General features: G+C 50.9%; 4 protein-coding genes across 4 annotated transcripts in view; 2 read left to right on the top strand and 2 right to left on the bottom strand.

Moving 5' to 3' along the window:
• LOC135999363 (olfactory receptor 14J1-like) overlaps positions 1 to 126 on the top strand; it is a gene marked incomplete at its 3' end in the record, with an annotated part of 888 nt that extends 762 nt beyond the window's left edge. Inside the window, exon 1 of the mRNA XM_065652920.1 lies at positions 1 to 126. This exon is cut by the window's left edge and continues 762 nt beyond it. Coding sequence (XP_065508992.1) covers positions 1 to 126 — 126 coding nt within the window.
• A 34,863-nt stretch (positions 127 to 34,989) lies between these two features.
• On the top strand, positions 34,990 to 35,926 carry LOC135999362 (olfactory receptor 14J1-like). Its single transcript, XM_065652919.1, has 2 exons — positions 34,990 to 35,392; positions 35,790 to 35,926. Exons 1-2 carry the CDS (start codon positions 34,990 to 34,992, stop codon positions 35,924 to 35,926), a joined length of 540 nt encoding a protein of 179 aa, XP_065508991.1.
• Positions 35,927 to 40,115: 4,189 nt separating this feature from the next.
• On the bottom strand, positions 40,116 to 43,234 carry LOC135999488 (olfactory receptor 6E1-like). The gene is made up of 2 exons (XM_065653058.1): positions 43,213 to 43,234; positions 40,116 to 41,053 (listed from the first exon to the last, which is right to left on the bottom strand). The coding sequence occupies exons 1-2, from the start codon at positions 43,232 to 43,234 to the stop codon at positions 40,116 to 40,118; spliced, it is 960 nt and encodes a 319-aa protein (XP_065509130.1).
• Positions 43,235 to 48,522: 5,288 nt separating this feature from the next.
• On the bottom strand, positions 48,523 to 49,431 carry LOC135999361 (olfactory receptor 14J1-like; the record flags this gene model as incomplete). Its single annotated transcript, XM_065652918.1, has 1 exon — positions 48,523 to 49,431. A coding segment is annotated over one exon (909 nt), but the record flags the coding sequence as incomplete, so codon positions are not given.
• Positions 49,432 to 70,771: the final 21,340 nt, after the last annotated feature.

Genomic DNA, 70,771 nt, shown 5'->3' with positions numbered 1-70,771 from the left:
TTTGCCTACCTGAAGCCCCCCTCCATCTCCTCTCCTTCCCTGGACCTGATGGTGTCTGTTCTGTACTCGGTGGTGCCTCCAGCAGTGAACCCCCTCATCTACAGCATGAGGAACCAGGAGCTCAAGGATGCCCTGTGGAAACTCATATCTTAGTGTTTTCTGAAGCAATAAACTGCTTCTCTCCTTCTACATAGTAGTTTTAATGTAACTAGTTACAGGTCCAGCCTCTCATTTGTATTTTCTGTTTTTATTGAAGTTATTTTTTATTGTGATAACATTGTCATTCCCTGTCTAAATCACTGTCTGCTTTTCTTTTATAACCACTGGCTGTGTAAATGAGGAGCCATGGTCTGTGCGTATTTAAACAAAATAAAGGGTCCCGTAGTGATGTGTTTTTCACTATATCCTCCCTGCAAGGCCTGTTTGGAGCTGCAGGGACAGTTCCTGTGTGCATGGGAGGAGGGGAAAAGAGTCCAGCCTGGCAGCCCTGCCAGGGAGCACCAGCGCTTGGCCTTCCAGAGCTGTTCTCGTTCCACTCCCACACTCTCCTTCTCATCCCTTGTGTTGGTGCAAGGCCTGAGTGCTCTGGCAGCCTGGTCACCGTCCTGCTGTGTGTCGGTCCTGTGAGCGCAGGCAGGGACAGGCCATGGGCACTGCTGTGACAGAGCTGGCCTCACAACAGCCTTTCCATAATGAAGGTGATCTCCTATGGGCAGGGCCTGAAGGTTTAGCTCTTCTTCCAAGCTTCTCTGTAGAACATGCTGAATTGACATGCAGATGCAAACAGCAGGGTACAGCTGCACAGTGTGTGTGTGCAGGGCTGGGCACACAGCAGTGTCCTCTCACAGCCAGGCCTCCTGCCAGAGACCTGCAGGACCAGCAGAGCAGGGGCTGGGCTGTGCCCCTGTGCACTGGACACCCCGTGGAAGCTGCCCCGGGGCATCATCATGCACTGGCCCCTCACAACCACCATTTCCAGCACTGGCCTTTCTCCCCATCTCGCAGAGGTTTTTCTTCCCTTCATGGATGGACACTGAATGAGTTGTTCACCAGTCCGAGTTTGCATTGTACAGATGAGATGTGAGCATGCACATCATGTACATGAGGTGACATGAACACGAGTGAGCACAAACACCATCAACTATTCCTTTGGGTTCCATGAAGGCCTGTGGCACAAAAAAGGTCTTGAGGTCACTTCATGTTGGGAGGAACACCCCATGGGAAATCACCTGAATGCAGTACTGGGATGTGCTTCCTTGAACTGAGGTCCCCGTGTCCATTCCTCATGACGTGGGACATCTCAGATGAGTGCAGAGCAGGGTGACACACCACAGGGCTGAGGTGTCTCCCGTCCCTTTGGAGTGGCAACAGGAGGCCTGAGAGCCACTGTGACTCCTGCCTCTGTGTGTAAAAGGGACAGACGCTGTCTCTGAACATCCGTGGGTGCATAAGGAGTCCTGAGACCAGCTCCGACACGGATGCCTGATGGAAGCCTAGCATTTCTGTGTGTGACTCCAGGAACAAACCCCACTGGCCCAGTGAGATTCATCTCAGCTGCTGGAACAGGCTCATTGCAAGTGCTCCTGCCTGCTACCTCAGCCTTGCCCATGATTCTGGATTGTGCTTTCGAAAGTGACAGCAGAATCAGAGAAGTTCTGAGGTCCTGGGGAAAGGAGGATGTCAAACCCATCTTCAAGAAGGGCAGGAAGGAGAATCTGATGAATTACGAGCCTGTCAGACTACCTCCATCCCTGGGAAGGGAATAGGCCACGTCTTCCTGCAGCAATCTCCAGGCACCTGAAGGACAAGGAAGGGATTGCTGAACCAAAATGAGCAGAAAACCCAATGAGTCCCAAGAAATGCTCTGAACCCATTCCAGAGCTTTAGACCCCCGGGAAAGAGCTCAGTGACAGTGCAGCCCATGCAGTTGCATCTGTGTCCCTCACGGAGCAGCACAACCAGTGTGGAGTCACCCCATGGTCCTGCAGCCAACCTGCTCTGTAGAGCATCAGTGCCAGGTTGGGGCCCTGTGGGGAGCACAGGGAAGGGGCCAGGATGGGGGGAGATCAGACAGGAGCTTAGAGAGAAAAGTGCTGGTGTTCAGTTGCCCCAAGATAATACGCAGAGTTCAGGGTGCAGGGCCGGAAGTCCTTGCTGTCCTGGTGCTTCACCAGGCCGGGGAAGTAGCTGGAGAAGGATTGGTGTCCCCCACTTGCCATCTTTTAGTGCATCATCCCTTGTGAAGGGTGGCATGGAAAGCAAGTCTGGGACTCTGTTTCAGGATTTGCACCGAAGAAAGTATTCACCCAGAAGCCACATCATTTTGCTCTGGTACTTCAGTCCTGGTGCTCATCACATGTCCTTAAGACAAACTTATGCACCCCTCTTGTCAACCTTACCCCAAAAGTCACCCCTAGACAAGGCTCCTGAGCTGGGGCCGAGCTGGAGAACTGGGGTCCAGCTGTGACCAGAGGAAGGACAAGGCCTGTCCTGGGTCCTCTAAACGGCCGGCAGCCTCTGATCTCCACCAGAAAAGGCAGCATGCAGGAAACTGTAGACCATCCCCAAGCCCATTTGAGGCCCTTAGGAGGAGTTCCTCTCTCCAAATATCCAGCCCAGCTTGTTGCTGCACGAACATCCAGGAGAAACTGCCCCAGGACCCTCATTCCAGACCCCGTCTCCTCCACCCCATACAGGCAGTGCTCTCCCCCTTGTCACTGAGGTGGTTCCAGGGACCCAAGGGACACCTGTGGGGAGGAGATGCTGGGTAGTACAGTGTCCTTCAGTGCTCCTCATGGTACCTCCTGCTGGGCCTTGTGCCGCTGGTCACAGCCCTCTGAGCCTGGCTGTTCAGTCAGTTCTCCATGGTGCTAAACAGGAATATGCCCATGAGCACATTGGGCTGCACTGGGAGGAGCGTGGCCACCCAGCCAAGGGCAGTTATTGTCCATCTTGACTCCGCACTGGTGTGGTCACATCTGGAGCGGGGTGTCCCAGTGGGAGGTTCCCCACTCTGGAGGAACGGGGAGGAGCTGTCGTGTGGCCAGAGACAGTCTGGGTCATGTGTGGAGATGTAGAGAGACCCAAACTTCTTTAGCCTGGTGAAGTGGAGGCGGAGGAAACGTGCTGTTTTTACTGAAATTGAGTTAATTTTCTTTATGCATTTTGAATCTCTCTCCTTCATAGCTACTACAGTCTTTTGTTTAGATTTGCTACGAGAATAATAACACTGTTTCTTCCCTGGGATAGATTTAATTTTTTCTTTTAGCAGCTTTACAGTGTTTGCCATTTGGTATGAAAGGAACGTCAGAACTCACTGATATCTTGGCTGTTGTCATGGAAACCAAGGACTTCTTTGGCCATCCAGCTGCAGATGCAACTCGGCAGGAGGGGACACAGACAGGACAGCACCTGGATTGACATGCAGGTTGATCAATGAAATATTCCCTGTGATTAGCGTCATGCTCAGTCTAAAGCTGTAGCCAGCTTTTAGGGCTTGTTACATCCGTTACTTTGGGTTTTCCGGCTGGTTTGGTTAGTTCCATTCAGAAGTTTCATTCTGTCAGGAGTTGGATGTCAGTTCGCTCTTTTGCCATTCTGCCATTTTGCAGTTGGCCCTTGGGCCTTTCTGCCTGTTGCCCTTTTGCTCTCTCTTGCTGGGATTGGCTGTTCAGGACCAAGGTGCTCCCTTCTGCAGGACTGGCTGTTCCGTGTGACTGGAGTTACATGAGGGATTGCATGGAGTATGTTTTCTTAATTTAATTTACCTATTTCTATTTAATTTACCTTGACTATTAGTGAAACCAAGGACTTCTTTGGAGTCCAGCTGCAGGTGCAAATTGGTAGGAGGGGGCACAGACAGGACAGCACCTTGATTGACACCCAGGTCAATCAACGAGCTATTCTCTACCATTAGCGTCATGCTCGGTATAAAGCTGGAGATGCCTTTTCCAGCTAGTTCATTTCAGTTTTCCGGCTACTATGGTTAGCTCTGTTGGGATTGCACTGAGTAGCGTATATTTTACTTTATGTATATTTTAGTATAAGTATATTATTAGTAGTAGTGTATTATTTTTATTGTTTTTATTGTCATCTTATATTTTTTTCTAAACCCACAAGTTTCTCCCTTCCCTTTCAGTTCTCTCCCTTATCCCACTTGGGGACTGGGAGCAGGATGTGAGCAGCTCTCATGGTCTTAGTTGGTGGCTGTGGTAAAACCATGACAAGAAAGAGTAGTAGTAGCTTCAGAAATCTTGAAAATCACTTTCTGAGATGATGGCATGCTTGTTTGTTTGTTTGTTTGTTTTGCTAGAGGGAAACAGCATGAGAAAGGAAAACCATCAGAAACTGCAGCTCTGGAGGTCCAGAGTGGACCTCAGGACAAAGAAATGTCATTCTGAGCACAGTGCTGTGGTCATTCAGAAGGACTCTGGATCAGCCATGGCTTTGTGTTTCAAGGAACAGCTGGTGGGGATGGAGAGACAGCAGCACAGGTGGAGACACACTGGGGTGAGAACAAGCTGGGGAAGCGCATGGGGTGTCTGCAGCCTGTGGGGAAACAGCCACAGGCCTGGGACAGTGTAGGATGGACCGTGGTGGAGATGGCCAAGGGTGCTGGCAAGGCTGGATGTCCCTGAAAGCCCCGAGGTCTTTGTCCCCTTGGCTATGGCTGATGTCCCTGACAGCGAGGCCGAAGAGGAGACACATGGTTGTCATGGCCATGGCACCCCATTGCCTCCTTGCACCCCCCAGGGAGTGTCACACCATTGTCCTGCACTGGGCATCATCCCCACATCCCCAGGAAGAGCCCTGAGACACGCGTGAGGGACAGGATCTCCCTTCCCATGGGCAGGGGGTCAGGGCTTGGCCATTCTCCTTCATCAAACAAACCAAGGGTTTTCTCAGCATCAGAGCTGCTGCACTTTGCCTTTGCCTGATGCAATCACTGCCTCCAATTATCTGCTCTAACGAGTCCCTGGGGAGGCTTTGTCAGTAACAGCCCTCAGTGGGGCCCATTAATGCTTCAAGGTACTTTGGAGTTTGCTTCTGACTTGGACTTCTTGAGGAGATTCTTCAGTCTGTCCTTGGTATCTGAGGTTCATGGACTCAGCACCAAATACGCCATGGGGCTCATTAAAACACAGAAATCTCTAACGAGTGATGTTTCTGTAATTTTCTTCCAGTCTTCAAGACTTGTAGAACTAACTGGAGAGGTTTCAATGGGACACTTACTGATGAAGATTTCAAAGAAGATTTCATAAAGGAGGGGTTTTTCTTTCAAGGGTATTTTCTGTCATTTTTCAGTGTGTAGAAGAAGTGACAGCAGCATTCTGCAACGGACATTGATCCAGAGGGTCTCCTGAAGACATTTGGACAGGCAGGAGAACAGTCCCTTGAGGCTGGACACTGTATGGACACCCTTGCTGCTCACCGCCCACCCCCAGTCTGCCCGTTCCCTCATTGGCCACCTGGGACTTGCATCACTTTTCCTGACATCAGACTTCTGCACTGAGCTCTGCAGGTGGATGCTGCAGCTCCTGCACACCAGCTCCCACCTGCTCTCCTGTGTAAACACTACACAATTTCATAAACACTAAACCACTTTCCTCAACTGTGTGTGTAAGCTGGGTCTAATGAGGTCCACCATCCACAAGGGACATCCACACAAGAACTGTTTTAGACAGAGAGATAGGAAAGGATATATATAAACACAACTAACTCATTAACTACCATGTTAATTAGACTTCTGAAGAATGGGGCAAGTTTGTAACTCCCTGAAGCTCAAAGCAGAAACCAGAGAGTTGAGAGGCAACTGAATGACCAAAGAGCAAGTGGAGGAGGAAACCTGAGAGCACTGGGAAGGGCAAACGTCCAGACAGTCTGCTGGAAAGTTGTCCTTTGACATGGGCATTTAATTAAGGAGAGGTGGAAACTCCTGAATGACGAGGGAGATGAAATAATAGAGTGTTGGCAATAGAAGTACAGGGGAAGACCAATATTTGTTTTCGTACCCTTAGTACACTTCCCAGTAATTCGCTTTTTAACATTTTTTTGTGTTTCTGGTGGGGGTTTTTTTCTTTGTTTTGGATTTTTGTTTTAATATGTTAAAAATAAGCCAACAAAAAACCCCAGAAACAAACAAACAAAACAAACAAAAAACAAAAACAAAACCCCAAACCAAACCACAAAACAACAACAACAACAAAGTGCACCTTTCCAGGCAGACATCAGTCATCAGCTGTCTCACCATAAACAGCCAGGGCCATTTGAGGGGCCCCAGTGCACCTGAGGTGCTGGCCTGGGATTGGCCTCTATCACAGAGGACCTGGGGGAGACCAGAGCACCTTGCAATGCAGGGGGAGCCTGGGCAGGGGTTCCCGGGGCATCTACACTGGCACCAGGTGTCTGTGTCCCTGGAGCTGAAGACATTTGTGTCCTAAATCCATTCCCAGTTCTGGAAAACTCTTTCCTTTACAAAGAAAAGAAACCCTCCCAAAGAAAAAAAGAAAAATAAAGACAAGTATGTTGACACCTTCCTTTGCTTTGGATCTTTGTCTTCAGTTCTTCTTATTTTAATTTTCATTGACATTAACTGACATCTGATGGGCCTACAGGTATTAAGCCAAGATCATTTTGTGTCTTGCATAGCACCCCATGCCCTCTAAACCTTCCCTGCCCAGGACTCCTCACACTTTGCCCAGAGTGTCACACTGAGGTGTTGGCTGGTTCACTGGTTGAGATGTTGGTTTAGATGGTCACCTCCAGCACAGCTGGATTCATGGCCCATAATCGTCTGCTCTGCTCCAGTTAGAAAGAGTCCAACATCACAATGGGATCGTCAGAGATCTGAGGTTAAAGGGACCTCAGGAGTCTGCAGTCCAGCCTCTCACAAACTGGGTCAGACCAAGGTGTTCAAGCCCTGATTCAATCAGAGATTGAAAACCTGCAAAGACAGAGCCTGTGCAGCCTCTCTGGGTGACCTGAGACAGCACTTGGCTGAGCTCCTGGGGAAAAAGCTTTTCCTTATGTCCTGGCTGAACCTCTCTCACTTTCCACCCATTCTCTTCTGTTCTTCTACCACACATCATGGTGAAGAGCCTGGCTGCGTGTTCTCCATGACCTCCTATAAGAGCTGGTTCGAAGAACAGTATTTGCCTGAACATCGCCATCAGGGACTTGGAGAACAGATGCCCTGATAGAAAGAACTGTACAAGGACTTGGAGAGAGGCCTGAGGAAAAGAACTGTGTTGTACAGGTCTCTCTGACCTGGGGCTACAGGTAACAATAGCTGCTGTCCAGAAGATGATTTCACCTGCTGCCTCAGCCAAACTTGCCCCCACCTCCTCCCTGCTACTAAGGCCAGCGAAGCAGAGCATGCGCAGAGGCTCTCCAAAGGTCTTGAGGTCACCCAGCGGACCAGTAAGAGACCCCTGAACCGAGGTGACGCAGGCGCAGACGGGTTCTGGCAAGTGAAGAGGGGACTCTTCGGGCCTGCGCAGTTAGGCCTGGATTGCGAAACAAAGGCGGTGATTGGCCTCAATCAACGGGAGAGAGGAGGGGTGAAGAAGCGTAAAAGACGATTCCCAACTGGACATCATTGAGATGTCCCCACCAAAGGATCATGGTTCATGACGGAGGACTGGCAGGATGCTGCTTTTGGGACCTGAGACCATAGGGACGCCTGTGGAGTCGCGGTGGTAGCTAATCCTCTTTCCCCCTTTTTTTTCTCTTTCCCTTTTCTCCACTTTCTCTATCGCGTGCCGCTTTACGGGCAAAATAATAAAGTTAACACTGTTTGACTGAATTGTAACCCTTTGGCATTTTGGTCGCCTTAATTTTGCGCTTCGAGATCAAGGTAAATGAACCATCATGGGTCCATCATTGAATGGACCGTGACATTAAATTGGTGTCACGGACAGGATTCTGAGAATACAGAGGAGTGCAGGTGCTGTGTGGTCTGTAATAGGGGAAGAAAGTTTCGCTCCAGCCACACCTGGCCCTACACCTGATAAGGTGATAGGTGTCCAGAAAACAAGGGGGGCGATTCAGTTTTTTTGCACACCACACATGCCTTGGTGTTGAGCACTCCAAACTTGAGTTGAGGGCTCCGTCTCTGGGATCTCAAAGTGCAAAAATGGGTGTTGTTCTCATGTTGATGAGAATTGTCCGCTAGGGAGAGTGAAGGGGCAATCCTGTGTCTTCGCGTAACTAAGTTGAGCCTGCCCGTAGCAGATTTTTGTCCCCTCCAACCACTCGGGAAAGAGAAGGGTGACGCAGCAGTTGCTGTGCTTTTGTATAACTAACTTGTGCCTTCCCGACGTGGGTTTGGTCCCTTCATAATAAGAATGACTGAAAAAGTTGAAATCAAGATTTTTGGTTAGGGAAAGATCGAGACTCATTCTACACACTTTTAGCAAAGTATGGGGCTCAACCCTCCATACCCAGAGAGGACTGGGCTTGTGATAATTGGGCTAATTGACAGAGTGTAGTTGTGGATAACTTGTTAGGAGACATAACATGTATGTGTGGTAAGCAATCCAGGGCTCTACATTGCCGCGGTTTAGGTTTAGGCTGCCGCTTGCCATCCTCTGCCAGCAGAGACATGGAACGTCACGGCGCGTGGACAGTGGCTGATCACCAATAGCAAATGGGGATGGGACGCGTGATCAGCGCATTGTAGCCAATCATTACCGTTTCTTTAGCGCGTGCTCAGGGAAAAAGTTCTATATAGTCTTTGTTGTTATGTTGAATAAAGCAGAACGATTTAACCCACATCGGGATGCTGTCGTTATTCTGGCCGACTCTTTCCGTCCAACGAGGCTCATCCTAAGGATCCACTCCGACATGTAGTGGACCGAGTGATTTCTCTACAGACTAAGTTTAGATCAGATAAGAACAAAGCTATGGTCTGTGCTGTCCTAGGCCAGCCTAGTAGCAGCGATTGAAGATCACCTCAGGCAACGTAGTAATGAAAGCAAAATTATAGAATCCCTTGAAAATCTGGTGCAGATTTTGCAAAAAACGATCTCCAATTTAGAACAATTAGAAAATTCTTCACAACGATTCGAAAAAGAGAGGGAAGAAAACCGCTCATTAAAAGCTACTCTAAAGGAGGAATGTTTAAAAAGCACAAGAGTGCTGAGGGAGCGGCAGCTAGAGGAGAAAACTATCTGAGAAATAAATCAAATTTACCCTCAGAAAGAATTGGAGGAGATGAGAAAACATTATGAGGAATACCCACACATGAGACCCTTAGTGAAAACAGAATATTTTTATGCAAATGAAGAGGATACTGACCCTCACATTACAACTAAGCAAACACCTTACACTGCCACCAAGCTGGCCAAGCTAAAGAGAGAGTATGGGCGCCTCCCTAAAGAATCTGAAACGGAGCACGTGTGGCACATATCCCTAACTGGGGGAGACCAAATTCAGTGAAGTGAACAGGAAGCTAATGGTTACTGGGGGCATGGAGTTTTCTTAACAACTGGTGACAGACGTGCCCCATGGTCCCTAACCCAGCGAGCTGCTTATTGGGCTGGAGGGCTAAACCCTTTAGATAGCGGAGAGCCCCTGGCAATCACTGGCACACCTGATCAATTGCTAGAAAGTGCACACAAAGCAGCCTGCTTGCAAATGATACATGAAAGAAAATTGATTCCCAAATGTGAATCCTCAATGATGCTGGCAGTGAGTCCTGACATGATGACTCCCTTGATAAGGGGACTTCAGGAATCACTTAAACCTTCAAAGGACAATCGCATTGATGAGCCCAGTAGGTTGGAAAGTTTGATCAGAAGCCAGGGTACCAGAACTGGGAGCCAGAGGGATGGAGCTGACACTGCCATTGATTCACCCTTCACCCCTGCCCTGACTTGCCCCAACCAACCAAATACTAAAAAGGTGTGGACGTGGGGGGAAGTAGCACAAGAATTGATACGTTATATAATAGGAAATATGGCCTTGTAAAAATCCTAGATGAAAGGTCAAGAGCAATCCATCATATTGAAGGAAAGAATCTGCCCCTTTCTACTGGTACTGCTGCTGCTACCAGTGCTGCGAGAAAGCAGCATCCTCATATTAAAAGAGGAAAGGGAGAAAAACCTAAGATCTGACAACAACGGTAGTTTTTAGGAATTAAAAAGGGAGTTCCCAGAGATATAATAAAGGGCTTACCCCTTGATAAACTGAGTAAACTGGTATCAAGGTGGTGTAATCCAAAAGAACATTCACAGAGCATGAAAGAAATCCTACCCGTTATACCTTCAGCTCCCTCCTCCACCGAGCATGAAAGTCTCTCCCAGAAACAGGAAAACTAGAACCTCCATTCCCTCCATTCCGCACTCATACCTGAGGGCAGGACGTGACAGGCTGTGGGCATTACAACATAGTCCAGGAGCTTCTCAGCTTCTCTGGGCACCTCCTTTGCTGAGGACCCTGTCAACTGACTGAGGGTCCCACCCCTCCTGCCCCCCAGCTGGTGCAGGTGAAGTCACCCTGCCCAGGGCAGGGGAGGATGTGACTGTCAGCACCTTGGTACCACCCTGGTGTGTACGTGGGGACAGGCACAGTGGGGCACAAAAGGTGCGAAGGAGCCATCGACTGCCCTATTGAAGGCTCTGGATCTCAGGGGGATGTGCAGCTGCCACAGTGGGGCATTGTGATGTCACTGGTGATGTCACAAAGGGCCCTGCCCAGGCACCCCTTTAAAAGCGGGGCTGGGGGTGCAGAGCTGCATCCTCTGGCAGGACAGAGAGGTGGCCACTCCACCGTGACCTGGTCCTGGTGAAAGAAAAGATGTGGCCGCAGCCGGACATGCTGCCGTAGCCGGCGCCGCTACCAGAGCCGCTCTTGCTGCTGCTATGTCCCATCCCTGAAACTGTGAGGCCAATAAGAGCCAAAATTTCCCATCCCTGCACACCTTGGGCCACTCAGGGTAAAATTTCCTGTCCCTGGACCCATTAGGTCACCAAGACCTAAAATGTCACATCCCTGGACTGCTTGGGCCACCGAGAGCCAGAATGTCCCATGCCAGACACCGGATATCCCATCCATGGAGACTCTGGGACCAAGACCTAAAATGTCCCATCCCTGGATCCAAGATGTCCCGTCTCTAGACACTTTAGGCCACCCAGGCCCAGATATCCCATCTCTGGACCCCATGAAGCCACCAAGACCCAGGATGACCCATCCTTGGAAACTCTGGGGACACCAAGTCCTAAGATGTCCCATCTCCAGCCACCTTGGGCCACCAAGATCAAGATGTCCCATTCCTGGACACTTTGGGCCACCAAGACCTAAAATATCGCATCCCTGGATCAAAGATGTCTCATGCCTGGAGACTTTGGGCCACCAAGATGCAGGATGTCCCATCCCTAGACCCAAGATGTCCCATCTCCAGCCCCCTTGGGCTACCCAGGCCAAGATGTCCCATCCCTGGAAACTTTGGGCCACCAAGATGAAGATGCCTCATCTCTGGACACTTTGGAACACGAAGACCAAGATGTCCCATCTCTGGACCCAAGATGTCCCATCTCCAGCCCTCTTGGGCCAACCAGACCCCTGATGTCGAATCCCTGGACCCCTTAGGCCAACAAGATGTCCCATGCCTGGACTCTGTGAGGCCATCAGGTGCCAAAATGCCCCTTCCTTGGATCCTTTAGGTGACCAAGACCAAGATGTCTCATCCCTGAAAACTATGAGGTCACCAAGACAGAGGATGCCCCATGCCTGGACACATTTGGTGACAAGACCTAAAATATCCTATGCTTGGGCCCCTTGGGCTACCAAGACCTAAAATGTCTCATCCCTGGACACTTTGGGCCACCAAGACCCAGGATATCTCATCCCTGGACTAAAAATGTCCCATTTGCAGCCATCTTGGGCCACCAAGACCTAAAATGTCCCAACCCTTGCACCCTTTGGACCACTCAGGCCAAGATGTCACATCCCTGCACCCTTTGGGGACACCAAGTCCTAAGATGTCCCATCTCCAGCCCCCTTGAGCCAGCCAGGCCAAGATGTCCCATCTTTGGGCCCCTTAGGCCACCAAAAAACCTAAAATGTTCCTTTCCTGGACCCACTGAGCCACCAAAACCCAAGATGTCCCATCCCAGACTACAGATGTCACATCCATGGACACTTTGGGCCAATCAGACCCAAAATGTCCCATCCTTGGAACACCCAGGCCAAGATGTCCCATCCCTGAACACTTCGGGTCACCAAGACCTAAAATGTCCCATATCTGGACTCTTTGGAACACCCAGGCCAAGATGTCCCATCCCTGGACAGTTTGGGGCCACCAAGACCCAGGTTGTCCCATCTCAGGACCCAAGATGTCTCATCTGCAGCCATCTTGGGCCACCAAGACCTTAAATGTCCCAACCTTTGCACCCCTTGGAGCACCCAGGCCAAGGTGTCCCATCCCTGAACACTGTGAGGACACCAAGACCCTGGATGTCTCATCCCTAGACCCTTTGGGGACACCAAGTCCTAAGATGTCCCATGTCCAGCCATCTTGGGCAACCAAGACCAAGATGTCCCATCTTTGGACTCCTTGGGCCACTGTGAACCAAAATGACCCATCTCGGAGCTCCGATGCCCCATCTCTGGAAACTTTGGGCCACTGAGACCAAGATGTCCCATCCCTAGATCCAAGACGTCCCATCTCTGGACACAAAATGTCGTATCCCTGGACACTTTGGGCCATCAAGATGCAGGATGTCCCATCTCTGGAACTTTTAAGCCACCAAGACCCAAAATGTCCCATCTCCAGGCATCTTGGGCCACCAAGTCCTACAGTGTCCCAACCCTTGGGACCATTGGACCACCCAGGCCAAGATGTCCCATTCCTGAACACAAGACGTCCCATCCCTGCACACTTTGGGCCACCAAGACGAGGAGGTACCACCTCCAGTCATCTTGGTCCACCAAGACCAAGATATCGCATCACTGGACCCCTTGGGTCACTGAGACCAATATGTCCCTTTCCTGGAGCGAAAATGTCCCATCTCTGGACCCAAAATGTCCCATCCCTGGACTCTTGGGGCCACCAAGACCCAGGATGTCCCAACCCTTGGACCCCTGGAGCTCCCGGGCCAAGATGTCCAAATCTTGCACCGAAGATTTCCCATCGCTGGACACTTTGGGCCACCAAGATGCAGAATGTCCAATCTCCAGCCCCCTTGCTCCACCAAGACCAAGGTTGTGCCATCTCTGGACCCAAAATGTCCCATCTCCAGCGCCCTTGGGCCGTCAAGAGCCAAAATTTCCCATCCCTGGATATCTTGGGCAACTCAGCGCAAGATGTGCCATCCCTGGAACCCTTAGGCCACCGGGACATAAAATGTCCCATATCTGGACACTTTGGGCCACCAATACCGAAAATGTTCTATCCTGGGACCCCTTAGACCACCAAGACCCAAGATGTCCCATCCTTGGACACTTTGGGGACAATAAGACCAAGGACATCCCTTCTCTGGACTCAAGATGTCCCATTTGCAGCCATCTTGAGCCATCAAGATGTTAAATGCCCCAACCCATGGACCACCCAGGCCAGGATGTCCCATCCCTGGACACTTTGGGCCACCAAGACCTAAACTGTCCCATCCCTGGACACTTTGGGACACCCAGGAATAGATGTCCCATCCCTGGACACTGTGAGGCCACCAAGACCCAGGATATCCGGTCTCTGGACCCTTTCGGCTACCGAGATCAGGATGTCCCATGTCCAACCATCTTGGGACACCAAGACCAAGATGTCCCACCCTGGACCACCTGGGACACCCAGACCCAGGATATCTCATCCCTGGACTCAAATTGTCCCATCTCCAGCCCCCTTGGGCCATCAAGAGCCAAAATTTCCCATCCCTGTATCCTCAGGGCTACGCAGAGCAGGATGTCCCATCCCTGGACCCCTTAGGCCAACAAGACCTAGAATGTCCCATCCTCAGACACTTCGGGCCACCCAGGCCAAGATGTCACATCCCTGGACCCTGTGAAGCCATCAAGACTCAGGATGTCCTATTCGTGGACACTTTGGGGACACCAAGTCTTATGATGTCCCATCTCCAGCTCCATTGTGCCACCCAGGCCCCGATGTCCCATGTCTGGACCCCTTGGGCCAACCAGAACCTCAACATCTCCCCTAACTTCATCCCACCTTACGTGGAGAGTATTGAACTCCAAGACCTCAAAACTTCTCCCCAAACTTACCCCCTCCTCACCTGGGGATGTTCAACCCCAACCATCTCCCTAACTTCACCACACCTCATCTAGAGGATGTTGGAACCCAAGACCAAACATCTCCCCCAACTTCACCCCACCTCACCCGGAGGAGGTTGAACTCCAGCTGAGACCAAACATCTCCTCCAATGTTGTCCCATCTGGGGAATAGTGAACCCAAGACCCCAAACACCTCTCCAACTTTGTCCTACCTCATCTAGCCGGTGGAGAATCCCAAGACCCCAACCATCTCCCCAGATTCACCCCACCTCATATGGAGGATGTTGAACCCCAACCAAGACCCCAAACATCTCTCCAACATTGTCCCACCTCATCTAGAGGGTGGAGAACCCCAAGACACCAAACGTCTCCCGCGGTGTTGTCCCACGTCATCCAGAGGATGTTGAACCCCAGCATCTCACTCAATTTTGTCCCACCTGGAGGATATTGAACCCCAAGACCACAAACACCTCCCCAACTTCATGCCTTCTTCACCTGGAGGATGTTGAACCCCAACCAAGACTCCAAACATCTTTGCCAACTTTGTCCTACCTCATCTGGAATGTGGAGAACCCAGGACTCCAAAACATCTCCCGCAGTGTTGTCCTACCTGGGGGATGGAGTACCCAAGACCCAACCATCTCCCCCAACTTCATCTCTCCTCATCTAGCCGGTGGAGATCTCCAAGACCCCCAGCATCTCCCCCAGTGTTGTCCCACCCAGAGGATGTTGAACCCCAACCAAGACCCGCAAACATCTCCCCAAATTCATCCCTCTTCCCCTAGAAGGATGGAGAACCCAAGACATGAACGATCTCCCTCAATGTTGTCCCACCTCACGCTGACAACATTGAACTCCAAGACTCCAAGATCTCCCCAACTTTGTCCCACCTGGAGGATGTTGAACCCCAACTGAGACCCCCAAACATCTTCCCAACTTCATCCAACCTCATCTGGAGGATGGAAAACACAAGACCCTAACATCTCCCGCGAACTCCTCCTGATTGGTGAGTGGAGGGGGTGGGGCCTGTGGGTGGGGTCTGTGGGTGGGGCCTGCCAGGGGCAGTGGCCACTGCTGCTCTCCCAGGGAAGTTCATCTGGATCCATTTTGGGGCCACCAGGAAGTTGGTGTCACCCAACAAGACGTGTGAGTGAGCGGAGGGCCCAGCAGGGGGCATCTAGTTGTCCGGAGTCTACTTGTCCATCATCCATCTGTCCATCCATCCGTCCCTCCACATGGACATCCCTCCATCTCCTCATCCCACCACCCACCTGACCCTCATTCTCCATCTCCTGGTGTCTCCACCCTCATCTGTCCGTATGTCCATCCCCATCTTCTCACCCACCTCCTGGTCCCTCCATCTCCATCTCCTGGTGTCTCCATCACCTCGTGTCTCTGTCCATCTGTCCATCCCGAGCTCTCCACACACCACCCACCCGACCCTCCCTCTCTTGGTGTGTCTATTTCCTAATCCATCCATCTCCTCACATCTCCCTCTCCTGGCCCCTCCATCTCACAGAATCACAGAAATCAGGGATTGGAAGGTATAAGAGTCGGTCCGAAGAACAGTACTTGCCTGAACATCACCATCAGGGACTTGGAGAACAGATGTCCTGATAGAAAGAATTGGAAAATGACTTGGAGAGAGGCCTGACGAAAAAAGTTGTGTTGTACAGGTCTCTCCAACCCGGGGGCTACAGGTAACAATCGCTGCTGTACGGATTCCACCTGCTGCCACAGCCAGACTTGCCCCCACCTCCTAAAAGGAATTGTGTTCTACAGGTCTCTCCCACCTGGGGACTATAGCTGCTGTGCAGAAGATGGATTTTCACCTGCTGCCTCAGCCAAACTTGCCCCCACCTCCTCCCTGCTACTAAGGCCAGTGAAGAAGAGCATGCGCAGAGGCTTGACGAAGGTCTTGAGGTCACCCAATGGACCAGTAAGAGACCCCTGAACCGAGGCGATGCAGGCACAGACGGGTTCTGGCAAGCGAAGCGGGGACTCTTCGGGCCTGCGCAGTTCAGCCTGGATTGCGAAACAAAGGCAGAGATTGGCCTCAATCCATGGGAGCAAAGCGGGGTGAAGAAGCATGAAAGACAATTCCCGACGGGACATCGCTGAGCTCTCCCCACCAAAGGATCACGGATCACAACGGAGAACCGGCAGGACTCTTCTCACGGCACCTGAGACCATAGGGACGCCTTTGCATCTCGTAGTGGTAGCCAACCCTTTTTTTTCCCCCTTTCTTTCCTTTCCTTTTTCTCCACTCTCTCTATCGTGTGCCGCTTTACAATCAAAATAATAAAGTAACACTGTTTGATTGAATTATAACCGCTTGGCATTTTGGTTGCCTTAATTTTGCGCTTCGAGATCAGGGTAAATGAACCATCACGAGCGTATCACCGGATGGACTGTGACAGATGGGACCTTGAAAGCTCATCCAGTCCAATCCCCCCGCCAGAGCAGGAGCACCCAGATGAGGTTACACAGGAAAGTGTCCAGGCGGGTTGGAATGTCTGCAGAGAAGGAGACTCCACAACTTCCCTGGGCAGCCTGGGCCAGGCTCTGTTACCATCACTGAGAAGAAGTTTCTTCTCGTATTTAAGTGGAACCTCCTGTGTTCCAGTTTGCACCCATTGCCCCTTGTCCTATCACTGGTTGTCACCCAGAAGAGCCTGGCTCCATCTTCATGACACTCACCCTTCACATATTGATCCCCATGAATGAGGTCACCCCTCAGTCTCCTCTTCTCCAAGCTCAAGAGCCCCAGCTCCCTCCGCCTTTCCTCACACAGGAACTGCTGTCCCTGAGGCTTTTTCAAGGTGAGGGGTGGGAGTGTGATCGCCATCACTGTGGTAACGCCCACGCCACCTCCGCCACTCTTGCAAGGGCTTCCAGGGGCTTCCAGGTGGCGAAATCAAAACCCAAAAAGGTCCTTCAGCAGAGGGAATCTCACAGTTAGGGTTCCAGTTAGGTGCCTTCCGCTGCCCTGTCAGAGACACTGGAAGTTGTGAGCTTAAAAGCACACATCCCAGAAACAAGTCATGAGCTGAACTATCAGCTATTAATATTCCAGAAAGGATCATAGAATCATAGAATCATTTCAGGTGGAAGAGTCCATTGAGATCATCGAGTCCAACCATAACCCAACTCTTGCACTAAACCCTAAGAACCGCATCTATACATCTTTTAGACACCTCCAGCAATGGTGACTCAACCAGTTCCCCGGACAGCCTGTTCCGCTGCTTCGCAACCTTTTCCATGAAGAAATGTTTCCCAATATCAATTCTGAACCTTCTCTGGCACAAGCTGAGGCCATTTCCTCTCATCCTATCACTTGCTACCCAGGAGAAGACCAACACGCTCCATGCTGCAACCTCCTTTCAGGTAGTTGTAGAGAGCAAAAAGGTCTCCCCTCCGTCTCCTTCTCTCCAGGCTAAACACCCCCGGGTCCCTCAGCTACTCCTCAGAAGACTTGTGCTCCAGACCCTCAACAGCCTTGTCCCCTCCTCTGCACTCACTCCAGCACCTCAAGGTCTTTCCTACAGTGAGGAACCCAAAACCGAACTGAGGATTCGAGTTGTGTCCTCACCAGCACCAAGTACAAGGGGATGATCGCTGCCCCGGTTCTGCCCACTACACTATTCTTGATGCACACCAGGAGGCCATTGGCCTTTTGGCCACCTGGGCACACGCTGGCTCATGTTCAGCACCTGTCAATCAACACCTCCAGGTCTTTTTCCGCCAGGCAGCTTTCCAGCCACTCTTCCCCAAGCCTGTATTGTTGCAGGGGATTGTTATAAACCAAGTGCAGGACCCGGCGCTTGGCCTTGTTGAACCTCATACAATTGACCTCAGTCAGGCAAGATCCCTCTGTATGGCCTTCCTGTCCTCCAGCAGATCAACACTCCCACCCAGTTTGGTGTCATCTGCAAACTTACTAAGGGTGCACTCGATCCCCTCATCCAGATCATTGACAAAGAGATTAAACAGAACTGGCCCCAATACTGAGCCCTGGGAACACCACTCGTGACCGGCCGCCAACTGGGTTTGGCTCCGTTCACCACAACTCTTTGGGCCCGGCCCTCCAGCCAGTTCTTTATCCATCACAGATACACCCATCCAGGCCATGAGCTGCAGCTTCTCCAGGAGATGCTGTGGGATACAGTGTCAAAGGCTTTACTGACGTCTAAGTGCACAACATCCACAGGCTGTGTGGCGGATTCACTCCCCCATGACAGACTTTCTCTCATCTGCTAAGCCAGTCACCTTGTCACAGAAGGAGATCAGGTTGGTCAGGCAGGACCTGCCTTTCATAAAGCCATGCTGATTGGGCCCGATTGCTCGTCTCGTATGTGTGACCTCCCAGTCCCTTTCCCAGCCCTGTTCCTGCTGTTGGCCTGTCCCCTGCAGAGGCACAAGTGACTCATAGTCCCCTCTACAGCCATTGGCTTCCTACTGGACTATGAGTTCCTGAGACACAGCTGAGCACATGGCATCGTACCCAGCCATCACCCTCCTTGTGCTCCAGTGTGTGAGCAGGTAAAACTAAGCTGGTTTCATCAAATGTATCTAATAGACTTCCTATCAAGGGTTTGAGTGGAGAAACATTCCTCAGAGGAGCTGCTGTATTTACACTGGGGCATTTTTTATCTCTGCTTCTGCCTCTTTTTTTTTCTTCTTCTTCCTCTTCCTGTGTCTATTCTGATGTGAAAGAGCTCTCCAAGAAAAGATTCATGGAATCCTAGAATAACGCAGGTTGGAAGAGATCCCTCAACACCATCTCTCTCCCACTGACCTTTATGGATCCCTAATGAATAGCTGAAAGCATTTGCGCTCCCTTGGGTTCATCTCACCACATGCACACAGTGGACTTGCACATGATGTGTATGTTTGCAACTCATCTGTACAATGAAAACATGGGCTTTTGACCTAGTATTCCATAGAATCATAGAATGTCCTGAGTTGGAAGGACCCACAAGGATCATTGAGTTCAACTCCTGTCCCTGCACAGGACAACCCCACAGTCCACACCGTGTGTCTGAGGACATTGTCCAGTCTCTTTTTGATCACTGTCAGGTTGGGGCCGTGACACCTCCCTGGGCAGCCTGTTCCAGTGCCCAGCACCCTCTGGGTGAAGAACCTTTTCCTCATGTCCAACCTAAACCTCCCCTGGCACATCGTCCTGCTGTTCCCTCAGGTTCTGTCACTGGTCACCACAGAGAAGAGCTCAGTACCTACCCTTCCTTCCCCCCTTGTGAGGAAGCTGTAGCCACCATGAGGTCTCCTTTTAGTGTTTTCCTCAGCTCTGATGGTCAGAAACCCCTTGGTTTGCTTTCTGCAGCAGAAAGGAGAAGCCACGACCTCCAGGCAATGGGAAGGGGGATCCTGTCCCTCACACACGGCTCAGGGCTCTTCCTGGGACCGTGGGATGTGGGTGTGCAAGGCCGAGGGAAGGACAACACTGGTACAACACCTTCCAGCTTCCCCATGGGGCTGCAAGGAGGCAACGAGGCCCCAGTGCCATGAGGACAACATGTCTTCTCCTGGGCCTCAGTGGCAGAGACAACTGCCATGGCCAAGGGGTCAGAGACCTGGGTCCTGTTGGTCCCTTCCAGCCTCACCAGTGCCCTTTGCCATCTCCATCACAGGCTGTTCTGCATGGTCCTACACCTGCCCCTCTTTCCCTGCAGGCTGCACACTCCCATCTGCTTCCCCACCTGCTCTCACCCCAGCATTTCTGTCCCTTCACTGGTGTGTCTGCACCCTCACTGGCTGTTCTTTGGAACACAAACCATGGGCTGATCCAGCTCCCTCTGGGTGGCCTCTTGCACCACAGCACTGCCCTTCCAGTGACATTTCTTCCTCCTGGTATCCAGTCTCCACTTCCCAATCTGCACTTGGTAGCTTTTTTTTCCTCTCCTGGTTGTTCCTACTACTTGGGAAAGCTCAGCCACCTCAGAAACTGCCCATCAAGCAGGGAACCCTACCTGTTAGTCTTCTTGTGGTCTTCCACTAGACCGGAGAGAAGTAACCTCACCATGACTGCTGCTGGACCTTCAGCTTCTCTGATAGACATGAGCATGTCCCTGTTTCTGTCCCATCATGTTCTCAGGTGGGATGGACATGACAACCTGTCTCCAAGGACTCTTCCTGGGTAGGGCCTGTGGGTACTTATGCAGAGGTTCTTTCCCAGCCACGTTCCTGCTGCTGGGCTGTCACCTCCAGAGACAGAACTGACCTCACTGTCCCCTTCACAGTCACATACTGCTTACTGGATTATGAGTGCCTGAGACACAACTGATGTCATAACACACCATACCCATCCATAAAACCCCTATGGCCCAGGACCTGACCAGATGATTGTATGTTTCTTCTATCAAAGTTATCAAATATATTTCCTACTAACGATTTAAGTGGGGAAATATCCCAGTGCTGCATCTAGGCTGATTTCTCTGGTATGTAACATCCAACATGAAGCGAGCTCTAGACACTGTCTGCCCCACAGGCCTTCATGGAACCTCAAGGAATGGCTGTTTGTTTTCACCTGGGCTCATCTCACCTGAGGTTCCTCTCACCTCACATACATGACGTGCATGCTCACAGCTCATCTGTTCGATGAAAACCTCCTGTTGCCACTCCGAAGGGATGGGAGGTACCTCAGCCCTAAGGTGTGTCCCCCTGCTCTGTATTCGTCTGAGATGTCCCATGTCATGTGGAATGGACACAGGGAGGGATCTCAGTTCAAGGAAGCACATCCCAGTGCTGCATTCTGGTGGTTTCCCATGGCATGTTACTCTCAACATGAAGTGACCTCGAGACACTGTCTGTCCCATGGGCCTTTATGGAACCCCCTGGAATAACTGATGGCGATTGTGCTCACTTGGGTTCATGTCAACTCGTGTACATTATGTGCATGCTCACATCTCATCTGTACAATACAAACTTGGACTGCTGAGCTACTCATTCAGTGTCCCTCCATGGAGGGAAGAACAACCTCTGGGAGCTGGGGTGAGAGGCCAGGGCTGGAAATGGTGGTTGTGAGGGGCCAGTGCATGATGATGTCCTGGAGCAGCTTCCGTGGGGTGTCCAGTGCACAGGGGCACAGCCCAGCCCCTGCTCTGCTGGTCCTGCAGGTCTCTGGCAGGAGGCCTGGCTGTGAGAGGACACTGCTGTGTGCCCAGCCCTGCACACACACACTGTGCAGCTGTACACTGATGTTTCATCTGCCAGTTTCTTGGGCATATTCTTCAGAAAAGCTTTTGAAGAAGACTTAAACCTTCAGGCACTGTTCTCAGGAGATCACTGTTCTTAATGGAAGGCGGTTCTGAGGCCAGCTCTGTCACAGCAGTGCCCATTGCCTGTCCCTGCCTGCGCTCACAGGACTGACACACAGCAGGACGGTGACCAGGCTGCCAGAGCACTCAGGCCTTGCACCAACACAAGGGATGAGAAGGATGTGGGAGTGGAACGAGAACAGCTCTGGAAGGCCAAGCGCTGGTGCTCCCTGGCAGGGCTGCCAAGCGAGAACTCTTTCCCCTTCCACCCATGCACACAGGAACTGTCCCTGCAGCTTGAAAAAGGTCTTGGAGTTCGGATGTCAGCAGAAAACGGTTTGCCGGAGAGCCCTTTATTTTGCTTAAACACAGGGAGCATGATTCCTCATGGACACAGACACTCAGTGAGAAAAGAAAAGCAGGCAGTGAACTAAAAATGGAATTACAGTATTATCATAAGAGAAAAACACAACTAGAGACAAAAAATACTGCACACAGGATGAACCTGCAATGAGTTAGACTATAACTTGTATGTAGAAGAAGACAGAGACAGTTTATAGCTTCGGAAGAAATCCAGTCATCAGTTTCCACAGGGCATCCTTGAGCTCCTGGTTCCTCATGCTGTAGATGAGGGGGTTCACTGCTGGAGGCACCACCGAGTACAGAACAGACACCACCAGGTCCAGGGATGGGGATGAGACGGAGCGGGGCTTCAGATAGGCAAACATGCCAGTGCTGACAAACAGGGAGACCACGGCCAGGTGAGGGAGGCACGTGGCAAAGGCTTTGTGCCGTCCCTGCTCAGAGGGGATCCTCAGCACACCCCTCAAGATCTGCACATAGGACAGCATGATGAACACAAAACACCCGAATGATAAACAGACACTAACCAAAATAAGCCCAGCTTCCCTAAAGTAGGACTGTGAGCAGGAGAGCTTGAGGATCTGGGGGATTTCACAGAAGAACTGGTCCAGGGCATTGCCCTTGCACAGAGGCAGTGAAAATGTATTGGCCGTGTGCAGCAGAGCATCGAGAAACCCAGTGGCCCAGGCAGCTGCTGCCATGTGGACACAAGCTCTGCTGCCCAGGAGGGTCCCGTAGTGCAGGGGTTTGCAGATGGCAACGTAGCGGTCGTAGGACATGACGGTGAGAAGAAAATATTCTGCTGAAATGAAAAAGAGAAACAAAAGCATCTGTGCAGCACATCCTATATATGAGATAGCCCTGGTGTCCCAGAGGGAATTGGCCATGGACTTGGGGACAATGGTGGAGATGGAGCCCAGGTCGAGGAGGGCGAGGTTGAGCAGGAAGAAGTACATGGGGGTGTGGAGGTGCTGGTCACAGGCTAGGGTGGTGATGATGAGGCCGTTGCCCAGGAGGGCAGCCAGGTAGATGCCCAGGAAGAGCCAGAAGTGCAAGAGCTGCAGCTCCCGTGTGTCTGTGAACGCCAGGAGGAGGAACTGGGTGATGGAGCTGCTGTTGGACATCTGCTGTCTCTGGGTACAGGGTGCTCTCGTAGGGGAAAAAGTCAGTAACAATTTAGTGGAGACTTCTGTGACATAAACCAAAGCCATGTCCCACACTCCCTCCCCTGTGACACATAGACACACTTTTCTTTTTCTACAAGACCTTCCTTCAGCACTGTGGCTGCAGCCCTGCTTGGTGCTGGCCGAGTGTGCAACCAAGACAACAGGGTCTCTACCCATGGACTCTTAATAAGTCAGCCCAACTCTGCAGAAATTGGCTTGGGCAGGGGTCAGTCCTGAGGTTCAAATTTTTCAGATGAAATCACTGCTGATACAGTCTGTCCTGTCTGCACTCTCAGTGATAAAGAAAAGGAATTGTAAAGGCATTTTAAAAGTCACAGGTTTTCTTACAGCTTCACCACCATCTCCCCTGGACAGTGTTCTTGGACATCAGAAATCCTCAGCATTTCTGCTGCACTCAGGGAGAACAGAGCGAGTCCTGCGAGACCAGAGGATGCCTGTGGGTCAGTGCAGAGTGAGGGCAGCTGCTCTGTCCCTCTGTCTTGCTCCAGCTGCCCTGGGCTGGCACCTTTCTGAGATGGTGATCACACTGCTATGTTACCCTGAAAAGCCACCAGGCACTGCTGAGAGCAGAGGGACCCACCTCAGACCATGACATGTCCCACCCTTTCCTCATGTCTCAGCACCTCACTTCTATCCCAGGACACACACGGCTCATTTCACAAACCAAACAGCATTTCTTCCATCATAGCATCTCTGCACTTCTGCATGAGTAATTCAGATAATGCTAACATGCTATAGGACAGGTTTGCATCCTGGAGGGAAGCTCACAGCTTGGAAGAAAAACTCAAGGAGACAGTCAAGGGTCTTAATGATGGCATTTGATTCAGGGAGACTCAGCTCATTCCCCAGCCCCACACACTGCATTCCCAAAGCCCCACAGCTCAGAGCAAAGCTGGGACATGTGTTCCCATGGACACACTTGCAGGAAAGGACCCACAAGATCAGGCTGTGACTGTGCAGCTGAAACTCCCATCCCCAGAGAGCCTGACAGCAAGAACCAGATCACACCAACAGTGACCCAGAGCAGTGGAGCAAGAAGGAAACTGCGGTGAGGGTGGGTGTGAGAGAGGCCAGGGCAGAGGCAGCCGGGCACTCAGACAGCGTCACCCTTCCCCAGCTGTGCAGCCACCTCCCACACACCAACATTGCCGGGCAGCTGCTCTCAGCCCCTGTGCTCTGCAGAGGGAACTGGAGCTCTGGCTGCACAGGAGCTGCTTCATGCCTTGGAGCCCCCGGCCCTGAGGGCAGAGGCTTTGCTGGGTGGGAGAGGAGGCGAGGGGGCTGCTCACAGGAGGGATCTGCACTGCGGGGATCATACGGAGTTTTCTGTGTTCCCACTCCCATAACAATTCCGGGGTTAGTTTCCTCACCTTTCTGATCATTTCCCTGCTGCTTGGAGATTTTCCTCCTGGGAGGTGTTTCCCTGTCCATGTCTCTTCCCTGTCAGCACTCACAGGCCCCATCCCATGCTCTGTGCCCTCACCCTGGCCCTACAGATCCTGCCTGTTTGCAGGGCACTGCCTGGGGGCATCTTCCTGTTTGCGGGCTGGAAAACAGGACAGGTCAGACTAAGGCTGACGGGTCCAACAAAGGTGATGCAGGTGCTGTCCAGAGGCAGAGGAGTGGCCGAAGGGATGTTATGAGGCTTCTGGCAGACACACTGATCAGAGTTGCAGTTCAGCACTATCAGTGACTTGTTTAAGCATGAGAGCTCATTTTTATTTCATGCTTTCCTGCACCTCCCAACCCTCGGGATAGGAAACTGAAAAGGCAGGCTCAGGAAAGCTCCTTATCTGGCTGGTAATCCTTACATTGGTCTTCTCCTTGCGGCATCCACTTGAAAAAATCCTGGGGGTGATCTGGAGCTGTGAGCAGCCCTGACCCACACAGCACGCTCTCCACAGCAGAAGCACCTTTCCTGCCTTGATAGGGGTGGCTCCTTCCCCCCACAGCTTCTCCCCACAGCACTGTGGGGATCTCCCTGGGCAGGCGGCAGAGTCCCTGCCCCGGCACAGCCCTGGGGTGCAGGGACCCTGCTCTGCAGGACAGCCCTGGGCACCCCTGGGTGCTCACCCGCCTTCACAGCTGTTCAACATTGCCTGACAAGAGCCCCCTCCATACAGATCCCACAAGCTGTGCCTGTGCGAACTTTAGGAGATGCCACCAGGAGCTGCAGCTGCATTGCCCTGCACCCAGAGACTTACCGGGTCAAGGGCTGCAAAGATTTCTCCTCCAGTGAGCTCTCAGTCATCCTCCCCATCCTGACCACCTTTCATCTCCCTCTGCCTTGCTCGTCTCCCTGAGATCCCCAGGCAGAGCCCTCAGCCCTGCTGCGCTTTGCAGAGGAGCTGCTCCTGGGCAGAGCTGTCTCTCTGCAGCGCTGCCGCTTGCCATGAGCTCCCTCTGTCCCAGGAGCCCAGCCCAGCTCAGCAGCACAGGAGCAGCCCAAGGTGCTTTAATGAACCCTCTGGTGGGTTTGCTGCTGAGTCCATGAACTTCAGACCCTGGAGGAAGCTGAAGAAACCTCTCACAAAGTCCAAGTCAGATTCAAACTCCAAAGTTTCTTGTAATGTTAATGGGTCCCACTGAGGAACACTAGTGATGAACTGACCCCAGGGTCTGGTTAGAGAAGAAAACTGGTGACAGTGATGACAGGTCAGGACAAGCAAGGTGAAGGTCTCTCTGATGCTGAATAAACCTGGATGTGTTTCATTAACCAAAGGGCCAAGCCCTGACCCCCAGCCCTGGGAAGGCAGATCCTGTCCCTCCCACGTTGCCCAGGGCCCTTCCTGGGACAGTGTGATGTGGGGCTGTGCAAGGCCAAGGGCAGGACTATGGTCCCACACCTCCCAGGTTCCTGGCTGGGGACAAGGAGGCCATGAGGCCCCTGTGCTGTAAGGACAAGGTGTCTCCTCACAGGCATCAGAGCTGGAGACAACAGCCACAGCCAAGGGGAGAAGGAGCTCCAGCTGTTAGTGTTTACATGCAGACGGTTTATCCTGATGAGAGCATCTATCCCAAGATAACATCACGAGGAGTTACAGGACACTACGAATATCACCTGCAGGGGAAAATTTGCTTTCTTGGGGGGCTAGTGCTCGTAATGCCAGAGGTCTGGACTTAGAGGGGAAGTTTCCTTTCATGTGGGACGGCAGCAGGAATGTGTGGAGCTCTGCCTGGGGACAGAGAATATCAGCTGAAAGTTGAGGAGTCAGCATGAGAGGGCAGAGCAACATGGGCAGTGTTGTGGAGAGTGCACATCAGCTACTGACTCACTGATGAGGAAGAGGAATTAGATGAGGCCTCCTTCAGACAAATGAAAGAAGCCTCATGTTTCCAGGGCCGTGTCCTCATGGCAAACCTAAGATATCCCAATATCTGCAAGGTACCAGTCATGCAGGAGGGTTTTGGAGCTCATGGACAACATCTTCCTGACACGGGTGGCTGAGGAGTCAGTGAGGTGAGGTGCCCTGTGGGACTTCACACTTACAAACCAGAAAGGGTTGGTCAGGGATGGAACAGTCAGAGATGAGAAAGGAGAGTTGAGGCTCCTGGAAGATGATAACAAGGCAAAGAGCAGGATTTCAGGAGAGCAGGCTTTGGCCTGCTGAGGGACCTACTTGGGTCCCATGGGATATGACCTTGGTGTTTGCAGCAATTTTTCTCTCACATTTCCTCTCTGCTCTCTCCCACCTGCTGTTGTGCAGTGGTTTTTACCCTTTCTCAAATACAATATCACAGAGGTGCTGCCAGCATCCCTGAGTGGCTCAGATTTGGCAAGGAGTGGGTCCATCTTGGAGCCAGCTCATATCGGCTCTGTCTGACATCAAACTCCTGTTGTCTTCTCAGAGAGGTGACAACTGTAGCACACCCACACTCACCCCAGTTCCAAGACTTTGCCATGTAAACCCGGTAGATGGTGACAATGTGTTGGGTGTTACAAATTACTTGATCACGGGGAAGAAATGGAAAAGATCTTCTGTTAGTAACCTGAGGAAGTCACAAGTCAATGAGCAGGTTCCTATGGGGAACTGTCATTGCCCTGACATTCACTGGCCAGCAAAGCGGCAGGTGCCAACGGTCCAGAGGATCTTGGGACAACTTCTTTACGTGGCTGCCTGCTGGGCCAACAAGGGTGATGCTCACCTGGATCTGGAACTGGGAGACAAAGAAGAGCTGGTGAGGGATGTGAACATCAGTGTCCACCTTGGCTGTGGTGACCAGGCAACAGTGGGATTCCAGGCACCAGGGGAAAGGGAGGAAGGCCAGCAGCAGAGCACAGGCTGGTGGGCTCCAGAGAAGAAGACAGGACATGCTGGGAGATGGTGGCCAATAAAGGTGGTGACATGGAAGTAGGTCTGAAGGGTGAAGGAGCTCAGGAAATCTGAGAAGCCTCACAGGACAGCCTGCTCCAAGCACAAGAATGATCTCTCCAAGTACCCATGAAAAGAAGACTTTACATCATGAGGCTGCTTGTCTGAACAGACGGAGCTCCAGGGCAAAAAGGCAGCACACAGAAGGTAAAAGCAGGGGAAGCTGTAAAGGAGGAATTTAGAAACCTTGTCCATGGATGTGGGGATGATGCCAAAGCTGCCCTGGACTTGATACCTGCAGGGGAGGCTGAGGGCAGCAAGATGAGCTGACGTTGCTTCCTTACAGTAAAAGAATTGACAGGGCGAACGTGGGCCTGCTGCTGAACTTCGTAAGAGTAGAATCAGACAGGACCGATGTACTTCATGGCTTCTTTGCCTCCATCTTCACCAGCAAGGTCTCCTGGGACTTTGTTCCTGAAGGCAGGAGTCTGGAGAACACCCAGGAGTGGATGGGGCTCAAGTCAGGAGTTACCTGAGCAAACTCAGACACCATTACAGAAAAGGAGATGCGTCACTTGACCGGCTCCCTGAACACAAGTATCGCTGTGCTGTGGCACCTGAGATTCCCAGGAACTCCCACCTCTGGGTCCAGAGGGGTGTGATTCCTCTTGAGGTGTCCTGGCCTGTCTCCTCGCTCAAGTGGTGTGCCAGGCACCCACTTTTCTGACACATTCAGTCTTTATCAGGAGATTCTCTAGATCAATATTTATTGGAGATTGTTGATACCAGCTGTTCTGGAAACGAGGGCATTGGGAGGGGGACGGAAATAGAAGAAATTTGACTTAATTAGTATTTGTTATGGAAATTCTCTCTGTTTGGCTACTGTTCTGAAATCTCTCTAATCATCCACACCAGACTTGACGCCTTTAGGCAAGTGCTGCAGAGAGCCTTGGCTTGTAAGCGCATTTTGGCTGTTAATGAGCCCTCTGCTGCCATGGTCCTGAACTGCAGCTACTGAAAGAATGAACAAACCTCTAATGAAGTGAAAGGCAGAAACGCACCCCAAGTTTCTGAGGGTGTTTGGGACCCCACGAGGGGCCATTGCTGACACAAGCAGTCCCTGTCCCTGGAGGCTGCTGAAGGAAAAGCCTGGAGACGACGGTCAGAGGTGGTAAAGGCGATGTGGAGGTGGCTCTGGTGCCCTGTCAGCCCTTCATGGTTGTTTAGCATCAGAATGGCCAAGCCCTGACCCCCAGGGCCTGGCAAAGGAGACCCTTTCAGTCAAATGTTTCTCAAGGCTCTGCCTGTGGTCACTGGGAGGGTATTTGTGGTTTGGGTGTGGGTTTGGTGCCAAGTGCTGTTGCTTTAACCACAGGGCTCTAGTTTTCTGAGGTTTTGGCAATGCCTGTGAGGTCCCCCAAGCCCATTCAGCTTCTTTCATAGACCTGCAATGGTCACCAATCACCTGAGCTGTCCCGGTCCCAAACTTGCTTGAATCCGCTCTTTGGATCCATGCCCCAGCACTGAAAGCACACGTTCCTTCTTCTGCTGCCCGAAAATAAAAAAGAAAAATCAATCTATTCCACATTAGCACGATCAGCCAATGGTCTTTAGGTCTTCTTCTTTAACACGTTTACTACTACGCATAGACCCGTCTCTTCCTGCACTCCCATGTGTCTCTCAGACCTTTCACTCTTGTCCTCCAGTAATGGGCCAACACTCCAGGAGGCTGGTGCTTCCTCCGGGCTCATGGATGATTCCTGAGGACCATCCAAGCATGGGCAGTGCAAGAGAGGAGCAGAGCAAGGTCAGCTCATGGGCCATGCCTGAGCACAGCCCCCCCAGCAGCAGCCATTCCCATCTCCCAGGCACAGCCATGCCCACAGCATGCAAATGTCACTGCCATATATGACTAGTCCAAGAGAAGCCTGCCTTCTTTCCAGGATCCCCCAAAGTCTTTCTCCTATTCCTCCTCCCCCCGCAGACATCAGCCACATCCCACTTGCAGGCTCAGACATGGTCGTAAGGATTTGCTGAAGTCATCAGCCACCACCCTTCTCTACCTCACATCCCCTGACCCTCCCACAGCACACATGGCCGCTCACTGCTGCTCAGGGCCTCTCACTCTTCAGAAGAGGCCTTGAGCTTCTTGCTTCTTCCTGGTGCTTATTATCATCTTCCTCCCTCCCTCCAGAGCTCATGGTGAGGTTTCTTGTCCATAACAGCACCTTTATGACCATGTTTTACTAAATGGGTGTCTTTTTGTGAGAATTTGTGCAGAAAGAGTAGTCTCAGGAAAAAAACAAATACATAAAAACTGATGCCAAGTGAAATGCCATGAAGACCTGATGAGTTACCCCCATTGCTGTGTCTCTCCTGGAAGGAGTCTGTCCCAAGAAGGGGATCCAGCTACTGCCACTCTCTGGAGAGGCACATGAGCAGTGTCCGTGCACCTGGGGAGGAACAGGGTGATTTTTGCCAGACCACCCTTCATCTGACCCACTTAGATATGTACTTATGGATGGGGTGTCATGCCTTATACTGCAAATACCTATTGTATTGGCCCTGCCAGTGGGGCTACCACAGATGCAGACTGCTGTGTTGCAGGTATTTATATGTAGGCAGATGAACCCTTTTCTATTTTTTTAATTATTATTATTTTTAATACTGACACTCTTAGGGAAATTACACAAAGACTTGAAAGATTATTGATGCCTTTTAACATGATTATCCACAGAAGGCCCGCCAGCTTTGCATCTCAAGAAAAGGGATGCCAGAGGGCAAGGGAAGGATGGCTTGGACTCTGTCCTGGCATCTGGAAACTGAAGTGTGCGCCCATCTCCCAACACCCGCCCTGCTCAGTGAAGGGTGTTAGAAACTCTGAAGTCACAGTCATGACAGGTATCTTATGTGTAACTGCAGACAGTGTTGTCCTGACAGCTCAGGATTGGAGCTTCCATCCCTGAAGGTATTGAAAAGATGTGTAGACATGGCGCTTAGGGATATGGTGTAATGGGTGGGCTTGGCAGTGTCGTATTTACGATTGGACTTTATGACCTTAAGGGTCTTTTCCAACCTAAATTATGATTTGAGTCAAAACCATTTCAATTCCCATCACCTCCAGCTTCCCCCGAGGTTGGCTGTTGTGTGGCACCACTCACCTGGCTCTCCAGGCAGGTTGGGCACTGGTTTGGTGCCTGCATTGGGAGTTTTCCCCTTTCTGGGGTAAAAGACCTTCGATGAGAGACAGTTGTAGAGATCTGAGTTGCAGAGATTTCAAGCAGTCATTTCAAAATCTGAGCAGGCTCAGTTTTGGAGCCAGCGAAAAATAGAGACAATCTCAAGGATGTTTCTGAAAAGTGGTACAATCACTAATAAGAATAACAGGGAGTTCCTTATTCCTGATGATGATGATGATGAACTAAAGTTTTTTAATTTCATTCCTATCAGTCATTCTTGCTTCTCAAAACAGCTGCTACATCTCAGTAGCTGTTGAGCAACCTGTTCTGTAAGGATGAACAAGGTGGGCATGAGGACAGCAGAACAGAACAACCTGGGTGGGGGCAAATGAAAAGGGATGCACAAGATGTGGTCAGGGCTGTTTGGGGGCACTTGTAAGGCAGCCCTGCACCTCATGTGAATTATTCCTGTGGCCAGGGAGAACTTGAAAGCCGTCCCTAAATTGAAAACATGAAGGGAATGAATGGACAGCATCATTCAGGCTGGATGGGACCTCGGGAGGTCTCTTGACCAACCTCCTGCTCAAAGCACGGTCGGACCAGATTACTCAGGGCTTTATCCAAACACATCTTGGTCACTTTCTGGGGTAGAGTGGATGTGCACTCCTGGGAAACAGCTTCCAGTGCTTGACTGTCCTCAGGATTGGAAAGTTTCTCCCTTTCTATAGCACCTTTCCAGGCCCAACCATCCAGATTATTTTTTACCCATCTACTTACACACTGACACAGACCATAATATCCTACCTTGGACACAAGAATATTGCAGGGGATGATGCTGAATGCCTTGCTGACTTCCAGGTAACAGACCACCACTGCTGTCCCCATATCCTGCAATCCTGTCTTTTCCTCACAGAAAGCAAAGAGGATGGACAGGCACAACCTGCCCTGGGTAAACCCTGTCACCTTCTCTTTCAGACACCCAGAAATGGGGTCCCAGTGGACATGTTCTGGGGCACAGCCCTTAGTTCCCCTGCTCACCCATTGGCCATTTTTGAAAAGTGCACCCAATGTGTGAGAGCTGCCAGTGGTCAGGGAGTCCCCCCAGTCTCCATGAGCTTTCCAAGAAGGTGGAGAGTGGCCTCACTGTGACATGGTCCTGCTGTCTCAGCTCCTGGGATGCTGCCCCTCCTGTCCCACAGACTGGAAAGGATTGTGTTGGTTCCAGTGACCCCTGACTTGATCCCCATCCACTGCTGGTTGTTCTGCCTCCAGTGACAGAGGCCTGGGAGACCTTGCTGGTGAAGATGGAGGACCAGAGACACAGAGAATATCACTTCTTTCCCTTATTAAATTCATCAGTAACTACAAGTCGTTTGTTTCTCCTTTAACTGTTCCTACAGTAGTAACAGCTCATTATAGGGCTCTTGAATTGACTTACAGATCTAGACTGAGTTTTGATCTGGACCATTGTTGTGCTTGGAGGCTGCTGTCCTTGCAGACCAGATGAACTAACTTCTGCCACCCTGCCTTGGCAGTTTATTCCATCCGTGTCACAGCTCTGTCTGCAACACTGACAGCTCCAGCTCAGCCAGTCAGGTCCCTGGCTGAGGCCATTGCCTCACATCTGGGCTGAACCACCCCAGCTGTGGCACCAGGAAACCTCTGAGTCGCCCCGTGGAAACCTGGTACCAAGTGTCCAAGAGCCCATGGGTGCAAAGGCTTTGCTTCAGAGCACAGACATGACATGGTCAAAAGATTGATGAACGTCTCTCTAGACCTGAGTGTATAAAAGCAGAATATAATGCCTAAATTCATTCAGATGAAGAGATTCCTCCCCTAGCTTGGAGAATTTAGATCCTTTGCTGTAATATTCCTGGTGTCCTGTCTAATGATGGGACAAGAAAAGATGATTCTCATACCAATTTATTTTCTAATAGAAAGAATACAATGCTGGTAAGAAGTGTCTCTGCAGAGGAGAGAGAATCAACATCACTGATTACTTCAGTTTGTTTCAAAGGATGTGCCCCCGGAGACCCAGGGACACCTGGAGAGGGCCCAGAGGGGACAGAGGAAGGGACATCATGGGCTGCTCCTGTGCTGCTGAGCTGGGCTGGGCTCCTGGGACACAGGGAGCTCATGGCAAGCGGCAGCGCTGCAGAGAGACAGCTCTGCCCAGGAGCAGCTCCTGTGCAAAGCGCAGCAGGGCTGAGGGCTCTGCCTGCAGCACCGAGGGGAGAGGAGTCAGGCACAGAGAGGGAAAATGCAGTCTGGGATGGTGAGACAGCTGAGAGCTCACTGGAGGTGAAATCTTAACAGTCCTTAACACAGTAAGTCTCTGGGTGCAGGCTGGTGCAGATGAGGATCCTGCAATTATCTCCCAGAGCTGGCACATCCCATGGCTGGTGTGGAGGAGAAGGATCTGCCTTCTCCCAGCTGCAGGGTGTGAAGCTGGGTGAGCACCCAGGGGTGCCCAGGGCTGTCCTGCAGAGCAGGGTCCCTGCAGGGACTCTGCTGCCTGCCAGAGTCGGCGCTCAGCCTGACCGGGGAGATCCCAACAACATTGAGGGGAGAAGCTGTGGGTGGAAGGAGTGACCCCCAGCAGATCAGGGTCCTTCTGCTGTTGAGAGGGAGCTGCGTGGTTCAGGACAGCTCACCGCTCCAGCTCAACCCCAGGACATTTGCAGATGTTCCTTCTGAAGGACACTGAGGAAGCATTTATCTGATAGGGATGATTTTAAGTTTTGAGTTTTTTCCACTCTTGGTTGGCTGGGTGGGCAGTGGGACATGGGAATTTATTTCTCTGCCCTGGAGAAGGTGCTGAGACCCCAGTTCTCGTTAGGACTTGTCAGAGCTTCTCCTGAGCCCCTGTGCACACAGAGCTGCCCCTGGGCAGTGCCCGGTGCCAGGAGGTGTGAGCAGGACAGAGCTGAGCATGGGGGACGGGCTCTGTGACACTGACAGGGAGCAGACCCAGGGACACAGAAACAGCTCCCAGCAGGGACAGCTCCAGGCAGCAGAGACATGGGCAGGGAGAGGGAGCTACGACCAGAAATGCTGGGGAGGGGATTCGGGAACCCCCCTGCCATCCCCTGCAGTGCAGACCCATTTCCCAGTGCAACCCCCTGGTCTCCTCTCATCCCCAGCAGAGCCTCTGCCCCAAAGCCATGGGGTCCAGGTAACGAGTCTCCACCTCAGCAGCTGGACCTACAGGTGAAGGGTTTCTGGAACGTGGTACACAAAAAAGGTGCTAAAAGTACTTGCTGTACAGTGTCATCATGTGAGTGGCAGCAGCACAGCCAGGTAAGGAGAAGGTTTCACATCATGCCCGTCTGCCTTTCTGTCCTTGCTTTATTTTTCAGGAGCACTGCAGTGCTCTTCCCTATTTCTCCACCTGTCCCTGGTGCTCTGACTTTCTGGACTTGGGGTGGGAATGTGGGTCCATTTCAGTTCTGACACCAACCCAGGGGGTCTTGCCCCAAAGGTGCATTCATGGAAACTAGGTGCCCAAGCTGCATTTTAAGCTGTGATGACCCATGTTTGTCATTTGGTGGAAAAGGAGAATTAGCTGACACATGCCTCCATCAGGGATGAGGTTTTTCATGAGAAATGGCATGTTAATTTTGCTCAGAGAAGTCTCCTCTAACTTGTCTGGGCAGGAACAACCCCAGGTTCCAGTACAGGTTGGGGAATGACCTATTAGAGAGCAGTGTAGGGGAAAGGGACCTGGGGGTGGACAGCAGGATGACCATGAGCCAGCACTGTGCCCTTGTGGCCAAGAAGGCCAATGGCATCCTGGGGTGTGTTAGAAGGGAGGTGGTTAGTAGGTCGAGAGAGGTTCTCCTTCCCCTCTACTCTGCCCTGGTGAGACCTCATCTGGAATATTGTGTCCAGTTCTGGGCCCCTCAGTTCAAGAAGGACAGGGAACTGCTGGAGAGAGTCCAGCGCAGGGCCATGAAGATGATTAAGGGAGTGGAGCATCTCCCTTATGAGGAAAGGCTGAGGGAGCTGGGGCTCTTTAGCTTGGAGAAGAGGAGACTGAGGGGTGACCTCATCAATGTTTATAAATATATAAAGGGTGGGTGTCACGAGGATGGAGCCAGGCTCTTCTCGGTGACAACCAACAGTAAGACAAGGGGTAATGGGTTCAAGCTGGAACACAAGAGGTTCCACTTAAATTTGAGAAGCAACTTCTTCTCAGTGAGGGTGATGGAACACTGGAACAGGCTGCCCAGGGAGGTTGTGGATTCTCCTTCTCTGGAGACATTCAAAACCCGCCTGGACGCCTTCCTGTGTAACCTCACCTAGGTGTTCCTGCTCCGGCAGGGGGATTGGACTAGATGATCTTTCGAGGTCCCTTCCAATCTCTAACATTCTGTGATTCTGTGATTCTGTGATTGTCACTGTCTTTTCCTCCTATGACAGGTCCTCATGTTCACAGGCGGAGCAAATGTCCAACAGCAGCTCCATCACCCAGTTCCTCCTCCTGGCGTTCACAGACACACGGGAGCTGCAGCTCTTGCACTTCTGGCTCTTCCTGGGCATCTACCTGGCTGCCCTCCTGGGCAACGGCCTCATCATCACCACCATAGCCTGTGACCAGCACCTCCACACCCCCATGTACTTCTTCCTGCTCAACCTCGCCCTCCTTGACCTCGGCTCCATCTCCAGCATTGTCCCCAAATCCATGGCAAATTCTTTATGGGACACCAGGGACATCTCATACTCGGGATGTGCTGCACAGCTCTTTTCGTTTGCCTTCTTGATAGTAGCGGAGTATGCTATGCTCACCATCATGTCCTACGACCGCTATGTTGCCATCTGCAAACCCCTGCACTACGGGACCCTCCTGGGCAGCAGAGCTTGTGTCCACATGGCAGCAGCTGCCTGGGCCACTGGGTTTCTCGTTGCTCTGCTGCACACGGCCAATACATTTTCACTGCCACTCTGCAAGGGCAATGCCCTGGACCAGTTCTTCTGTGAAATCCCCCAGATCCTCAAGCTCTCCTGCTCAAACTCGTACCTCAGCGAACTTGGGCTTCTTGTGGTTACTCTCTTAGTAGTATTTGGGTGTTTTATTTTCATTCTTTTCTCCTATGTGCAGATCTTGAGGGCCGTGCTGAGGATCCCCTCTGAGCAGGGACGGCACAAAGCCTTTGCCACGTGCCTCCCTCACCTGGCCGTGGTCTCCCTGTTTGTCAGCACTGTTATGATTGCCTATCTGAAGTCGCCTTCCATCTCCTTCCCAAGCCTTGGACCTGGTGGTGTCTGTTCTGTACTCAGTGGTGCCTCCAGCAGTGAACCCCCTCATCTACAGCATGAGGAACCAGGAGCTGAAAGTGGCACTGAAGAAGCTGATTCGATCATTTTTCTGTCAGCAGCAATAAGTTACCCATGTCTCTTCAGAAGTGACTTCCAGCTCATCTCAGGAACCTCCTGGGCATTGAGCATTTTAACTGTGATAGCCATGTTTGTCAAGGAATTTCCTCACCCATGGCACTTCTCCAGAGCCATGACTCAGAGGCCTGTCTACCTGTTTCTGGGACCCTGGTACAGCTGGTGTCCTGTGTCACATCTCTGTAACACAGGGTGTTTCAAAAGGATGGACCCATTTTGAAATCACTGTATCTCTGAAATTGGGGCCATCTTTTTGAAACACCCCGTAAAAGGGGATTTCCTCAGTTTCAGTATTTGGAGCTTGGGCTCTTCTTCCAAAGCTGTGGTCAGCCTGAATACATTTCCCCCACAAGGCCATGCTGCTGTGCTTGGGTTTTTCATGGGCTCAGGGGAGGACACGGGGCAACATGTTACGTCATGGTGCTGGTTCGAGTGTTCATCTGTGGGTGCCCAGTGTTCCTGGAGATGGTGAAGGACCTTCAGTGATCTGCCTTGGACTGCCTCGCTGTGGTTGTCAGGCACCACAGCCTGCTCCCAGTGCTCTGTGCTTCAACAGGGGAATAAATGACCCACAGAAACCTATTTCTGCATTCCCCAGCTCAGGGCAGGCTGCTCTGTCACTGCAGTAGCAGGAGCAGCATGAAGAGCTCCTGGGCCTGGGGTCTTGTGCTGGTGAGAGGGGCTGGCACAGGAGGGCTGCCAGCAATGGGTGTAAAGGATCTCTTGAAAACAAGAGCAGGGGACAAAGCGGGACTGGCCTTGCTTCCATCATGCCATGGCTGGCTGATAAGGAGGCTGATCCTTCATGCGGTCCCAATCCATCCATCCATCCAGCCATCCATCCATCCATCTCAGTATTCCATCTGGGTGAGCTCCCCAACCATGTTTCTCATCCCAATGAGATCATAGAATCATTTAGGTTGGAAGAGACCCTCAAGATCACCGAGTCCAACCATGAACCCAACTCTGGCACTAAACCATGTCCCTAAGAACCTCATCTATATGTCTTTTAATAACCTCCAGGGATGGTGACTGAAACAATACTTGGGCAGCCTGTTCCAATGCCTCACAAACTCTTCCACGAAGAAATCTTTCCTAATATCCAAACTGAATCTTCCCGGGTGCCACTTCAGGCTGTTTCTTCTCCTTCTACCACTTGCCACATGGGAGAACAGACCAACATCCTCCATGTGACAACCTCGTTTCAGGTAGTTGTAGACAGCGAAAAGGTCTCCCCTCAGCCTTCTTTTCTCCAGGCTAAACAGCCCCAGCTCCCTCAACCGCGCTCCATCTGACTTTTTTTCCAGACCCCACCCCAGCTTTGTTGCCCTTCTCTGAACTCACTCCAGCACCTCAAGGTCTTTCTTGTAGGGAGGGGCCCAAAACTCAACACAGGGTTTGAGATGCGGCCTCACCAGTGCCAAGAACAGAGGGATGATCACTTGACTGGTCCTGCTGGCCATGCTATTCTTGATGCATGCCAGGATGCTGGTGGCCTTCTTGGCCACCTGGGCACACGCTGGCTCATGTTCAGTCACTGTCCATCAACACCCCCAGGTCCTTTTCTGTTTGGCAGATTTCCTGCCGCTCTTCCCTGAGCCTGTAGCGTTGCATGGGGCTGTTGTGACCCAACTGCAGGACCCAGCACTCGGCATGAAATTGAACAAGTCCAAGTGCTGGATTGTTCACCTGGGATAGAGTAACACAGAGTGCAAGTGTAGATTGGGAGAGAGTGGCTGGAGAGCAGCCCTGCAGAAAGGGATCTGGTGTGATGGTTGGCCACAGGGTCAACAGGAGGCAACACTGTCCCCCAGCAGCCAAGATGGTAAACCGCATCCTGGGGTGCATCAAACACAGCACGGCCATGTGGTCAAAAGAGGTGACTATGCTGCTGTATTCAGCGTTGGTGCGGCCTCACCTTGAGTGCTGTGTGCAGTTCTGGGACCCATATGTTATTACAACAAGGATATGAAGGTCCTTGAATTCATCCAGAGGAGAGTAACAAACCTGGTGAAAGGGTTGGAAGGATTGTCCTCTGAGGAGCGGCTGAGGACTTTGGGCTTCTCTAGTTTGGAGAAAAGGAGGCTGAGGGGCGACCTCGTTGCTCTCTACAGCTTCCTGAGGAGGGGACACGGACAGGGAGGTGCTGAGATCTTCTCCCTGGTGTCCAGCGATAGGACACAAGGGAATGGTTCAAAGCTTGGCCAGGGGAGGTTTAGACTGGATATTAGGAAACATCTCTTTATCAAGGCTGGTCAAACACTGGAACAGGCTTCCTAGAGAGGTGGTCAATGCCCCAAGCCTGTCAGTGTTTAAGAGGCCTTTGGACAATGCCCTTGATAACATGATTTATTTTTTGGTCAGCCCTGAATGTGTCAGGTATTTGAACTAGGTGATCGTTGTAGGTCCCTTCCAACTGAACTCTTCTAGTCTAGCCCAGTCTATTTTATGTATATACCTGTTCAGGGTGGATTCTTCCAGCAGCGGGGCTCAAACACTCAGTCTGCTCAGTAGCCTCCCCAGGACACCGGCCTTGCCAGTTGCAGACACCAGGACACATGAGCCCCCAGGGCCGCAGCCCCATTCCAGATACTGGTACAGATCCCCCCCAGTCACACACACGTGTGCACACCCTCTTATGTCCAGTCACTCTGGTCTCTCAGTTGCTGGCACCAATGACATACAGGCTGTCTGACCCCCTGGTCCTGCTCCAGTTGCTACACTCACATCCCCACGCTCACACATTCACACAGAGAAGAGATTTGCTCACACAGCAAAGATTTAGAAATTAAGTTTAATGAGAAGACAGGACAGACTGCACTGGTTGGGGTCCTTCCCCAAACTTCCCATGGTAAGTCCTGTGTAATCCAAAGATGCTCTTCCCCTGCATCCCACCATGTGTCCTGCACCCCTAGGCAACAATCCCGTTAGTCTAAATGGTGATCCAGAGAGCTGCTCTCAGTGGCTCCTCTTGATGGGCTTCACACCTGGACAATGAGGCTGATGGCTCTCCCAGGGCAGCCTTGGGACAAGATGTTCATTCCCCAGAGCCTGTAATTTGGGTTCCCACTTGCCAATGAGCCTCTGTGCTCTTCTTGGTTTTGGAGATGGGCTCCTGATGAGCCGGTGGCTCCCCAGTGATGGCACTGGGAGCAGCCTGGGCAGGGTATTAACTGGCTTGCTCATCCTGCCATTGTTAGTGCCTTCTTTGTGTGTGCAGAGGAGCTTTTTATCACTTAACACAATGCAACGAGATAGGACAAGAAGAAACGGCCTCAAGTTGCACCAGGGGAGGTTTAGATTGGCTATTAGGAAAAAATTCTTCCTGGAAAGGGTTGTTGGGCATTGGAACAGGCTGCCCAGGGCAGTGGGGAAGTCACCATTCCTGAAGGTGTTTAAAAGCTGTTTAGACAATTTTCTTAGGTGTAGTCAATGTCAAAGTGACCTAGTGATTCCTGTTGCTAGCTAAATGAGCTGGCAGCTGGCTCATGTTATTGATAAGGATGTTCTGAGTCTCTTTGAGGAAACCAGATGTACAGAAAAACAGGAACAAGAACAGATAAATCGTGGACTGAAGGACAAGAGGATGACCAAGTGGGGGAGATAACAGAAACGTCAGCAAAAACCAGAAGGACAGTGATTTTTTGTCTACAAGGACCCCTGAATTCAGATAAAGGACAAACTGAGGAAGAGGAGAGCCTTCATCCTGGCGACCACCAGATGGGGAGAGAAGACCCTGACACTACGACAGAGCATGCGTATCTATTAGTATGAATATGTATTAGTAGGTGGGATAATTCCCCAAAATAGAGAATTGTAATCACAAAGGGGGGGTATATAATGACCACTAAAAACTTTGTTAGGTGTGCGTGTAGGTGGAACGCAGATTCCCCACGCACCCAGCGCTGCTTTGCTTAAGTCTACTACAATAAACCTCTCTTGAGCATGGACTCTGTCTGTGTCGAGTGAGTTTATCTATCACATTAGGGACATGGTTTAGTGCTAGAATTGGGTTATGGTTGGATTCGATGATCCTGAGGGTCTCTTCCAACTGAAAGGGTTCTGTGATTCTATCAATCTCCTGAGGTATCTCTGTCTGGAGGTTACATACCTATGCATTGGTATTATTTAACATATGATAGCAGATCACGGGAATTGCTGTCCAGAAATGCCTCATGATTAGGGGAAAAGCTGTGTTCTTGTACGGGCAACGGCTTCATTCAGGGCCAGTATCACAGCCTTGTTTCTAAGACTGTAGATGAATGGATTTAAGAATGGGTACAGGATGGTGTTCAGCAACGCTACAAAGCTGTTCGTCTCCAAGGAAATATATTCTGAAGGACATGCATAGAGAACAATACAGCTCCCATATGCAATTGCCAAGGTGGTGAGATGGGACGAACATGTAGAAAAAGCTTTTTTCCTCCCAGAGGCTGCTGGAAGATGTAGAATACAGAAAAGGATGCACAGGTAAAATGTCAGAGTTAAACATAAGGAACCCAGAATGACAAATGATATGAAAACAGAGTCTATTTTCCAAAGCAGGCTGGTGTCAGAGCAGGACAGTTTGAATAAGGGGGAGTTGTCACAGAAAAAGTGGTGGATCTCATTTGAGCCACAGAAAGTCAGCTGGGAGAGGATGACCAGGCGGTAACTGAAGAGTGTGAAGCCTGTGACCCAAGTAGCAACAACCAGGTGGATGCAGAGCTGAGGCTTCATGATGGCAGCATAATGCAAAGGTTGGCAGATGGCAACATAGCGGTCAAAGGACATGACAACAAGTAGAACAAACTCTGTACAGCCCAGGGCAAAATAGAAATAGGATTGGGCAAAGCAGCTGCTTAGTGAGATTGTTCTCCTCCCAGAACCCAGGATCACAACCAACTTGATGCTTGTGGAGGATGTAAACCAGATTTCCAGGAAGGCCAGATTGCCAATGAAAAAGTACATGGGGGTTTGAAGGCGGTGATCCGCATACACGAGGAAAATGATGGTGGCGTTCCCCATCACTGTTGTCAGGTAAATGAGCAGAAACACTAGAGAGAGTAAGAGCTGCAGTCTTTGATCAAGCCCTGAGAAACCCTCTAGGATGAACTCAGTAACTGTAGTTTCATTTTCTGGTCCCATGTTGAATTTCGGTTCATCATGCCGAGAAAGGAACATGGCAAAAAACAAGTGTGATAATTCCACAGTCTGGGTGAAGGGCTCTCCAAAACTCTCTGCTTCTTTCCTTTCTTGCAGTCTTCCTATAGTACACAGATAGAGGACTTCAACCACTTCTCATACCCTGGTATTTCTGCATCAAATTTCATTTGGAGTTCTGAGAATTTGTTGTCTTCTTTCTATATTTTTCAAACACTCAGAAAGAATTTTTCCTTCAAAACAGAGAATTTTGAAGTCTGTTAGCTATTTTATCCCATTCCTGGCAAATTCCAAATGCACACAGGTCTTTTCCAAACATCTGTCACACCTATGTGCCTAAGTCATCTCTTTTATTGTGCAAATGCCGAAGTATTACATCAAGTCAAGTCAAATCAAATCAAATCAAATCAAATCTAATGTATGCTGAAAGCTTTTCTTTCTATTTTTCAGTACTTGCCTTTTTGGTCTAGGAATCCTTGAGTATCTATTGATTTCAGAATAAGCATATCAAGCATCTCTTTCGTAATCCCGTGCTTTCTTCCACAGCTTTGTGCTCTCTGTTTCTTCAGGAAAGGGGAGGGGAGGGCAGAATAGGGACCAAATATAACTCATCTTCTTTAGTTATGGTTCCACCCGGTCTCATCTGACATCCATCTGCACCGAAATGCAGTTACTTCCAAACAGTTGCTCATCGCTATTACCATCAAATATCCTGATCTAAACACAGACCAGGAGAATAGTGACTGGAAGAGATCTGTAACTTTTCTTTTGTGTGCCAGCTATAGGTTGGGAGGACCCAGCCTTGAGAGTTTTCTCCTCTCTCCATTGATTACACAGGGAGCCTTGGGAAAACAAATTCTCACAGGCACCTGTTGTGAAGCAGGTGAAACTCACTATTCAAGTCTCAAATCTCCGATTCCTTAAGTTATTTTGTTTTTAAAATCAAACTACACATGTAGGAGAAAGAAGGACAAAAAATCCCACATATACAATAAAGACTGGTGTTTTCCCCTTCATCTTTCCATTTGTTTTCAGACATAGAAAGGAGTAGAGTGGACGGCTCTTGAAACAGAATAATTCAAAATGCAAGGGGAGAAGAGGGAGAGGAGGAGATGGTGGGTTTGAGGCGGTGAAACAAAGTTGTGCGGGTGTGCAAGCAGAGCTCTTCAGTCATTAGTCACCTGGGTGCTCCAAGGACTTTCCCATCTCATTGTCCACAGAGACAACAGCAGAAACTGGTCTGAGACAACAGATCAACTTGAAACCAAGTGATTGAGTTCAGTCAACCTCCTTCAATATCAACAACCTCCAAAATAAGCAAAAATTAGTCACCTTCAAATTAAATGTTGGCCTGACTTGTGTGGGATTTCTCCAGGTGGGATTCCAGACAGTGCTGGAGACGGGCAGATCCTGCTGTGCCTGGGCCTGTTTCCTGTGCATACAGGTAGTTATTAACATCCTGGGTGAAGAACCTGACTGTTTCAGAGATCTCTGTAGCAGTTTCTCATGCGAAGCTGAATAAAATTGAGTAACGGTAATTACTTAACTTGCTTGCACATGCCAGAGAGGATGTGCAGGACAACAGGCTGGCCAATTATAAGAACTCAGCAGAACTGTTGTACGGGGAGCCTCACTTGATCCAGTTGAAGACACTCTTGCAAAGATCCTTGCACGGGAGTCTCTCCCAATCTATGGGATTCCATAATTCAATGAATCTTTTCCTCAGAGAGCTCTTCAAAGAATAGGCAAGGAAGTAAAAGAGACAGAGGGAAAGAATTAGAGATACAAAATGTGCCAATACAAATTGAGAAGATCCTCTGAACAGTGTTTCCCAACTCAAACCATTGATAGGCAATGTATTTTGGGAAATGGCTGCATAAAAACATTCCCATAGAGATACAGTGTTTAATTAGCTTGCTGACACTTGCCCATGGTAGTCTCAAAACAAACAAACAAACTGACTATGAAGACTTTCACAGAAATTAGTTTAAAAATACTAGCAGTTGTGGAAAGGAAGACTTTTTCAGCTATTACACTGAAGTCTTTTCTGCAGAGGGATCAACTATTCCCTAAAGTCTCCGTTCAGGGGTTGATTCAGTTGTTTGCACAGAGGTGGCCACTACCACCAACATACCCTGGGGCAGCTGAAGCACCATGTGGGACTGGGAAAAGTCTCCCAGGACCTATGGGAGCTGTTCTGGAGCACGAGCTGGTAGGCATGAGCGGAGGTTGGGGACCTTAGGGGTGGTGCAGGGCTGCTGGGTGGGCTGAGCAGGGACCTCAGCAGCACAGCAGCCCATTGTGTCCCGTTGGCTGCTGCTGTGAGGTCACTTCTGTCACAGGAACTGACTGACCAGCAGCAGGAAGGCAAATACTCAGAGGTCATGAAGGCCATCAGAAAGCTGCTCCCAAGGTGATGACAGATTTGGGAAGGTCAAGGGGAACTGGGACAAGAGAGACTGGAGATGTGGTGGAGGAAAGAATGGCTTGGCCAACAGAGACGAGAGATTTGGAGGGTTTCAGGTAATGGTGATGCTGCCGTGACATTGACTGTGAAAACATTCATGTTAGGCCCTTACCTGTGTTCTAAGCAGTAATCTTAAACTCTAACCTTAGCCCTAAATGCTAGTCCTCACCCTGACAGTAATGCACTACTTTAAACCCAAACCTCAAAATTTACCTCTAAGCCAAATCCCAAGCCCATAACCCCTTATTCTTAGTCTTACGCTTTTACTCATTTTAATCCCTAGCCTGTATCCCTACCCTTAAATTACCAGCCTTAACATTAGGCCTCATCACAACCCTAAAAAACCCCTTAACTCACAAAGCTAGCTCATACCCTTGACACTAACCACACACCTAAGCAGATTACTAGATGCCTAAATCCTAACCCAGAACAGCGAGCTCTAATCCTTAATCCCTGAATTGAACACCTCATCCCCAGAGCTCTCATTCCCATGCTCAACCCCCATCCCCTCCAACCCCTCTCCCTACCCAACTTCAGCAGTTTGGCCCCTTGGGGCAAGCCAGGGTTATCCTGGAGCAGCCACGGGGCATCTGAAGAGGGATGTGAGGTTACAGGTACCTGACCAGCTGTCAGGCCCAAGGAGGAGATGGGCAGGATTGCTGGGACCAGGTCTATGGTGCCTCAGGGACTCATGGGCCAGCAAGGGGCACACGGCTGTGAGGTCACTTCCACCTGAGTACCTGGTAGGCCAGCTTCAGGCACATGACTGGTCTATGTGCGTGTCCTTGAAGCTGTGCCTAAGGAATTGAAAAGCCACCAACATGCACGTAGCTTGAATGTTGTTTGCAAGGTCTCTGCTGCCGTAGCGCCTTGCAGGACTGGCATGGAGATGCACCTGGCAGTCAGAGAAAGACCACCAGCAGGTGCATGGGCTTGGAGGGTGACAATCGTTTTACTTTTATCTGCAGCAGGCACATGCCTTTAGTCTTGTCCAGCAAGCTGAAAGGCCAACAGCAGGTGTGTGGCTTGGAAGATCATGGTGAGGATACTTCTTTCTGGTCAGCTGAGAGACCACGAGCAGGCTGACGGGCTGGGTCAAAGACTTTAAGGGTGGATTCTGAGATCATGGAACTTTGCTTGATAATGGGAAAGAGCAGAAGAAAGAGAAAATCTGCTGCAAAGTGCGGCTTAGAATGTGGAGACAGGGCATGAGGAGATAAAAATGTCACTTGAGGGCTGCACTGTGGTGCAAGAGGTCACCCAGAGGGAGTCTGCGATCAGCCCATGGCTTTGTGTTTCACGGAACAGCCAGGGAGGGTGGAAAGATATCAGTGAAGTATGGAAATGCCATGGCGAGAGCAAGGTGGGGAAGAGATGGGTGTCTACAGCCATGGGGAGAGAGGGGCAGGTGTGGGACAGTGGTGGTGGAGATGGCCAAGGGCTCTGGTAGGGCTGGAAGGCACCCACAGAACAGAGATCTCTGTCCACTTGGCCATGGCAGTTGTCTCTGCCACAGACCTGCGAGGAGACACGTCCTCATGGCACAGGGGCCTCATTGCAGCCCCACAGGGAGGTGTCAGGCTGTTGTTCTTCACTCAGCATCACACCTACATCCCACTGCCCCAGGAAGAGCCACGCAGGAGGGACAGGATCTGCCTTGCCAGGGGCTGGGCTGAGGGCTTGGCCTTTCTGCCTCATAAATCGAACCAAAGGTTTTCTCAGCATCAGAACCGTCTGTACGTGACCTTTGCCTATCTGCCATCGTGGCCTCCAAGTATCTGCTCTAACCACTCCATCAGGAGAGTTTGTTGGCAATTGCCGTCAGTTGGGCCAAGTAACGCTCCCAGACACTTTGGCATTTGCTTCTGACTTTACGTCCTTGAGAGGTTTTTTCAGTCTCCTCTCAGTATCTGAGGTTCATGGACTCAGCACCAAATGCACCATGGGGCTCATAAAAGTGGAGAAAGCCCTAAGGATCCGTGTGTCTACCATGATTTTTGAAAAGTCTTCAAGACTTGTACAGCAGAGAGGTTTTAGAAGTCCAGTCGAAGATTTCTATAAGCATTTAATAATATTTATTTTCATATTTAAGGATTTTTTCATTACTTTTCAGTTTATGGAAGAGGTGATACCAGCATTTTCTAACTGATATTGATCCAGACTGTCTCCTAAGGAGGTCAGGACAGATTGGAAAAGTAGTCCCTTGAGGTCTGACACTGTGTGGACAACCTTGCTCCTCACCTCCCAACACCACTCTTTCTGTCATCGCACATCTGGGACTTACATCACTTTTCCTTACATCAGACTTCTCCACTGAAGGCTGCAACTGGATGTTCAAGCCCCATTCCACAAATTTCCACCTGCTCTCATTAGAGAACTGGCTGCAAACAGGCACAAAAAGGTTTTGCTTGGTTTTGAACACACAAATTCAAATGTGATTAGATCATCAAAAAGATAAAACACAGGCCTCAGCTCTGTGCCAAGTCCAAGCTGGCTCCAACGGGTTCCACCTTCCAGAAGGGAGAACCATGCAATAAATATTTTTGAGAGATAGATAGGAAATTATAAATATAAACACAATTAAAAGACATGGTGAATTTCTTCAGGCCAGGAGGAAATAACTGGAATGTGAGGGAGATGAAACACACGGAGTAAGAGATAGAGTACTGGTGATGCAAAGACAAGGAAATATCAATATTTCTTCTCCTGCTGTTAATACACATCCTGAAAAATTCTCAGTTAGAAATCAAGGGAAAAGCTCAGACATTTTACTGAATGTACTCAATCATTTAAGTTGATTTAAAGGTTCTCATAAGATTTGAAATTTCTCAGGATTGCAGTCACTGTCCAGCCATGAGCACAGAACCTGCAGGAGACCAGAGGCCCTTGGGAGCTGCAGGCGGAGTTCCATCTGAACTGGGGGAGCCACCAGTGATGCCACTGAAGTCCCAGAGGACCTGGACAATGGCATCCAAACTATCAAACTTGAGTACAAACGGAGAAAACCTGAGACCATTGGGGAAAAAGTAACTGATGATAGTTGTGAACTGGGGAAGAGACTCGGGCAGAGAAAGGGAGGGATCAAGGTGGACTGTGGAAGAAGCAGCCTGTGGAAGAGTGGGGAGGAGAGGGATTCGAGGGACCAGCTGCCCGTGGGGAGGTGGCTGGTCAGTGCTGGTCTGGCCAAACCCCCTGCCTCATCACCATGGTCTGTCCTGCTTATTAGGCTGGTTTCAGTTGGGGTAGAGTTACTTATCTTCATAGTCACTTGTACGGGGCTGTGTGTTAAATCTGTGATGGAAACAGTGTTGATCACAGCCCAATATTTCAGTCATTGCTGAGCAGTGCTTGCACAGTATCAAGGTCTTTTAAGCTTCTCATGCTGAGAAGTGAGAGGAGGCAGGGGGTGTCCAAGAAATTGAGAGGAGACGCAGCTGGGACAGCTGACCCCAACTGACCAAAGGGGTCTTCCATACCATATGTAGTCATGCTCAGCAATAAAATCTGGGAGGAGAAGGGAGGGGAGAACACTCAAAGTGATGGCGTTTGTCTTCCCAAGTAACTGCTCTGTGTGATGGAGCCCTGATTTTCTGGAGATGGCTGAACACCCACCTGCGAACGCAAAGCAGCGGGTGAATTCCTCATTTTTCTTTGATTGCACACACAGCTTTTGGTTTACCTATTAAACTCTCTCTTTTGGGTACCGCTGGCTGCTGCCCCCTCATTTTCCTCCTCTTATCACTTTCCTCCTCTTTATCTCAATCCACGAGTTTTCTTTTACTTTTCTTATCCTTCCCCCCATCCTGCTGTGGGAGAGCGAGCGACCGACTGTGTGGTGCTGAGCGGATGACCAGGGTTAAACTACGACATTTCTTAAAGTCCCCTCCTGGCTATTTGCTCTGTGAGTGGGTTCACTGTTGCGTGTGGTTTTGGTCAATTCTAAGTGAGGGTAGCAAGGAGGAGGAGGACACCAGGATGTGAAGACACCCAGTGTTGGAATGGCCAAATGGGTAATATCTCTGAGTCTGGGCAAACACAAAGCCCAGGTCCACAGCTGGGGGAACACAGGAGCGTGTGAGACAGTGGATAAGTTCTGCCCAGGATGCACGGACCACTCGTGCAACACACCAGATCAGTCTGAGAGGGGCAACAGGACAGGGTCAGATGTGTTGCTCATGGTTGTGTAAGTGCTGCTGTTGGTGTGGTGGCTGTGAGGGTGCTGTTGCCTGTTGGAGCTGGTCTGTATCAGACTGTCTGTGTCCATCTTTGTTTCCCTGCAGATACCTGCATTTAGTGCTTTCCCTTTGATGACTCCACCTTGGGCCATGTCTCACTCTGTGGGGTCCTGTCACTGCCCACCTCAGGCACACGCGGTCCGTGTGTATCTCTTGGGCTCTCGGGCAGCTCCAGATTCCTCTCCTGGAGGATTGTCCTCTGCGCCATCATGCACTGGGACGGTGCATATCTCCGTGACCATTCACCATCTCCACTGTCAACAGACAACAAGGGATGTGTCCTGCTGCATCCTGCTGTTGCCCTTGGCCATGGATCCAGCGAAGCAGCAGCCTGAATTCGCAGGTGTCAGAGAGGGAACGACCACTGAGTTGCCCATGGGCAGCCCCAAGGCCACCAGGGCTGCTCCTCCATGGGGCAGCATTTGCCTCCTGGACCCTCCTGCATCCTGGGGCTGCTCCCCCAGCTCCAGAGGATTGTGAAGAGATGGGACCTGAGATAAATTGTTTTCTGCTGCTTCATTTATTGAGTTTATCAAAAACTAAGGATCACATATACATATGTAGATGAGGTCTTTGGTTCAAGAAAAGACACGCAGGAGGCCAAGAATTATATTATTACAGACATGAACCAAGAAACAAAACCCAGCAAAAGCACTATGGAAAAATATAGACACATAAGAAGGAAAGTTAGTCCTGGCTATTTCTCTTGCAGCCCTAGTGAAATAGTGTGAACCTTAGTAACCTAAAGTAGTGAGTGTTGAAATATTTTCCTCAGGGCACCCTTGAGCTCCTGGTTCCTCATACTGTAGATGAGGGGGTTCACTGCTGGAGGCACCACCGAGTACAGAACAGACACCACCAGGTCCAGGATGGGGGAGGAGATGGAGGGGGGCTTCAGGTAGGCAAACGTACCAGTGCTGACAAACAGGGAGACCACAGCCAGGTGAGGGAGGCACGTGGAAAAGGCTTTGTGCCGTCCCTGCTCAGAGGGGATCCTCAGTACGGCCCTCAAGATCTGCACATAGGACAGCATGATGAAAATAAAACATCCCAAAACCAGAAAACCAAGGAAAGCAAAAAGCCAAATTTCCCTGAGGTAGGAGTGTGAGCAGGAGAGCTTGAGGATCTGAGGGATTTCACAGAAGAACTGCTCCAGGGCATTGCCCTTGCACAGTGGCAGTGAAAATGTATTGGCCGTGTGCAGCAGAGCATTGAGAAACCCACTGGCCCAGGCAGCTGCTGCCATGTGGACACAAGCTCTGCTGCCCAGGAGGGTCCCGTAGTGCAGGGGTTTGCAGATGGCAACGTAGCGGTCGTAGGACATGATGGTGAGAAGAGAATACTCTGCACCAAACAAGAAAGCTAAAAAGAAGACCTGGGCAGCACAACCCACATAGGAAATGACCCTGGTATCCCACAGAGAGTTGGCCATGGATTTGGGGACAGTGATGGAGATGGAGCCCAGGTCAAGGAGGGAGAGGTTGAGCAGGAAGAAGTACATGGGGGTGTGGAGGTGCTGGTCACAGGCTATGGTGGTGATGATGAGGCCGTTGCCCAGGAGGGCAGCCAGGTAGATGCCCAGGAAGAGCCAGAAGTGCAAGAGCTGCAGCTCCTGTGTGTCTGTGAACGCCTGGAGGAGGAACTGGGTGATGGAGCTGCTGTTGGACATTTGCTGCCTGTGGGCATGAGGACCTGCGCAAGGAGGAAAAGACAGTGACGGTTTAGATGAGACTTGTCTGGGAAAACCAAAGTCATTTCCCACAGACCCTCCCACAAAGAGACTCTTTTCAATTTCCAGGAGAACGTCCTGGCTGGAGCCCTCGTCGGTGCTTGATGAGTGTGCAATGAAGAGCAGGGTCTCTGCCCAGGGGCTCTTGAGGAGTCAGCCTGAGCCTGTGTGATGGGGTGGGGCAGGGGCCAGTCCTGGGGTTCAGCTTTGTCAGATGGAACCGCTCCTGCTGCAGAAGGGACTGTCAGCATCTGTACCCGCAGGGCTGAGCAACTGAGTTTGAGAGGTTTGGCGTTTCTACAGCTCCTTCTCCCCTCCCACCCTGGGGAGTGCTCTGGTGCCAGAAACCCTCAGCATTTCTGCTGCACTCAGGGAGAACAGAGCGAGTCCTGCGAGACCAGAGGATGCCTGTGGGTCAGTGCAGAGCGAGGGCAGCTGCTCTGTCCCTCTGTCTTGCTCCAGCTGCCCTGGGCTGGCACCTTTCTGAGATGGAGGCTGATCACACCGCCATGTTACCCTGAAAAGCCACCAGGCACTGCTGAGAGCAGAGGGACCCACCTCAGACCACAACATGTCTCACCCTCTCCTAAGGTTTCAGTATCCCATGTTTATCCCGGAAACCACGGGTTTCACAAACCCAACAGCATTTTCTCTGTCACAGCATCTCTGTGCTCCTCCCTGGGGCTTTCACATAACACAGAGATGCTGTAGGACAGGTTTGCATCCTGGAGGGAAGCTCACAGCTTGGAATGAAATCTCAGGGACACAGCCAAGAGTCCTAATGATGGCATTTGATTCAGGGAGACTCAGCTCATTCCCCAGCCCCACACACTGCATTGCCCACAGCCCCACAGGGCAGAGCAAAGCTGGGACACCTGTTCCCATGGACACAGCTGCAGGAAAGGACCCACAAGATCAGGCTGTGACTCTGCAGCTGAAACTCCCATCCCCAGAGAGCCCGACAGCAAGAACAAGGTCACAACAGCAGTGACCCAGAGCAGTGGAGCAAGAAGGAAACTGCGGTGAGGGTGGGTGTGAGAGAGGCCAGGGCAGAGGCAGCCGGGCACTCAGACAGCGTCACCCTTCCCCAGCTGTGCAGCCACCTCCCACACACCAGCATTGCCGGGCAGCTGCTCTCAGCCCCTGTGCTCTGCAGAGGGAACTGGAGCTCTGGCTGCACAGGAGCTGCTTCATGCCTTGGAGCCCCCGGCCCTGAGGGCAGAGGCTTTGCTGGGTGGGAGAGGAGGTGAGGGGGCTGCTCACAGGAGGGATCTGCACTGCAGAGGTCATACGGAGTTTTTTCTGCTTTCCCTCCCAGAACAATTGCGGGTTTAGTTTCCTCTCATTTCTGATCATTTCCCTGCTGCCTGGACATTCTCCCCCTGGGAACAGTTTCCCTGTCCATGTCTTTTCCCTGTCAGTGCTCACAGACCATCCCACCCTCTGTGCCCTCACCCTGGCCCTACAGATCCTGCCTGTTCACAGGGCACTGCCTGGGGGCATCTTCCTGTTTGCAGACTGGGGAAAAGGACAGGTCAGACTAAGGCTGACAGGTATAGCCAATGTGATGCTGGTGCTGTGCACAGGCAGAGCAGCAGCTGAAGGAATGTTAATGAGGATTCTGGAACATGTAATGATTAATTGGAGTTGCAGTTCAAGAGTATCGACTTGTTTAAGCATGTGAACTCATTTTCATTTTATCCTTTCCTGCACCCCCCAACCCTCGGGATTTGAAAATTAAAAGACAGGCTCAGGAAAGCTCCCTATCTGTCTGGTAATCCTTGCATTGATCTTCTGCTTGAGGCATCCACTTGGAAAAATCCCGGGGGTGATCTGGAGCTGTGAGCAGCTCTGATCCACACAGCACCCCCTTAACAGCAGAAGCACCTTTCCTGCCTTGATACGGGTCACTCCTTCCCCGCACAGCTTCCCCCCACAGCACCATGGGGATCTCCCCGGGCAGGCTGAGCGCTGACCCTGGCAGGCGGCAGAGTCCCTGCCCCGGCACAGCCCTGGGGTGCAGGGACCCTGCTCTGCAGGACAGCCCTGGGCACCCCTGGCTGCTCACCCAGCTTCACAGCTGTTCAAAATTGCCTGACCAGAGCCCCCTCCTTACAGATCCCTCAAGCTGTGCCTGTGCTAACTTCAGGAGATGCCTCCAGGAGCTGCAGCTGCATTGCCCTGCACCCTGAGACTTACCGGGTCAGGGGCTGCAAAGATTTCTCCTCCAGTGAGCTCTCAGTCATCCTCCCCATCCTGACCACCTTTCATCTCTCTCTGCCTTGCTCGTCTCCCTGAGATCCCCAGGCAGAGCCCTCAGCCCTGCTGCGCTTTGCAGAGGAGCTGCTCCTGGGCAGAGCTGTCTCTCTGCAGCGCTGCCGCTTGCCATGAGCTCCCTGTGTCCCAGGAGCCCAGCCCAGCTCAGCAGCACAGGAGCAGCCCAAGGTGCTTTAATGACCCCTCTGGCGGGTTTGGTGCTGAGTCCATGAACCTCAGACCCTGGAGGAAGTTGAAGAAACCTCTAAAGAAGCTCAAGTCAGATTCAAACTCCAAAGTTTCTTGTAATGTTACTGCGTCCCCCTGAGGAACACTACTGATGAACCGACCCCAGGGTCTGGTTAGAGAAGAAAAACGGAGGCAGAGATGACAGGTCAGGACAAGCAAGGTGAAGGTCTCTCTGATGCTGAATAAACCTGGATGTGTTTCATTAATCAAAGGGCCAAGCCCTGACCCCCAACCCTGGGAAGGCAGATCCTGTCCCTCCCACGTTGCCCAGGGCCCTTCCTGGGACAGTGTGATGTGGGGCTGTGCAAGGCCAAGGGCAGGACTATGGTCCCACACCTCCCAGGTTCCTGGCTGGGGACAAGGAGGCCATGAGGCCCCTGTGCTGTAAGGACAAGGTGTCTCCTCACAGGCATCAGAGCTGGAGACAACAGCCACAGCCAAGGGGAGAAGCAGCTCCAGCTGTTAGTGTTTACATGCAGACGGTTTATCCTGATGAGAGTGTCTATCCCAAGATAACATCATGAGGAGTTACAGGACACTACGAATATCACCTGCAGGAGAAACTTCGCGGTCTTGCGGGGCTAGTGCTCGTAATGCCAGAGGTCTGGACTTAGGGGGCAAGTTTCCCTTCATGTGGGACAGCAGCAGGAATGTGTGGAGCTCTGCCTGGGGACAGAGAATATCAGCTGAAAGTTGAGGAGTCAGCATGAGAGGGCAGAGCAACATGGACAGTGTTGTGGTGGGTGGACATCAGCTACTGACTCACTGATGAGGAAGAGGAATTAGATGAGGCCTCCTTCAGACAAAGGAAAGAAGCCTCATGTTTCCAGGCAGTGTCCTCATGGCAGACATAAGATATCCCAATATCTGGAAGGTACCAGCCATGCAAGTGGGTTTTGGAGCTCATGTACAACATCTTCCTGACACGGGTGGCTGAGGGGTCAGTGAGGTGAGGTGCCCTGTGGGACTTCACACTTACAAACCAGAAAGGGTTGGTCAGGGGTGCAACAGTCAGGGCTGGGAAAGTGGAGTTGAGGCTCCTGGAAGATGATAACAAGGCAAAGAGCAGGATTTCAGGAGAGCAGGCTTTGTCCTGCTGAGGGACCTGCTTGGGTCCCATGGGATATGACCTTGGTGTCTGCAGTGTTTTTTCTCTCACATTTCCTCCCTCCTCTCTCCTACCTGCTGTTGTGCAGCATTTTTTACCCTTTCTCAAATACAATATCACAGAGGTGCTGCCAACATCCCTGAGTGGCTCAGACTTGTCAAGGAGTGGGTCCATCTTGGAGTCAGCTCATATCGGCTCTGTCTGACATCAAACTCCTGTTGTCTTCTCAGAGAGGTGACAACTGTAGCACACCCACACTCACCCCCAGTTCCAAGACTTTGCCGTGTAAACCCAATACAGGGTGATAACGTGTTGGGTGTTACAAACTTCTTGATCATGGGGAAGAAATGGAAAAGATCTTCTGTTAGTAACCTGAGGAAGTCTCCAGTCAATGAGTAGGTTCCTATGGGGAACTGTCATTGCCTTGACATTCACTGGCCAGGCAAATCGGCAGGTGCCAACAGTCCAGAGGATCTTGGGCCAACTTCTTAACGTGACTGCCTGGTGGGCCAACAAGGATGATGCTCACATGGATCTGGAACTCGTAAACAAGGAAGAGCTGGTGAGGGATGTGAACATCAGTGTCCACCTTGGCTGTGGTGAGCAGGCAACAGTGGGATTCCAGGCACCAGAGGGGAGGGAGGAAGGCCAGCAGCAGAGCACAGGCTGGTGGGCTCCAGAGGAGAAGACTTTGACATGCTGGGAGATGGTGGCCAATAAAGGTGGTGACATGGAAGTAGGTCTGAAGGGTGAAGGAGCTCAGGAAATCTGAGAAGCCTTACAGGACACCTTGCTCCAAGCACAAGAATGATCTCTCCAAGTACCCATGAAAAGAAGACTTTATGTCTTGAGGCTGCTTGTCTGACCAGACGGAGCTCCACGGCAAAAAGGCAGCACATGGGAGGTGGAAGCAGGGGAAGCTGTAAAGGAGGAATTTAGAATCCTTGTCCATGGATGTGGGGATGATGCCAAAGCTGCCCTGGACTTGATACCTGCAGGGGAGGCTGAGGGCAGCAAGATGAGCTGACGTTGCTTCCTTACAGTAAAAGAATAGACAGGGCGAACGTGGGCCTGCTGCTGAACTTCGTAAGAGTAGAATCAGACAGGACCGATGTATTTCATGGCTTCTTTGCCTCCATCTTCACCAGCAAGGTCTCCTGGGACTTTGTTCCTGAAGGCAGGAGTCTGGAGAACAGCCAGGAGTGGATGGGGCTCAAGTCAGAAGTTACCTGAGCAAACTCAGACACCATTAGAGAAAAGGAGATGGGTCACTTGACCAGCTCCCTGAACACAAGTATTGCTGTGCTGTGGCACCTGAGATTCCCAGGAACTCCCACCTCTGGGTCCAGAGTTGTGTGATTCCTCCTGAGGAGTCCTATCCTGTCTCCTCGCTCAAGTGGTGCTTTAGGCACCCACTTTTCTGACACATTCAGTCTTTATCAGGAGATTCTCTAGATCAATATTTAGTGGACATTGATACCAGTTGTTCTGGCAATGAGGGCATTGGGAGGGGGACGGAAATATAAGAAATTTGTCTTTATGACTACTTATTAAGGAAATGCTCAGTGTTTGGCTACAGTTCTGAAATCTCTCTAATCATCCACACCAGACCAGAAGCCTTTAGCAAAGTGTTGCAGAGAGCCTTGTAAGAGCATTTTGGCTGTTAATGAGCCCTCTGCTGCCATGATCCTGAACTGCAACTACTGAAAGAATTAACAAACCCCTAGTGAGTGAAAGGCAGAAACAAACCCCAAGTTTCTGAGGGTGTTTGGGACCCCACGAGGGGCCATCGCTGACACAAGCAGTCCCTGTCCCTGGAGGCTGCTGAAGGAAAAGCCTGGAGACAATGGTCAGAGGTGGTAAAGGCGATGTGGAGGTGGCTCTGGTGCCATGACAGCCCTTCATGGTTGTTTAGCATCAGAATGGCCAAGCCCTGACCCCCAGGGCCTGGCAAAGGAGACCCTTTCAGTCAAATGTTTCTCGAGGCTCTGCCTGTGGTCACTGGGAGGGTATTTGTGGTTTGGGTGTGGGTTTAGTGCCAAGTGCTGTTACTCTTACTACAAGGCTCTGGTTTTCTGAGGATTTGGCAATGCCTATGAGGCTCCCCAAGCCCATGCAGCTTCTTTCATAGACCTGCAATGGTCACCAATCACCTGAGCTCTCCTAGTCCCAAACTTGCTTGAATCCGCTCTTTGGATCCATGCCCCAGCACTGAAAGCACACGTTCCTTCTTCTGCTGCCCTAAAATAAAAAAGAAAAATCAATCTATTCCACATTAGCACGATCAGCCAATGGTCTTTAGGTCTTCTTCTTTAACACGTTTACTACTACGCATAGACCCCTCTCTTCCTGCACTCCCATGTGTCTCACAAACCTTTCACTCGTGTCCTCCAGTAATGGGCCAACACTCTAGGAGGCTGGTGCTTCCTCCAGGCTCATGGATGATTCCTGAGGACCATCCAAGTGTGGGCAGTGCAAGAGAGGAGCAGAGCAAGGTCAGCTCACGGGCCATGCCTGAGCACAGCCACCCCCAGCAGCAGCCATTCCTACTTTCCATAACCCCCTGAAAATCTTCCTCCTGTTCCCCCTCCACCCACAAACATCAACCACATTCAACTTGTGGAGTTAAACAAGGTTGTAAGGATTTGCTGAATTCATCAGCCATCACCCTTCTCTACCTCACATCCCCTGACCCTCCCACACCACACATGGCCGCTCACTGCTGCTCAGGGCCTCTCACTCTTCAGAAGAGGCCTTGAGCTTCTTGGTTTTTCCTGGCGCTTGTTATAAACTTCCTAACTCCCTCCAGAGCTCATGGTGAGATTTCTTGTCCATCACAGCACCTTGATGACCATGTTTTACTAAATGGGTGTCTTTTTGTGAGCATTTGTGCAGAAAGAGTAGTCTCAGGAAAAAAACCAAATATATAAAAACTGATGCCAAGTGAAATGCCATGAAGACCTGAGGAGTTACTCCCATTACTGTGTCTTTCCTGGAAGGAGTCTGTCCCAAGAAGGGCATCCAGCTTCTGCCACTCTCTGGAGAGGCACATGGGCAGTGTCCGTGCACCTGGGGAGGAACAGGGTGATTTTTGCCAGACCACCCTTCATCTGAACCACTTAGATATGTACTTATGGATGGAGTGTCGTGCCTTATACTGCAAATACCTATTGGATTGGCACTGCCAGTGGGGCTACCACAGATGCAGACTGCTGTGTTGCAGGTATTTATATGTAGGCAGATGAACCCTTTTCTATTGTTTTAATTATTATTATTTTTAATACTGACACTCTTAGAGAAATTACACAAAGACTTCAATGATTATTGATGCATTTTAACATGATTATCCACAGAAGGCCCAGCAGCTTTGCATCTCTAGAAATGGGATGCCAGAGGGCAAGGGCAGGATGGCTTGGGCTCTGTCCTGGCATCTGGAAACTGAAGTGTGCGCCCATCTCCCAACACCTGCCCTGCTCAGTGAAGGGTGTGAGAAACTCTGAAGTCACAGCCATGACAGGTATCTTATGTGTAACTGCAGACAGTGTTGTCCTGCCAGCTCAGGACTGGAGCTTCCATCCCTGAAGGTATTGAAAAGATGTGTAGACATGGCGCTTAGGGATATGGTGTAATGGGTGGACTTGGCAGTGTCATATTTACGATTGGACTTTATGACCTTAAGGGTCTTTTCCAACCTAAATTATGATCTGAGTCAAAACCATTTCAATTCCCATCACCTCCAGCTGCCCCCGAGGTCAGCTGTCGTGTGGCACCACTCGCCTGGCTCTCCAAGCAGGTTGGGCACTGGTTTGGTGCCTGCATTGGGAGTTTTCCCCTTCCTGGGGTAAAAGATCTTCGATGAGAGACAGTTGTAGAGATCTGAGTTGCAGAGATTTCAAGCAGTCCTTTCAAAATCTGAGCAGGCTCAGTTTTGGAGCCATCAAAAAATAGAGACAATCTCAAGGATGTTTTTGAAAAGTGGTACAATCACTAATAAGAATAACAGGGAGTTCCTTATTCCTGATGATGATGATGATGACGATGAACTAAAGTTTTTTAACTTCATTCCCAACCGTCGTTCTTGCTTCTCAAAACAGCTGCTATGTCTCAGTAGCTAACGTCTTGCATGGAGTTCTTTTTAAGAGCTTTTCCTCTCACTTCTACCATTTTTATCATTTAGAAAGTATTTCTTTGGACAGAATTGCCCTGAAATCACCCCTTTCATACTTTTCACCCTTTTTTTCTGGTGTGAGTGGAGCTGACACAGGGCAGATTACTTCTTTTTTAGGCAAAGAAGGCCAAGGAACAAATCTCAGGTCAGTGCAAAGGCAGAAGGGAATCCAGAATGTTTATGTGGTGTGCACTGACACACACCGTCACCTGCATTTCCAGTCTCTGAAATCCCAACAGTGCAGCAGAGTCTGGAGTTCTGAGCTCCCTTCATCTGCCCTGTGAGACACATGTAAAATGAAACTACCCCAGCCAAAGAGTTGGTTTTGATTCTCTTCACAGCCTGAAGCACCACATGGGTCAGGAGACAAGCCAGGATACCCAACGAGGACTCACATGCTCTGCACTTAAAGTTCAGGTGTTCCCGAGAATCTCAGCAGACAAGTTGTGCCGATTCCTGGGTGCAAGGAGCTGGTCAAGAGCCTCGTCTCCATTTCTGTAACGATGGCTTTGCCGCCTGGCTGATGTGCAGACTCTGTACATGGATGCTGACACCTGTTGAGCAACCTGCTCTGAAAGGATGAACAAGGTGGGCATGAGGACAGCAGAACAGAAGAACTTGGGTGGGGGCAAGGAAAAGGGATGCACAAGATGTGGTCAGAGCTGTTTGGGGGCACTTGTAAGGCAGCCCTGCACCTCATGTGAATTATTCCTGTGGTCAGAGAGAACCTGAGAGCTGTCCCTAAATTGAAAACATGAAGGGAATGAAAGGACAGCATCATTCAGGCTGGATGGGACCTCGGGACGTGTCTTGACCAACCTCCTGCTCAAAGCAGAGTCAGACCAGATTACTCAGGGCTTTCTCCAAACACATCTTGGTCACTTTCTGGGACAGAGTGGATGCGCACCCCTGGGAAACAGCTTCCAGGGCTTGACTGTCCTCAGGATTGGAAAGTTTCTCCCTTTCTATAGCAGCCTTCCAAGCCTGACCTTCCAGATTATTTTTTACCCGTCTACTTACACACTGACACAAACCATAATAACCTACCTTGGACACAAGAATATTGTGGGGGATGATGCTGAATGCCTTGCTGACTTCCAGGTAACAGACCACCACTGCTCTCCCCACGTCCAGCAACCCTGTCCTTTCCTCACAGAAAGCAAAGAGGATGGACAGGCACAACCTGCCCTGGGTAAACCCTGTCACCTTCAGACACCCAGAACATGTCCCAGTGGACATGTTCTGGGGCACAGCCCTTAGTTCCCCCGCTCACCCATTGGCCATTTTGAAATCTGCCAGTGGTCAGGGAGTCCCCCCAGTCTCCATGAGCTTTCCAAGAAGGTGGAGAGTGGCCTCACTGTGACATGGTCCTGCTGTCTCAGCTCCTGGGATGCTGCCCCTCCTGTCCCACAGACTGGAAAGGATTGTGTTGGTTCCAGTGACCCCTGGCTTGATCCCCATCCACTGCTGGTTGTTCTGCCTCCAGTGACAGAGGCCTGGGAGAGCTTGCTGGTGAAGATGGAGGACCAGAGACACAGAGAATATCACTTCTCTCCCTTATTAAATTAATCAGTACCCACACGGTGTCCTTGTTTCTCCTTTAACTGTTCCTGCAGTAGTAACAGCTCATTATAGGGCTCTTGAATTGCCTTACAGGTCTAGACTGAGTTTTGCTCTGGCCTGTTGCTGTGCTTGGAGGCTGCTGTCCTTGCAGACCAGATGAACTAACTTCTGCCACCCTGCCTTGGCAGTTTATTCCATCCGTGTCACAGCTCTGTCTGCAACACTGACAGCTCCAGCTCACCCAGTCAGGTCCCTGGCTGAAGACATTGCCTCACATCTGGGCTGAACCACCCCAGCTGTGGCACCAGGAAACCTCTGACCTGCCCCATGGAAACCTGGTACCAAGTGTCCAAGAGCCCATGTGTTCAAATGCTTTGCTTCAGAGCACAGACATGACATGGCCAGAAGATTGCTCAATGTCTCTCTAGATCTAGGAGCATAAACCCAGAATATAATGCCTAAATTCATTCCGGTGAACATATTCCTCCCCCAGTTTGCAGAAATTAGATCCTTTGCTGTAACCTTTCTGGTGTTCTGTCTAATAATGGGACAAGAAAAGCTGATTCTCATACCAATTTATTTTCTAATAGGAAGAATACAATGCTGTCAAGAAATGTCTCTGCAGAGGAGAGAGAATACATCAGTGAGTACTTCAGGCTGTTTGAAAGGATGTGCCCCTGGAGCCCCAGGGACAGCTGGAGGGAGCCCAGAGGGGACAGAGAAAGGGACATCATGGTCTGCTCCTGTGCTGCTGAGCTGGGCTGGGCTCCTGGGACAGAGGGAGCTCATGGCAAGTGGCAGCACTGCAGAGAGACAGCTCTGCCCAGGAGCAGCTCCTCTGCAAAGCGCAGCAGGGCTGAGGGCTCTGCCTGCAGCACCGAGGGGAGAGGAGCCAGGGAGAGAGGGGAAATGCAGTCTGGGGTGGGAGGATGCTGAGAGATCACTCGAAGGGAAATCTTCACAGTCCTTAACACAGTAAGTCTCTGGGTGCAGGGTGGTGCAGATGAGGATCCTGCAATTATCTCGCAGAGCTGGCACGTCCCATGGCTGGTGTGGAGGAGAAGGATCTGCTCCTCAGCAGGGATTCCCTGGACGGACAGGGCATGACAGCTGCCTTCTCCCAGCTGCAGGGTGTGAAGCTGAGTGAGCACCCAGGGATGCCCAGGGCTGTCCTGCAGAGCAGGGTCCCTGCGCCCCAGGGCTGTGCTGGGGCAGGGACTCTGCTGCCTGCCAGAGTCAGTGCTCAGCCTGCCTGGGAAGATCCCAACAACATTGAGGGGAGAAGCTGTGGGTGGAAGGAGCGACCCTCAGCAGGGCAGGGTCCTTCTGCTGTTGAGAGGGAACTGCGTGGATCAGGGCAGCTCACAGCTCCAGCTCACCCCCAGGACATTTGCAGATGTTCCTTCTGAAGGACACTGAGGAAGCATTTATCTGATAGGGATGATTTTAAATTTTGAGTTTTTTCCACTCTTGGTTGTCTGAGTGGGCAGTGGGACATGGGAATTTATTTCTCTGCCCTGGAGAAGGTGCTAAGACCCCAGTTCTCGTTAGGACTTGTCAGAGCTTCTCCTGAGCCCCTGCGCACACAGAGCTGCCCCTGGGCAGTGCCCGGTGCCAGGAGGTGTGAGCAGGACAGAGCTGAGCATGGGAGATGGGGTATGTGACACTGACAGGGAGCAGATTCAGGGGCAGAGAAACAGCTCCCAGCAGGGACAGCTCCAGGCAGCAGAGACATGGGCAGGGGTTGGGAGCTGCAACCAGAAATGCTGGGGAGGGGATTCAGGAAGCCCCCTGCCCTCCCCTGCAGTGCAGACACATTTCCCAGTGCAACCCCCTGGTCTCCTCTCATCCCCAGCAGAGCCTCTGCCCCAAAGCCATGGGGTCCAGGTAACGAGTCTCCACCTCAGCAGCTGGACCTCCAGGTGAAGGGTTTCTGGAACGTGGTACACAAAAAAGGTGCTAAAAGTACTTGCTCTACAATGTCATCATGTGAGTGGCAGCAGCACAGCCAGGTAAGAAGGTTTCACATCACACATGCCCGTCTGCCTTTCTGTCCTTGCTTTATTTTTCAGGAGCACTGCAGTGTTCTTCCCTGTTTCTCCACCTGTCCCTGGTGCTCTGACTCTCTGGACTTGGGGTGGGAATGTGGGTCCATTTCAGTTCTGACACCAACCCAGGGGGTCTTGCCCCAGAGGTGCATTCATGGAAATTAGGTGCCCAAGCTGCATTTTAAGGTGTGATGACCCGTGTTTGTCATTTGGTGGAAAAGGAGAATTACCTGACACATGCCTCCATCAGGGATGAGGTTTTCCATGAGAAATGGCATGGTTATTTTTCTCAGAGAAGTCTCCTCTAACTTGTCACTATATTTTCCTCCTATGACAGGTCCTCATGTTCACAGGCGGAGCAAATGTCCAACAGCAGCTCCATCACCCAGTTCCTCCTCCTGGCGTTCACAGACACACGGGAGCTGCAGCTCTTGCACTTCTGGCTCTTCCTGGGCATCTACCTGGCTGCCCTCCTGGGCAACGGCCTCATCATCACCACCATAGCCTGTGACCAGCACCTCCACACCCCCATGTACTTCTTCCTCCTCAACCTTGCCCTCCTCGACCTGGGCTGCATCTCCACCATTGTCCCCAAATCCATGGCCAATTCCCTCTGGGACACCAGGGCCATCTCCTATCAAGGATGCACTGCTCAAGTCTTAACATTTGCCTTTTTGGTTGGTGCAGAGTATTCACTTCTCACTGTCATGTCGTACGACCGCTACGTTGCCATCTGCAAACCCCTGCACTACGGGACCCTCCTGGGCAGCAGAGCTTGTGTCCGCATGGCAGCAGCTGCCTGGGCCAGTGGGTTTCTCAGTGCTCTGCTGCACACGGCCAATACATTTTCACTGCCACTGTGCAAGGGCAATGCCCTGGACCAGTTCTTCTGCGAAATCCCCCAGATCCTCAAGCTCTCCTGCTCAGATGCCTCCCTCAGGGAAGTCTGGCTTTCTGTGTTTACTCTCTTAGTAATATTTGGGTGTTTTGTATTCATTGTGCTGTCCTATGTGCAGATCTTCAGGGCCGTGCTGAGGATCCCCTCTGAGCAGGGACGGCACAAAGCCTTTGCCACGTGCCTCCCTCACCTGGCCGTGGTCTCCCTGTTTGTCATCACTGCCATGTTTGCCTATCTGAAACCTCCCTCCATCTCTTCCCCATCCATGGACCTGGTGATGGCCGTTCTGTACTCGGTGGTTCCTCCAGCAGTGAACCCCCTCATCTACAGCATGAGGAACCAGGAGCTCAAGGATGCCCTGTGGAAACTGATGACTGGATTTCTTCCGAAGCTATAAACTGTCTCTGTCTTCTTCTACATACAAGTTATAGTCTAACTCATTGCAGGTTCATCCTGTGTGCAGTAGTTTTTGTCTCTAGTTGTGTTTTTCTCTTATGATAATACTGTAATTCCATTTTTAGTTCACTGCCTGCTTTTGTGTTCTCACTGAGTGTCTGTGTCCATGAGGAATCATGCTCCCTGTGTTTAAGCAAAATAAAGGGCTCTCCGGCAAACTGTTTTCTGCTGACATCCGAACTCCAAGACCTTTTTCAAGCTGCAGGGACAGTTCCTGTGTGCATGGGTGGAAGGGGAAAGAGCTCTCGCATGGCAGCACATCCAGGGAGCACCAGCGCTTGGCCTTCCAGAGCTGTTCTCGTTCCACTCCCACACTCTCCTTCTCATCCCTTGTGTTGGTGCAAGGCCTGAGTGCTCTGGCAGCCTGGTCACCGTCCTGCTGTGTGTCAGTCCTGTGAGCGCAGGCAGGGACAGGCCATGGGCACTGCTGTGACAGAGCTGGCCTCTGTAACAGTACTTCTATAAAGAAGAGTGATCTCCTCAGGGCAGTGCCGGAAGGCTTAGGTCTTCTTACAAACCTTCTCTCAAAAACTTGCCCACGAAAGTGGCCACAGATGCAAACAGCAGGGTACAGCTGCACAGTGTGTGTGTGCAGGGCTGGGCACACAGCAGTGTCCTCTCACAGCCAGGCCTCCTGCCAGAGACCTGCAGGACCAGCACAGCAGGGGCTGGGCTGTGCCCCTGTGCACTGGACACCCCGCGGAAGCTGCCCCAGGGCATCATCATGGACTGGCCCCTCACAACCAACATTTCCAGCCCTGGCCTCCCTCCCCAGCTCTCAGAGGTTGTTCTTCCCTCCATGGAGGGACACTGAATGAGTAGGTCAGCAGTCTGAGTTTGTATTGTACAGATGAGATGTGAGCACGCACATCATGTACGTGAGGTGACATGAACGCGAGTCAGCACAAACACCATCAACTATTCCTTGGGGTTCCATGAAGGCCTGTGGCACAGACAAAGTCTTGAGGTCACTTCATGTTGGGAGGATCATCCCGTGGGAAACCACCTGAATGCAGCACTGGGATGTGCTTCCTTGAACTGAGGTCCCCGTGTCCATTCCTCATGACGTGGGACATCTCAGATGAGTGCAGAGCAGGGTGACACACCACAGGGCTGAGGTGTCTCCCGTCCTTTGGGAGTGGCAACAGGAGGCCTGAGAGCCACTGTGACTCATGCCTCTGTGTGTAAAAGGGACAGACTCTGTCTCTGAACATCCCTGGGTGCATAAGCAGTCCTGAGACCAGCTCAGACACGGATGCCTGTTGGAACCCTGGCATTTCTGTGTGTGACTCCAGGAATAAACCTCAGTAGCCCAGTGAGATTCATCTCAGCTGCTGGGACAGGCTCATTGCAATTGCTCCTGTCTGCTACATCACCCTTGCCCATGATTCTTGATTGTGCTTTCAAAAGTGACAGCAGAATCAGAGAAGTTCTGAGTTCCTTGGGAAAGGAAGATGTCAAACCCATCTTCAAGAAGGGCAGGAAGGACAATTTGAATAATTACGGGCTGGTCAGTCTACCTCCGTCCCTGGGAAGGGGACAGGGCGCGTCTTCCTGCACTGATCTCCAGGCACCTGAAAGGCAAGGAAGGGATTGCTGAACCGAAATGAGCGGAAAACCCAATGAGTCCCAAGAAATGCTCTGAACCCATTCCAGAGCTTTAGACCCCCGGGAAAGAGCTCAGTGACAGTGCAGCCCATGCAGTTGCATCTGTGTCCCTCACGGAGCAGCACAACCAGTGTGGAGTCACCCCATGGTCCTGCAGCCAACCTGCTCTGTAGAGCACCAGTGCCAGGTTGGGGCCCTGTGGGGAGCACAGGGAAGGGGCCAGGAGCACCAGACCAGATCAGAGGAGGGATGGGGGGAGATCAGACAGGAGCTGACCGGGGCTGGAAATTGCCTTGGAGAGAAAAATGCTGGTGTTCAGCTGCCCCAAGATAATACCCAGAGTTCAGGGTGCAGGGCCGGAAGTCCTTGCCGTCCTGGTGCTTCACCAGGCCCGGGAAGTAGCTGGAGAAGGATTGGTGTCCCCCACTTGCCATCTCTTAGTGCATCATCCCTCGTGAAGGGTGGCATGGAAAGCAAGTCTGGGACCCTGTGTCAGGACTTGCACCGAAGAAAGTATTCACCCAGAAGTCACATCATTTTGCTCTGGTACTTCAGTCCTGGTGCTCATCACATGTCCTTAAGACAAACTTATGCACCCCTCTTGGCAACCTTACCCCAAAAGTCACCCCTAGACAAGGCTCCTGAGCTGGGGCCGAGCTGGAGAACTGGGGTCCAGCTGTGACCAGGGGAAGGACAAGGCCTGTCCTGGGTCCTCTAAAGGGCCGGCAGCCTCTGATCTCCACCAGAAAAGGCAGCATGCAGGAAACTGTAGACCATCCCCATGCCCATTGGAGGCCCTTAGGAAGAGTTCCTCTCTCCAAATATCCAGCCCAGCTTGTTGCTGCATGAACAACCAGGAGAAACTGCCGCAGGACCCTCATTCCAGACCCCATCTCCTCCACCCCATACAGGCAGTGCTCTCCCCCTTGTCACTGCGATGGTTCCAGGGACCCAAGAGACACCTGTGGGGAGGAGATGTTGGGTAGTACAGTGTCCTTCAGTGCTCCTCATGGTACCTCCTGCTGGGCTTTGTGCCGCTGGTCACAACCCTCTGAGCCCGGCTGTTCAGTCAGTTCTCAGTGGTGCTAAACAGGAATATGCCCAGGAGCACATTGGGCTGCACTGGGAGGAGCGTGGCCACCCAGCCAAGGGCAGTTATTGTCCATCTTGACTCTGCACTGGTGTGGTCACATCTGGAGCGGGGTGTCCCAGTGGGAGGTTCCCCACTCTGGAGGAACGGGGAGGAGCTGTCGTGTGGCCAGAGACAGTCTGGGTCATGTGTGGAGGTGTTCAGAGACCCAAACTTCTTTAGCCTGGTGAAGTGGAGGCTGAGGAAACGTGCTGTTTTTACTGAGATTGAGTTAATTTTCTTCATGCATTTTGAATCTCTCTCCTTCATAGCTACTACAGTCGTTTGTTTAGATTTGCTACGAGAATAATAACACTGCTTCTTCCCTGGGATAGATTTAATTTTTTCTTTTAGCAGCTTTACAGTGTTTGCCTTTTGGTATGAAAGGAATGTCAGAACTCACTGATATCTTGGCTGTTGTCAGGGAAACCAAGGACTTCTTTGGCCATCCAGCTGCAGATGCAAATTGGCAGGAGGGGACACAGACAGGACAGCACCTGGATTGACATGCAGGCTGATCAATGAAATATTCCCTGTGATTAGCGTCATGCTCAGTCTAAAGCTGGAGCCAGCTTTTAGGGCTTGTTACATCCGTTACTTTGGGTTTTCTGGCTAGTTTGGTTAGTTCCATTCAGAAGTTTCATTCTGTCGGGAGTTCGATGTCAGTCTGGCCTTTTGCCGTTCTGCCATTTTGCAGTTGGCCCTTGGGCCTTTCGCACTTTTACTTTCTCTTGCTGGGATCGGCTGTTCAGGACCAGGGTGCTCCCTTCTCTTGGGCTGTCTGTTTGGCACAACTGGAGTTATGTGAGGGATTGCACTGAGTATCATATATTTTACTTTATGTATATTCTAGTATATTAGTAGTAGTAGTGTATTATTTTTATTGTCTTATTATTTTTTTTTTCTAAACCCACAGGTTTCTCCCTTCCCCTTCAGTTCTCTCCCTTATCCCACTTGGAGACCGGGAGCAGGATGTGAGCAGCTCTCATGGTCTTAGTTGGTGGCTGTGGTAAAACCACGACAAGAAAGAGTAGTAGTAGCTTCAGAAATCTTGAAAATCACTTTCCAAGATGATGGCACTTTTTTGGGTTTGTTTTTTTTTTTTTTGGTAGAGGGAAACAACATGAGAAAGGAAAACCATCAGAAACTGCAGCTCTGGAGGTCTAGAGTGGACCTCAGGACAAAGAAATGTCATTCTGAGCACAGTGCTGTGGTCATTCAGAAGGACTCTGGACCAGCCATGGCTTTGTGTTTCAAGGAACAGCTGGTGGGGATGGAGAGACAGCAGCACAGGTGGGGACACACCAGGGTGAGAACAATCTGGGGAAGCGCATGGGGTGTCTGCAGCCTGTGGGGAAACAGCCACAGGCCTGGGACAGTGTAGGATGGACCGTGGTGGAGATGGCCAAGGGCGCTGGCAAGGCTGGATGTCCCTGAAAGACCCAAGGTCTTTGTCCCCTTGGCAATGGCCGATGTCCCCGACAGCGAGGCCAAAGAGGAGACACATGGTTGTCATGGCCATGGCACCCCATTGCCTCCTTGCACCCCCCAGGGAGTGTCACACCATTGTCCTGCACTGGGCATCATCCCCACATCCCCAGGAAGAGCCCTGAGATACGCGTGAGGGACAGGATCTCCCTTCCTAGGGGCAGGGGGTCAGGGCTTGGCCATTGTCCTTCATCAAACAAACCAAGGGTTTTCTCAGCATCAGAGCTGCTGCACTTTGCCTTTGCCTGATGCAATCACTGCCTCCAATTATCTGCTCTAACGAGTCCCTGGGGAGGCTTTGTCAGTAACAGCCCTCAGTGGGGCCCATTAATGCTTCAAGGTACTTTGGGCTTTGCTTCTGACTTGGGCTTCTTGAGGAGATTCTTCAGTCTGTCCTTGGTATCTGAGGTTCATGGACTCAGCACCAAATATGCCATGGGGCTCATTAAAACACAGAAAGCCCTAACAAGCCATGTTTCCTTCCTAATTTTCTTCCAATCTTCAAGACTTGTAGAACTAACTGGAGAGGTTCAATGGGACACTTACTGATGAAGATTTCAAAGAAGATTTCATAAAGGAGGGGTTTTTCTTTCAAGGGTGCTTTCTGTCATTTTTCAGTGTGTAGAAGAAGTGACAGCAGCATTCTGCAATGGACATTGATCCAGAGGGTCTCCTGAAGCCATCTGGACAGGCAGGAGAACAGTCCCTTGAGGCTGGACACTGTATGGACACCCTTGCTGCTCACCCCCCACCCCCAGTCTGCCCGTTCCCTCCTTGGCCACCTGGGACTTGCATCACTTTTCCTCACATCAGACTTCTGCACTGAGCTCTGCAGGTGGATGCTGCAGCTCCTGCACACCAGCTCCCACCTGCTCTCCTGTGTAAACACTACACAATTTCATAAACACTAAAACACTTTTCTCAACTGTGTGTGTAAGCTGGATCTAATGAGGTCCACCATCCACAAGGGACATCCACACAAGAACTGTTTTAGACAGAGAGATAGGAAAGGATATGTATAAACACTATTAACACGTTAACTACCATGTTAATTAGACTTCTGAAGAATGAGGCAAGTTTGGAACTCCCTGAAACTCTGAAGCAGAAAGCAGACAGTTGAGAGGCAACTGAATGACCAAAGAGCAAGTGGAGGAGGAACCTGAGAGCACTGGGAAGGGCAAACATCCAGACAGTCTGCTGGAAAGTTGTCCTTTGACATGGACATTTAATCAGGAGAGGTGGAAACTCCCGAATGACAAGGGAGATGAAATAATAGAGTGTTGGTAATAGAAGTACAGGGGAAGACCAATATTTGTTTTCGTACCCTTAGTACACTTCCCGGTAATTCACTTTTTAACATTTTTTTGTGTTTGTGGTGGGGGTTTTTTTGTTTGTTTTGGATTTTTGTTTTAATATGTTAAAAACAAACAAACAATCAAACTCAGAAACAAACACACCAAACAAACAAACCAAAAACAAAAAAAAAAAAACAAACCAAAAAAAACCCCACCACCAACAACAAAGTGCACCTTTCCAGGCAGACATCAGCCATCAGTTGTCTCACCATAAACAGCCAGTGCCATTTTCGGGGCCCCAGTGCACCTGAGGTGCTGGCCTGGGATTGGCATCTATCACAGGGGACCTGGGGAAGACCAGAGCACCTTGCAATGCAGGGGGAGCCTGGGCAGGGGTTCCCGGGGCATCTACACTGGCACCAGGTGTCTGTGTCCCTGGAGCTGAAGACATTTGTGTCCTAAATCCATTCCCAGTTCTGGAAAACTCTTTGCTTTTCAAAGAAAAGAAACCCTCCCAAAGAAAAAAAGAAAAATAAAGACAAGTATGTTGACACCTTCCTTTGCTTTGGATCTTTGTCTTCAGTTCTTCTTATTTTAATTTTCATTGACATTAACTGACATCTGATGGGCCTACAGGTATTAAGCCAAGATCATTTTGTGTCTTGCATAGCACCCCATGCCCTCTAAACCTTCCCTGCCCAGGACTCCTCACACTTTGCCCAGAGCGAGTCACACTGAGGTGTTGGCTGGTTCACTGGTTGAGATGATGGTTTAGATGGTCACCTACAGCACAGCTGGATTCATGGCCCATAATCATCTGCTCTGACCAGTTAGAAACAGAGCCCAGCATCACAATGGGATCATATGGGAAGTGAGGTTGAAGGGACCTCAGGAGTCTGCAGTCCAACCTGTCACAAACTGGGTCAGACCAAGGTGTTCAAGCCTTGATTCAATCAGAGATTGAAAACCTGCAAAGACAGAGACTGTGCAGCCTCTCTGGGTGACCTGAGACAGCACTTGGCTGAGCTCAAGGGGAAAAAGCTTTTCCTTATGTCCTGGTTGAAGCTCTCTCACCTTCCACCCATTCTCTTTTGTTCTTCTACCACACACCATGGTGAAGAGCCTGGCTGCATGTTCTCCATGACCTCCTATAAGAGTTGGTTCGAAGAACAGTATTTGCCTGAACATCACCATCAGGGACTTGGAGAACAGATGCCCTGATAGAAAGAACTGTACAAGGACTTGGAGAGAGGCCTGAGGAAAAGAACTGTGTTGTACAGGTCTCTCTGACCTGGGGCTACAGGTAACAATAGCTGCTGTCCAGAAGATGATTTCACCTGCTGCCTCAGCCAAACTTGCCCCCACCTCCTCCCTGCTACTAAGGCCAGCGAAGCAGAGCATGCGCAGAGGCTTGACGAAGGTCTAGAGGTCACCCAGCAGACCAGTAAGAGACCCCTGAACCGAGGCGACGCAGGCGCAGACGGGTTCTGGCAAGTGAAGAGGGGACTCTTCAGGCCTGCGCAGTTCAGCCTGGATTGCAAAACAAAGGCGGTGATTGGCCTCAATCAACGGGAGAGAGGAGGGGTGAAGAAGCGTAAAAGATGATTCCCAACTGGACATCATTGAGATGTCCCCACCAAAGGATCATGGATCATGATGGAGGACTGGCAGGATGCTGCTTTTGGGACCTGAGACCATAGGGACGCCTTTGGAACTCGTGGTGGTAGCTAATCCTCTTTTCCCCTTTTTTTTCTCTTTCCCTTTTCTCCACTTTCTCTATCGCGTGCCGCTTTACGTGCAAAATAATAAAGTTAACAGTGTTTGACTGAATTGTAACCCCTTGGCATTTTGGTCACCTTAATTTTGCGCTTCGAGATCAAGGTAAATGAACCATCACGAGTCCATCATGGAATGGACCGTGACATTAAATTGGTGTCACGGACAGGATTCTGAGAATACAGAGGAGTGCAGGTGCTGTGTGGTCTGTAATAGGGGAAGAAAGTTTCGCTCCAGCCACACCTGGCCCTAACTAATAAGGTGAGAGGTGTCCAGAAAACAAGGGGGGCGATTCAGATTTCCCGCACGCCACACACGCCTTGGTGTTGAGCGCTCCAAACTTGAGTTGAGGGCTCTGTCTCTGGGATCTCAAAGTGCAAAAATGGGTGTTGTTCTCATGTTGATGAGAATTGTCTGCTAGAGAGAGTGAAGGGGCAATCCTGTGTGTTTGCGTAACTAAGTTGAGCCTTCCCGTAGCAGATTTTTGTCCCCTCCAACCACTCGGGAAAGAGAAGGGTGACACAGCAGTTGCTGTGCTTTTGTATAACTAACTTGTGCCTTCCCGACGTGGGTTTGGTCCCTTCATAATAAGAATGACTGAAAAGGTTGATAATCAAGATTTTTGGTTATGGAAAGATCGAGACTCGTTCTACACACTTTTAGCAAAGTAAGGGGCTCGACCCTCCATACCCAGAGAGGACGGGGCTTGTGATAATTGGGCTAATTGACAGAGTGTAGTTGTGGATAACTTGTTAGGAGACATAACATGTATGTGTGGTAAGCAATCCAGGGCTCCACATGGCCGCGGTTTAGGTTTAGGCTGCCGCTTGCCGTCCTCTGCCAGCAGAGACATGGAACGTCACGGCGCGTGGACAGTGGCTGATCACCAATAGCAAATGGGGATGGGACGCGTGATCAGCGCATTGTAGCCAATCATTACTGTTTCTTTAGCGCGTGCTCAGGGAAAAAGTTCTATATAGTCTTTGTTGTTATGTTGAATAAAGGAGAATGATTTAACCCACATTGGGATGCTGTCGTTATTCTGGCCGACTCTTTCCGTCCAACGAGGCTCGTCCTAAGGATCCACTCCGACATGTAGTGGACCGAGTGCTTTCTCTACAGACTAAGTCTAAGTTTAGATCAGATAAGAACAAAGCTATGGTCTGTGCTGTCCTAGGCCAGCCTAGTAGCAGCAATTGAAGATCACCTCAGGCAACGTA

The sequence above is a fragment of the Caloenas nicobarica genome, chromosome 28 (genome assembly GCF_036013445.1).
Source record: "Caloenas nicobarica isolate bCalNic1 chromosome 28, bCalNic1.hap1, whole genome shotgun sequence".
Classification (NCBI taxonomy): domain Eukaryota; kingdom Metazoa; phylum Chordata; class Aves; order Columbiformes; family Columbidae; genus Caloenas; species Caloenas nicobarica.
Note: the sequence above shows the minus strand (reverse complement) of the source record. Positions and strands in the feature narration are given on the sequence as shown.

Bases quoted from the DNA above. Each gene is read 5' to 3' on its own strand.
- LOC135999362 (XM_065652919.1), top strand. From the start codon at position 34,990: ATGTCCAACAGCAGCTCCATCACCCAGTTCCTCCTCCTGGCGTTCACA. The intron at 35,393-35,789 runs GCAGCAGAGCTT...CTCCTTCCCAAG, and splicing joins GCACTACGGGACCCTCCTGG to CCTTGGACCTGGTGGTGTCT.
- LOC135999488 (XM_065653058.1), bottom strand. From the start codon at position 43,234: ATGGTGCTTCAGCTGCCCCAGG. The intron at 41,054-43,212 runs GTATGTTGGTGG...ACATGGGACCAG, and splicing joins GGTGCTTCAGCTGCCCCAGG to AAAATGAAACTACAGTTACT.